This window comes from Poromitra crassiceps (genome assembly GCF_964638095.1).
Source record: "Poromitra crassiceps genome assembly, chromosome: 14".
NCBI lineage: Eukaryota > Metazoa > Chordata > Actinopteri > Beryciformes > Melamphaidae > Poromitra > Poromitra crassiceps.
Window position 1 is genome coordinate 40,689,791 of NC_139633.1, and position 72,089 is coordinate 40,761,879.

General features: G+C 44.0%; 2 protein-coding genes and 2 pseudogenes across 5 annotated transcripts in view; 2 read left to right on the plus strand and 2 right to left on the minus strand.

The window, feature by feature from the left end:
• The window catches only part of arhgef33 (Rho guanine nucleotide exchange factor (GEF) 33), a gene marked incomplete at both ends in the record, with an annotated part of 57,609 nt that extends 52,306 nt beyond the window's left edge, over positions 1-5,303 (minus strand). Inside the window, 2 exons of the mRNA XM_083650789.1 lie at positions 2,535-2,581; positions 5,246-5,303. Coding sequence (XP_083506915.1) covers positions 2,535-2,581; positions 5,246-5,303 — 105 coding nt within the window. The remainder of the gene's footprint in view (positions 1-2,534; positions 2,582-5,245) is intronic.
• Positions 5,304-9,733: 4,430 nt separating this feature from the next.
• LOC310789203 (MORN repeat-containing protein 3 pseudogene) lies at positions 9,734-10,747 on the plus strand (annotated as a pseudogene). Its single transcript has one exon. The product of its transcript is annotated as an MORN repeat-containing protein 3 pseudogene (transcript).
• Positions 10,748-11,503: 756 nt separating this feature from the next.
• Positions 11,504-12,574, plus strand: LOC310788967 (phosphoribosyl pyrophosphate synthase-associated protein 1 pseudogene; annotated as a pseudogene). The gene has a single exon. The product of its transcript is annotated as a phosphoribosyl pyrophosphate synthase-associated protein 1 pseudogene (transcript).
• Positions 12,575-19,480: 6,906 nt separating this feature from the next.
• Positions 19,481-58,463, minus strand: slc17a5 (solute carrier family 17 member 5). Of its 2 annotated transcripts, XR_014553335.1 has the most exons (12): positions 58,195-58,463; positions 56,158-56,348; positions 49,502-49,735; positions 44,014-44,101; positions 42,274-42,360; positions 37,351-37,469; positions 35,758-35,919; positions 31,716-31,848; positions 29,728-29,875; positions 26,944-27,034; positions 20,373-21,875; positions 19,481-20,337 (listed from the first exon to the last, which is right to left on the minus strand). XR_014553335.1 is itself a non-coding variant. In XM_083651073.1 (11 exons), the coding sequence occupies exons 1-11, from the start codon at positions 58,286-58,288 to the stop codon at positions 21,738-21,740; spliced, it is 1,485 nt and encodes a 494-aa protein (XP_083507199.1). In that variant the 5' UTR covers positions 58,289-58,463; the 3' UTR covers positions 20,345-21,737. The 2 variants fall into 2 exon arrangements, 1 of the variants encoding a protein (XP_083507199.1); XM_083651073.1 differs by lacking the exon at positions 19,481-20,337 and having other exon boundaries at positions 20,345-21,875.
• Between the last annotated feature and the right edge of the window lie 13,626 nt (positions 58,464-72,089).

A 72,089-nucleotide genomic window follows, 5' to 3' on the forward strand; every position in this document is an offset into this window, starting at 1 on the left:
ATGCTCAAACTGTTTTGACACAGTCTGTATGCTCAAACTGTTTTGACAGTCTGTATGCTCAAACTGCTTTGACACAGTCTGTATGCTCAAACTGTTTTCACACAGTCTGTATGCTCAAACTGTTTTGACACAGTATGTATGTTGTACACAGTCTGTATGCTCAAACTGCTTTGACACAGTCTGTATGCTCAAACTGTTTTCACACAGTCTGTATGCTCAAACTGCTTTGACACAGTCTGTATGCTCAAACTGTTTTCACACAGTCTGTATGCTCAAACTGTTTTCACACAGTCTGTATGCTCAAACTGTTTTCACACAGTCTGTATGTTGTAGACAGTCTGTATGCTCAAACTGTTTTGACACAGTCTGTATGTTGTACACAGTCTGTATGCTCAAACTGTTTTGAAACAGTCTGTATGCTCAAACTGTTTTCACACAGTCTGTATGCTCAAACTGCTTTGACACAGTCTGTATGCTCAAACTGTTTTGACACAGTCTGTATGCTCAAACTGTTTTGACACAGTCTGTATGCTCAAACTGCTTTGACACAGTCTGTATGCTCAAACTGCTTTGACACAGTCTGTATGCTCAAACTGTTTTCACACAGTCTGTATGCTCAAACTGCTTTGACACAGTCTGTATGCTCAAACTGCTTTGACACAGTCTGTATGCTCAAACTGTTTTGACACAGTCTGTATGCTCAAACTGCTTTGACACAGTCTGTATGCTCAAACTGTTTTGACACAGTCTGTATGCTCAAACTGCTTTGACACAGTCTGTATGCTCAAACTGCTTTGACACAGTCTGTATGCTCAAACTGTTTTGACACAGTCTGTATGCTCAAACTGTTTTGACACAGTCTGTATGCTCAAACTGTTTTGACACAGTCTGTATGCTCAAACTGTTTTGACACAGTCTGTATGCTCAAACTGTTTTCACACAGTCTGTATGCTCAAACTGTTTTGACACAGTCTGTATGCTCAAACTGTTTTGACACAGTCTGTATGCTCAAACTGCTTTGACACAGTCTGTATGCTCAAACTGCTTTGACACAGTCTGTATGCTCAAACTGTTTTCACACAGTCTGTATGCTCAAACTGCTTTGACACAGTCTGTATGCTCAAACTGCTTTGACACAGTCTGTATGCTCAAACTGCTTTGACACAGTCTGTATGCTCAAACTGTTTTGACACAGTCTGTATGCTCAAACTGTTTTGACACAGTCTGTATGCTCAAACTGTTTTGACACAGTCTGTATGCTCAAACTGTTTTTACTTCAATGTTAGGAGTCATTTTATAAGCATGAGAGAATTCAAATGATGCTGATCTGATCATGACAAACTTCATATTAGAAGTGGGGCAAGAAAATGGCATCCAAATTCTCTGAACTTCCTGGCAATCAAGACATGAGGTTCCCACGTCTCAGGCAGAACACGTCTCAGGCAGAACACGTCTCAGGCAGAACACGTCTCAGGCAGAACACGTCTCAGGCAGAACATGTCTCAGGCAGAACACGTCTCAGGCAGAACACGTCTCAGGCAGAACACGTCTCAGGCAGAACACGTCTCAGGCAGAACACGTCTCAGGCAGAACACGTCTCAGGCAGAACACGTCTCAGGCAGAACACGTCTCAGGCAGAACATGTCTCAGGCAGAACAAGTCTCAGGCAGAACACGTCTCAGGCATATTTACTTCTTGACTTGTTCAAGCTTGAAACACGTTTGGAATCAAACAGTTCCACAGTCGGTCTGCCTGTCTGACAGCCAGTAAGTCTAAATATCTTGATCCACTTGATGTGGGAGGTCACCTGCCACAGGAGAGCATGCCAGCTCAATTCCAACTCATTCATCCAATCTCAAAAGAGACCTTCTCATTAAGCAGTCGGTCACATGTTCAGATTGTCCCCAAACAGTGACCTTTAACCCTTTGTCTTCGTGTGACTTTTGACCCCAACGTTTTCTTGACCTCTCCTTAAAGGCCAGGAGACAATTTTGTCACATGGTCAACTAAGTCTTCCTTCAGATAACTCAACTCGACCATCTGGAACAAGTCACTTTCCACTCATTAACACAGCAAAGGCTGTGTTTCTATTAGATGAAAGCAATATACAGTATCATAGTCTGGCAGGTTAGTCATGACTTTAACACAGGGTGAATTTAGTTTTGATTCTTGTCAATGAAATGTAGAAATAAAGAAAAAAAGTCAAAGGTTTGAAGACCACTGTTCTACCAGATGAAGGCAGAGTCAGAATGAAAAGAGGGAGGATATGAACCAGCCACCAGTCAAATCCTAGTAAAGGTTTGCTGTGACTGGTAAGTTCCACCACTATCAGCTAATTTCTGAGTTTACCAGCCATCATTTGGAAGTCCGATTTTGATTAAAAAATGTAGTTGGCTGGTGTTTACCACCAGTAGTGAAAGTGGTTGGGGAATTCTGTTATGGAATTTTGCAATTTACCAGCTACTGTGACCTGTAGTCCAAAGACGTATGCTTCTTGCACTGAAAAGGAGGATTATCGTAGGTGTTTTGGTTACCTGAGCAAGCTCCAGGTTGGCCTCCACTACAACATCTTTGTCTTGATCTAGAAGAAAAGACAGACAGTTAGTCGCCCACACACAGACAACGGGTCACTTTTATAAAATAAAATAAAAAGAAGTTAATTGACTTTATCTTGGCTCATTTCAAAACAGACAATTAGAAAAAAAAAGATGTCTCTCACAAGGCCTGTAATCAGCTCAGAAATGAGCTTTAGCCTTTGATAAAACACAACATTGCAGATAATGTTGATGATTTTGACATTAGGAAAACTCTTTAATAAACCACAAGTTTGGCTTGAGTTTGGTCAGGAGGAGCACATTTGTCAAGAGGAAACTTCTACAATGACCCGTGAAGCCGTGGTCCAATGAAGCCATGACAGCCTCTCATGTTGTCCAAGGAAAACCTCTGTTTTCCAAACAAATGACAACAATGTCATTAGTGTCCCTCCCTGTAGTGTGCCTCTTGGTATTTCTGGTGGTGTTTTTTTTTTTTTATATATAATAACAACAATTATTTATTTATTTATTCATGTATTTATTTATTTTTATTTATTTATTTATTTATTTATTTATTTATTTATTTATTTATTTATTTATTATTTGTTTATTTATTTATGTTTTTTATATTTATGTATTATTTATTTATTTATTTGTTTATTTATTTATCATTTGTTTATTTTGCACAGGGCTTCAGTGCCAGCTCCTCCACAACTGTCCTATTCATTGTCAGTGGAGCAGCTCCAGCGAGTCTCGCTTGATGACATCACTGATCTGATGACATCACTGATTTGCATCTACTGATTTCTGTGCCTTGTTGAGGGAGAGTTGTTCAAGTTCACAAAAATGGACTGAATTGTCCGACCAAACTGCAACAAGACACGGTGGGTTTGTAACTTTAAATACTGTATACATCACTCTCTCACACACACACACACACACACACACACGCACGCACGCACGCACGCACACACACACACACACACACACACATGCAAACATGCACCCGCACACACACGCACGCACACACGCACATGCACACACGCACGCACGCACGCACACACACACACACACACACACACACACACACATGCACGCACGCACGCACGCACACACACACACACACACATGCAAACATGCACCCGCACACACACGCACGCACACACGCACATGCACACACGCACGCACGCACGCACACACACACACACACACACACACAGACACACAGACACACGCACACACACACACATGCACACGCACGCACACACACACACACACACACACACACACACACGCACACGCACACACGCACACGCACAGTACATCATGAGACAATTAAGCGGTTGTCCCATGTGGAAGCACAAAGCAGCAGTTTCTGCTAAAATGTCAGAAGTGGAGGCTGCTGTCAACATCTGCCCAAGGTCATCTCCAACGCCTACTTATCATATATTATCATGCATGTCATCAGGCCCTACAATGTGCCTGCTCTGTACTCTACACTGTGTCTAAACTGTGAAAGAGCAGAAGAAGAAATATACATGTCAATGTGCCAGCTCTGTACTCCACACTGCGTCCAAACTGTGAAAGAGCAGAAGAAGAAATATACATGTTCCAACAATAGTCCTCTGTCTGCAGGACATAGCCGATAATGTCTTTATGTCATAATGTCTTTCAGGACAGTGGGAGTGGAGACCTGGGTTGTTGGCCCTCGGTCACTCTTGTACCAGTCAACTCTAAAGGGCAGAGACAAATGGCTTCCCCCCCTGGCCTTTGAGGAACCTTCAGGATCTGGTACAGCGATAGGAGAACCGATTGGAGAACTGAAAGAAAGTTCCTCAGAGTAGCTATAGATCCTGTGTTGATCTATACACCATTAAGGTCATGGTTTCAGATGAACAAGATACAAAACAAGCTACAGCGTGATAACTATTAGGATAACTTAATGAATGGACAAACAAGCTTTTATAGTCGACGCTAATGGGTGAACGATCCTAAGCATTTTCTGTATAACCAAGCACTCGTTTTAGCAATTATAAAGTTGTCTATTTTAAACCATTTTAAATAAATGGCTATTAATGGCTCTAAAGACGTTAACGTTTTGCTGTCTTTTAAACGGTTGGAAGTTACAAGGCTACAAGTTACAAGGCTACAAGTTACAAGGCTAGTATAGCTTGTTAGCTGAGAGACACAATTTATGTGTTAAATACAATTGGGCTCTACTTTGTAAGATTACATTGCAAAAAACAAACATGTAATGTCTTAATGTAGTGTAGTCACTCCACTTGTTTTAACTTAACTTGTTTTTCCTAACCCCACAGACAGACCCCCCCCCCCCCCCCCCCCCACACACACACACACACAGACATAGCCCCCCTCCCACACACACACACTTGTGTATTATAATTTGAGGACTCAAGACTAAATGACTTGTTACATTAACAGTGAGATTTGTTTTTGCAGTACAAAGAACTGACGGCAAATCTAGGATTCTGTAGATTACGTCAACTGTGCTCTACTATTACTCAATCCAGTGACTCTCTCTTGGCTATAATCCCCTTCAAATTGATTTGAATTGAGAAAATCTGATACAATATATATATATACTGTATAGATGATTGTATTATCAAAGAAATGCCTCTTTTGCACAGTTTTGTCCAAAAGGCACGCTTTCCCTCTGAGACACAGCTGAGGTTCTGTGATGTCTCTCTTACCTTCTGGCTCGTCTTCCATCGTCTCTTCCTTGCCATATTCTGTCTTGCCATTTTCCATGTCCGGTCCGGTCTGCAGCTGTCCGGGTCTTGAGAGTTGCAGGCCCTGAAGTCCTTAAGCCACTCCAGACGACTCCACTCCTCTGAACTGTCCTCCGCTCTGATCCCTCACTTTCTCTCCTCCAAAGCATGTGAGTCCTATGATTCCCCTTTCACACAAAAAGACTCCTTGTTTTCTGAGTGGAAGGACGGAAGGAAGAGAGGTCAGGAGGAGAGAGAGTGAGAGAAAGTAAGAGAGGGGGAGAGCAGGATGAGAAGAGAGAGAGACACTGCAAGGAGGAGAGAGAGTGAGAGAAAGTAAGAGAGGGGGAGATCAGGATGAGAAGAGAGAGAGACACTGCAAGGAGGAGAGAGAGAGAAAGTAAGAGGGAGATCAGGATGAGAAGAGAGAGAGAGAGAGACACTGCAAGGAGGAGAGAGAGAGAAAGTAAGAGAGGGGGAGATCAGGATGAGAAGAGAGAGAGAGAGACACTGGAGGGAGGAGAGAGAGAGAAAGTAAGAGAGGGGGAGATCAGGATGAGAAGAGAGAGAGAGAGACACTGGAGGGAGGAGAGAGAGAGAAAGTAAGAGAGGGGGAGATCAGGATGAGAAGAGAGAGAGAGAGACACTGGAGGGAGGAGAGAGAGAGAAAGTAAGAGAGGGGGAGATCAGGATGAGAAGAGAGAGAGACACTGCAGAAACTGTATAATGTGTTTGACATTCGTTCATCATATGACTACAATTGGTTATGGGGTTTTCAAACACTGAGACTGTGGGTCTCCCCTCAGACAAAGCTTGGGGACAAATGACACCCCTCATCATAGTTTCACTAAGTTCCTGGATGCCTATGGGATTGTGATTGTTATTTGATCTGAGGAGACACTCAACAGTTGAGACAAGATAACCTGTATTGCTGTTTGACATACTTCAGACTAGCAAACAGTAACATTCCCCAAAACTGCTGTGCTGTATCTGTGAACTATCTCTTTAACCAAATCACACACATGTAGGCTATTCTTTGTGATCTCCTTTTGATAATTCATGTAAGAACTAAGGTCATAATATGACAGTTCCATTCACTGAGCCTCCCCTGAAACTGTTTGGAGCCCCCCTGGGGAGGCCCACCTCCCACTTTGGAAACCTATGGTTAACTCATTAGATTTAGAAGCATGACGAGCTGTTAATAAGAATGCTGCACACTACAATACTGATCAGATTAAGCTCATAATGGAAAGGCCAAGTAGTGTGGGAGATAACGGTTTAACTGGTTTGCTTAGTGAGAGAGGAATAACTCACTTATAGATTTACTGCTGACTTTTGAACGAAGCGACTGTCCGATGCACTCTTAACAAGCACCTTCACGTTCAAACAAGCCCATCCCCGTCTGCTACATCAATATAGGTGCAATGTCACCCCCACCCCCCACCCCTGGGGGCAAATCCCCCCTACCCCCCACCCCCAGATGGACTCTTCTTCTACTCCTTCGCAACATTGCTGCTGTCTTTCAGAGGATGTAGTAGGAGCTAGACTGAAGATACTGGGATCTTATGAAACAATAGAGAGGCAAAGTGGAACGTCACTTCCTGCTTCAGCACTGTACCAGAGATTTTCATCCGCCATTTATTTTCGCATAGACATTTTGTAAAATGCTTATAAAATAGTTGTACTTCGTTGAACCGAACAGTTCAGCTAATGCTATAATCAGGAGAAACCATAGAACATTTCACTCGGACCAAAACTAAAAAAAACAGTTTTTTTTTTAAACCCGCATTTTTTTTTTACGTTTTGGTCCCAGTGAAATGTTATGCGATCTCTCCTGTTTCTAAATATATCTTTACCGTTTGGTTTGAACCAGTAAAACTATTTGTATACGCATTTTACGATATGTCTATGGGAAAATAAATGTCGGATGAAAATCTCTGGTACAGTGCTGAAGCAGGAAGTAGGCGGTCACTTTGCCTCTCTATAAGAGACCTAAGCCATCCATTGGTAGCAAGCATCTCATGCTAGCTTGTCGGGAAGAGGGGGTGCAATAATACTTCAAAGAGGCAAAATTTTGGCGAGGGAAAAACTGGTATGGCCATTTTCAAATGGTCCCCTCACCATTTTTTACTGCCCCCTCAGTCACTTCATCCTGGAGCCGGGCCTGTTTAGGTTGCTGGTCATCCCAGTGAAACCCAATGGAGGTCAACGTTAGCGAGGCTAATGGCATCCAATTCATCGCTGTCAGACTCCTTATTTGTTTAGGTTTGTTCTGGACGCACCAACCTTTCAGCGGTCCAATCAAACTCCTCAAAACGTTATGTCCCACCACCACTCTAGCGGCCTGTTGTCCAATCAAATTCTGCCCAGTAATGCCATTTACCTCTGGCATTTACATGGGTTTTCTGCCATCAGATTGCAATCAGATTGTGCTTGACCACTTGAAAGTACAGGTGTAAACGCCCCCAAGACACATTGAAGACGGATTGCAATCTGATCGGCCAAACCACCTCCGGAGGTGGTCAGGGACACATTGTGACCACATTGAACACAAGTGTAAATGCAATGTGTCCTCTCAATCCGCATACAGCAACTGTATGCGGATTGATCACCCATTTTTGCTGATCAGATTGCAATCAGATCACCAAAAACGCATGTTAATGCCAGATGTAAATTAAATCAGGCTAATGTGGCCAAGCACTATCTGATTGCAATCTGATGACAGAAAACGCATGTTAATGCCAGGTGTAAATGGCCCCAACTACATTCAACATTTCACTCGGAAATACGTCACAATAAAGATGCTAAATACGCCAGAAATGTCCTTTCAGTTAGACTTTTAGACATTGAGCTAAGTGTGGAATACCATTTGAACTCTGGTGCACCAAATAACGGCACTGGGATGGCTGCATATGTGAGTCAGTGCTCTAACAAGAGAACTGCAGGGTCGAGTGGTGGCTAGTGGTGATGATGATCATAAATCACTGATGATGTCATACCCACTGATGATGGCATGGCCCACAATCGTCGAGTGGTGGCCAGAGCGATCATGTCATTGTCCTCATTGCCGAGTGGTGGCCAGTGGTGACTGATGATGTCATACCCATTGATGATGTCATAGACATTGTGGCATCATCAGTCATGTCATAGACATTGTGACATCATCAGTGATGTAATACAAATGTTGCTCAACTAATTTTTGCTCAACACGTTGGATTATTAGCAGGGATTTACGACATCACTGACAATGTCACAATGTCTCTGACATTGTCATTGTAGGCGAGCATTAGGGATGGGCATTTCTAGCAAAAACACTATTCGAAATTCGCTGGCCAAAGTCGACTTTTAATCGAAATTCGAAAATAAAATAAAAAATGTAAAAAAAAAAAGAAATGTTTTTTTTTTTTTTGTGAGTGAAATGTTGCATTGTCTCCCCTGATTCTAAGTCTAAGGCTTTATTAATTAATAGAAAAAGCTTCTGCTGTGGATTTTTAGCTCAAACAAGCATTGCACCACTGAAGTAAAGAACATATTACATGACATTGACATTTTCGAAAATAAAAAACAGTTTTGACAATCATGAGTGGTTCATTAAATATTTAGTAGGCTCAGGTCTGAGTGCCAAAGGGGTGCCAAAGTCACCCCCTCTATATATATATTTTTTTCAATATTTCAATAATAAAAGTCGACTTTGATAATAACGATTATTCGAAAATTCGAAATTCGATGCCCATCCCTAGCAAGCATACAATGAAATTTATAGTGCAACTCCACATGGTGCAACATAAAACAAGTAAAAACGATAACAATAAAATCTGTACCATGAACACATTCACAATAACAATACAAAGCCACAGCAATTGTAATGTATGATACCAAGGCCAAAGTGCAAATGCTGATGTTGTATTATAAAAGTGTGAATGCTGTAAACAGAAAAAAGAAAGCATTGTTAAAGTAGGTATAGCCAAAAGTGCAGTGACATAATCAGACTAAACATCATCAGTAATGTCATAAATCATTAGGCTCGTTTGAGATTTTGCGCAGATTTGACCAGCGACTTGCTTGGTCCCTTTGCATGATGGTTAGAAAAGTTGTCTGTATAGAAATACGTAATCTGAAGGGCTGGGTCGTTTGAGCAGTGAGTGTGGGTGGCGCTAATGCACATTTTAATTTGTTTATCAATCGCTGTTCAATAAAAACTGTAGAAGAAGAAAAGCAGCAGTGAGTGTGCTGCGGGGGTGTTCGGCTTGTTGACGCCTCGCCTGACTGCGCTCGGCTGCTCTCGTCTGCTTTCCAGACGAGGCGGCGGCAGTCAACTCAAACGTGCCTCTTGATGCTGTCACAATCAGTGCCATCAGCAGTTGGCATCGGTTCACTGGACATCGTGACATCAGTGATGTCATAAATCCTTACCTGCTAAGGCTATAAGTAGGACCGGTGCACTCGCAACCCTAACACCCCCACCGACTCATGACAGATTTGAACAAAACTCAAGAAAGTCAACCGCGGTCAAAAATATTGGATGGAAAATCACAGAAATGTGGATTGCGTCATACAGTGTTCTCCGTCAATGGAGATGAATACACGGGGGAATGGCTGCGTGACAAGAAGCACGGAGAAGGAACTCAGGTTTGGAAGAACGGCACCTTTTATCACGGAGACTGGAAATGCGGAAAGCGCGATGGATTGGGTACCTACTGTATACTACTCCCAGAGACCAACGAGTATGCAATACAATATGTCGGTGCATGGAAGAATGGCAAGAAGCACGGTTATGGATACTTCTACAGCAAGTCAGCTGTTTATGAGGGGGAGTGGAGTGAAGACCACCGGAGTGGCTGGGGGCGAAAGTACTACGATAACGGAGACATATACGAGGGAGAGTGGCTGAAGGATGAAAGGCACGGACAGGGCATCGTTCGACTTGTCAATGAAAACCGGTATGAAGGCAGCTTTAAGGACGGGAAGAGGAATGGTGACGGGAAGTTCTACTATTTGGACAAAGGCCTCCTTTATGAAGGCCTTTGGGTGGATGGAATGGCAAAATGTGGCACTCTCTCTGATTTTGGAAGGGATGAAGCACCATCACCAACCAAGTATCCAATTCCCAAGCTACAACTGTTGGATATGCAGTCAGTCTTGATGGAAACCTCAATCAACTTACAGCTTAGCTTGAAAGATGGGGCCTCTCATGGTAGCCGGCCGTCTGCCCCCAGCGGCACACCTGCCCCAACGAACCTTCCTGCTCAGGAGCATCCTCCATCTCCTCCTGGTGGACAAGCGGACGGTAAATCCTACTCTTACTACTATAACTGGCAGCGTGTCTGTCTGTCTGTTTGTCCGTCTGTCCGTTCGGACTTGCAAGGCGCGCTGTTGCTCCAGTCGCCTCCAAAATTTGCCAAAACACTGTTCAGGGCAGTGTTGCCGACTCTTAGGAAAGTAGCTATTGGCTGCTCAGAAAGTTGCCAGATGTCAAGATGCTAATTTAGGTCAGGAAAGGTGCTTTAAATATAGCGACAAAGTCGCCAAGTTGGCAACACTGGTTCAGGGGTTTAGCATGAGTTTGATACAACTCAAAAAAGTGTGGCCCTGGCTGTAGCTGCAGCCAATATTTTACATATGTGATGCCTTTCACAATAAAAGCCCAACATACTCTACACAGTTGCAAGGTGTGCCACCGTTGTTCCAATCGCCTCCAAAATTGTCCAAATCACTGTTAGTGTCCACAGGTCAGGCATGAGTTTGGTATTAGAAAACACATCACTGATGATGATGTCACTCGAGCAATTGTGACGTCATCAGTGATGTCACTCAAGCAATGACTGTTGACAGTTATGTCAATAGTGGCATCATCAACGATGATGTCACAATGTCCAGTGAACTCATCTCAAATGATGATGTCATGCATAGACATAGTGAGATCATCAGTGATCCCATAAATAACTGATGATGTCACAATGACAATGTCCAGTGAACTGATGTCAATTGTTGATGTCACATAGACATTGTGACATCATCAGTGATGTCACAAATCCTGCCCTGCTGAGGTTATAAATTGGACGACTCTTGCTCACAGCCCAGCCAAGCCTGAGGCAACACCATGGACCAAGTGCAATTTGTCGCTTGTAGCTAACTTGAGGAGCATTCGTATGAATAGCACATTAAACATGTTGGTCTATTGACAAAGCCTGCTGCTGTCGAGCTTCCTGCAGTTTGCATTGAGCCATAAGCGGTGCCAGCATGAATGTGGTTAACAGTGGTTATCGTGTCTTCTCTGCAAACTCTTCAGGAGCCTGCACAGAATTTGCCAAGACGATAACAGAGCGGCTGGGAGTGGAGTTGGGGAAGTCTGTAGTCTTTCAAGAATCTAACAGAGAGACGAGAGTGGATGTAAAAGAATCTGTTCGTGGCCAAACTATCTTCATCATCCAAACCATACCAAGAGAGGTGAACACAGCCATCATGGAGCTGCTGGTTATGGCCTATGCCCTGAAGACCTCTTGTGCAAAGAACATCATTGGGGTCATTCCTTACTTCCCCTACAGCAAGCAGTGCAAGATGAGAAAGAGGGGCTCAATAGTGTGCAAGTTGTTAGCTTCCATGTTAGCTAAAGCAGGATTAACACACATCATCACCATGGACTTGCATCAGAAGGAGATCCAGGGCTTCTTCAGTTTTCCAGTGGACAACTTGCGTGCCTCACCTTTCCTGATTCAGTACATCCAAGAAGAGATTCCTGACTACAGAAATGCCATCATTGTGGCAAAGTCCCCGTCAGCAGCGAAGAGAGCCCAGTCTTATGCGGAGCGCTTGCGTCTGGGTCTGGCTGTGATTCACGGGGAGGCCCAGTGTTCAGAGTCTGATATGGCTGACGGGAGACACTCCCCACCCTGCATACGCAACACCACTGGACACCCCGGGCTGGGGCTTCCTTTGATGATGGCCAAAGAGAAACCGCCCATCACTGTAGTGGGAGACGTGCGAGGAAGGATCGCTATAATTGTGGATGACATTATAGACGGTGTGGAGGACTTTATCGCGGCTGCAGAGATCTTGAAAGAGAGAGGAGCCTATAAGATTTATATCATGGCCACACACGGCTTGCTGTCTGCCGATGCCCCGCGCCTCATAGAGAAGTCTTCCATCGATGAAGTGGTGGTGACCAACACAGTGCCCCACAAAGTGCAGAAGCTACAGTGTCCCAAGATCAAGACCGTGGACGTCAGCATGATTCTGGCCGAGGCCATCCGCCGCATCCACAATGGAGAGTCCATGGCCTACTTGTTCCGCAACGTCACCGTGGATGACTAGAGAATGAGATGTCACTTATAGACATCATCAGTGAGTGACCTCATCAGTGATGTCACAACATCACTCCTCAAATCAAATAGTCACAAATCCTTGTTGGCTCTTCTTGACAAGGCTTGGTAAGAGAACAGCAGTTCAGCCATCCTGAATGCAGTTCCCCCAGAGTGAGAGACCATGGGCAAGGTGGATGATGATGATGATGGAGCTGCGGAAGGCTGGTCTTATTTTCCATAAGATCAAGGCTGTCCTGTAGCTGGATAACATCAAGGTGTCTCACACCAAGGCATCTTCTGGTTCTGGAGGAGGTTCCAGGAGAGACTGTAAGGCACGGTGATACCAGAGGAGGCTGGAAGCAGCACATCCCCAATAAAAGTGCAAGCTAGAGCTGGAAGAAGCCTTGCAGCAGCATCTCCAAAACCTGCTGCGGGAGGCGTCTCAACATGCTGACCGCTGCAGCAGCAGGATTTGCCAAGCAAGCAGCCGCACATCCAGAGACTAGTGCAAAGCCACCTGGGTCTAGAGAGATCAGTGTACAGTAGGCAGCAGTGCGACAAAGCAGAAATCCGAGGGAAATAAGGAAGAGAATGACATCCAGATTGTTAGCATGGCCTCTCTTACCCAGAGGAGCCAACAAAGGGCCCTGCAGCAGGAGTATGAGTTGGGTCAACCTCACTGACAGCACCAGGAGGAGTGTTGATGAGGGGGAGAGTCACACTTTCTCCAGCTACCAATCCAATCTTGATGACGTCATTGAGATTGAGGTGCTGATTTGAGAAGTCCAATGCAGCCTGGAACTTACGATCTGACCATTGAAAAGACCATTTTGGATGGACGGCCCGGAGGAGTTTGTGCTCCCAGACATTTTCTCACTCAGAGACCAGCTTTGTCGATCCGCTCCCCTCATCCCTCTCCCCGGGTTGGCATTCGTCTTCCTAACCGGGCACCAGGACCACTAACATCCTCGGCTCCAGGGGCTGCCATCATCCGCCTCCAGACCCCTGGGGTCCAGGGCACTACTCAGAGAGAGGAGAACCCCAGCCCCCAGCAGGTAGTCCAGGATGCAGGAGGTGTGCAGCTTGGGTGTGGCAGTGAAGATGCTGGTGGAGCAGCAGTGCTGTCAGGAGAGAGAGAGAGAGCAGGTGCAGCACACACACATTCAGAGGCAGATCATCAGTACTCTACAGAGCCTAGCCTCCAGACTGGGCCCTTGTAGCAGTCTTCAACAGACTGGGCGCTTGTAGCAGTCTTCAACAGACTGGGCGCTTGTAGCAGTCTTCAACAGCAGCACAACAAAACCCCATGTCCTTCATCTTTGCCGACTGCCTCTGAAACTACAACCTTCATCCAAGACATCTTCAACTACAGTCAAGGCACATACACTCAGTGCAGTCAAACCCAGCCCAGCTACAACGCTATAGAGGGTCTGCAGCCTGTAGAGAGAGGCCTTCAAACTGTCAGGATTAAGCCCTACAAGCATGAATAGGTTTGCCCCATTTAGCAACGCACACTCACACTCCCCCTCAAACACAGCCGTATACAACAGCATACACACATCAACACCGTCAAACAACAAAGCACAATAATTTCACACGTGATACTTGTACTACGGAGTGACAATAAAAATCTTGAATCTTGAAACACTCATGCCATCAGTGTCAGCGCCACGAGCGTTACCATACTTTGATGATTTTGCGACACTTGGTTGCCCTCGCACGGCTTGGTGTGGCCGTCCAGCACGGCTGGCCTGGGAGTTGTGTTTGCATTATAACAGGTCCCCGCTTGAAGGCGTGTCTGACACTGGTCTTGTCTGGCAAAGCAACTGCAGCATCGATATGGCCGTGTCAAAAGTCACGGCTGAAACAGTGGATATAAACATTGCATTTCCTTTGAAGTCCTTCAGAACAAATGCCTTACGTCAGTTTGCCAATGGGAAGCTTTTAATAGGAAGGAGTAGCAGCAGGAAATGCCTTCATGGGGTCAGCAGTAATATGACACGGCGCAGAGCGATGAGGAGACGGTTAAATGAAGTCGATTTCTGTATCATACTGTGTGGTGTTTGGGTTTGACATCTGTGTCGAGGGTTGATGTGGTTATTGACTGATTATGATATATCATGTCATAGAGCAAGTAGGGCTACATGCTTGCAACTGTGAATGTTTCTAAGCGACCACAATGGAAATAATCTTCTGAGTTTTTATTGTGTTATCTTGATTTGTCTTTTTGTATCCAGGCCATGCCTTGGCAGACCTGCTGTCCTTTTAAAATTAAATATCAAAATCAATCAATCAATCAATCAATCAATTATTTGCAACAAGACGTGCTTGCCATGTGGATGTTTTTGTGTAAAGTTTTGAAGCCAACAAAGATGGCAGCTGACATCTTGACATTTTTTGCCCTAATTGCAACTTACCATTGATGATGTTGATTGATGAGTTCTTTCTCAGCACAAGCCAACCTGTTCCTCATAGTAGCTCTGGAAAGTTGGGCAAAAACGAATGCAAGGTCAATGGGGTCACGCTCCTGTACAAGACTGCGGTGCACGGAAATGTACTTTGTGTGCAGCATTTTAGTGAGCTTCAGCACCTAAAGTCCATCACGGACCCACTCCTGGACCCCTTGCAGTTTGCCTACAGAGCCAACAGGTCTGTAGACGATGCTATAAACATGGCTCTCCACTCCATCCTCATGCACCTCAACACTGCAGACCATCTGGACCGGACCATCAGCAGCGGAGCTGCCCAGGGCGGCATCCTCCTTCCATACTTCTTCCTGTAGTAGACCAACAGCAGCACCTCCAGTCACCAGTCTGTCAAACTCCTGAAGATCTCTGATGACACCACCCTCATAGGGCTGCGTACAGGTGGGAGAGGGAGATCGACCACCTGACAACCTGGTGCAGTCAAAACAACCTGGAGCTCAATGCTCAAAAGCCAGTGGAGATGGTTGTGCACTACAGGAGGAACGCAGCCCCACCCTCCCCCATCACCCAGGGTGATTCCCTAGTCAACACGGTGGAGTCCTTCCGCTCCCTGCGGTCCAACAGCCGGGACCTGAAATGGGAGCTGAACATCAGAGCTCTTACCAAGAAGGCACAATAGAGAATGTACTACCTGCAGCAGAAATTCCAAGTGCCAAAGGCAACGATGGTGCTCTTCTACACCTCCAACGCCACCTGGTAGACTGCTGCGCCTCTCAAGGACATCAGCAGACTGCAGATGGAAGATCATGGCCGACCCCTCCCGCCTCGGACACAAACTCTTTGAAATGCTCTCCCTCGGCAAGAGACTGAGCACCACAACCTCTCGTCACAAGAACAGCTTCCCAACGGCCATCGGCCTCATCAACAAGGCTCGAAAGCCAACAGGCCAGAATGGCCCCACTGAGCCTGCTCAACAGGCCAGAATGGCCACAATGACAACCTACCCCCCGGCCCCCTCACCATACGTCACTTTAGGCCGTGTGTCCATTCAGCTTCTTTTCATCAGCTCCAGCGTCTTTTTTCAGTTGTTTCCAATGAGGAGAGAGCGTATGCGGGCACACACAGACGTCTAGAGAAAGTGCGCTGCGCCCAGCGTCTATTTTCACAGCGCTCCGGCGTTTTTGTGCGCCGGCTCCCAGCGCTCCCAGCTAAAAATAGTTTAACTTTCCAGAAAGACGCTGGTGTCGGGTGCTCCTTTTATGGCAACTATGGAGAAACTATCACAACAGAGACAGAAAGGCTCAATTGTGGGAGCAGATTGGCTAGACACTTAATATTTCTGGTGAGTGTTGAGCAAAATCACTGTATGTGTGTTGTTAGCTAATGTTAGCTGTCAGCTATCAAGCTAGCTACCGCACTGAGCTAACGTTAGTCAGACTGCTTCCTTGCATATTGTGCGTTGAGATCAGCGCTCCCCAGCGTACTTCCAGCATTCAACGGTCAGAAAAAGAAGCTAGATGGACACACGGCCTTAAGCAGCAGCAGCTGGACGTGTCGTGGCTCCTTCTCTTGCCAGAACATTTGACCCTGTTCCTATTCATTACTTTATATGATTCTCTTTGACTTCGTCTTGCACCTTTTGGCCCGTGGGTTCATGTTTGTCACTCAGGTCCTTCTGATTCATGTGTGTGTTGTGATTTTTGTGATTTTGTCTTCTGATATTGATGTGACCGCTACATTGCATACATACACTAAGTCAAATTCCATGTATGTAATCTGATTACCTACTGTGGCAATAATAGTGATTCTGACTGAGAAGCCGGAGCTTTTTTTGGGCGACATCGAAAGACATTTCAATCATCTATCAAGTTTAAAATGCCTCAGTGTGTTGAGAGGGCACGTTTTCACATGTTGGAGATTGTCTTTACCTTGTTTGTAGCACAACAACTATTGTGTTTGTAACACAACAATTATCAAGCATCTACTCAGTAGATAGTGATGTTATAGTGACGCTTGATAATTCTGCCTCTAGGGCATCAACTCTTCAACTCAGAATTATGTCAGTTGAACCGGATTTGGCTGTTCAAGAGGAATATTCAACTATTTTCTTTTTTCTTCCTTTTTTTAATAAGACTATCTGGCAATCAGAAAGTCCATTAGCATGAGCTTGTTTGATTTGTTTGTTTAATTAGGAACTTGGTTTTACCGTATTAATAGGCTGATACTTACCAAAATAGGCTACTGTATACCACAATCTATTGGGAGAAACCAAGCAATTATATGTAAAATCAGACATTCAGCACCCCCATATAGCCGGAATGGAATGATCCTAACCACATTTTTCGACTATTCGACTGTGAGATTGGCAGTCGAATCAGGCTCCTTCGAACAAATTGTCAAATATTTGGGGTCACAAGGTCATGGCTTATCTATCTCCTAAAGACCTTGAGAAAGTTATGCATGCTTTTATTACATCTAGACTGGACTATTGTCATTCTTTGTATGTACGTCTGGAGCACTCATCACTTCAGCGTTTGAAGTTAGTCCAAAATGCAGCCGTTTTGCTCCTACTTGGACAAATACAGTGTGACGGCATTACACCTGTGTTGGCTGCCCTTCATTGGCTTCCGGTCAGCTTTAAGATCAATTTTAAGGTTTTGTTAATTGTCTTTAAGGTTTTAAATGGACTGATGCCTTCCTACCTCACAGATCTCATACACATGCACACTCCATCCAGGGCACTGAGGTGGACAAACCAGATGCTCATCTTTACTCTCTGGGTTTCAACTCGAGCTGAGCTGTCATTTTGACTCCATCTTATTGTGTTTACTGTTTCTTAAATGTACCTTTTTATATTTGTGCTCACATGTTAAGCACTTTGGACAACTGTGGTTGTTTTTAATGTGCTATACAAATCAACTTTGCCTTGCCATAAATGTACTCTAAATATACCAAAAAGCAAAATTCTATCAGACTACTTTAACTAATGCAATTTTCAAAAGCTATTGATACAGATCAATAGCTTTTGAAAATTGGAGATTTGTGCGATTTTGGCAATGTTGACCAGCACTATTTTCTGGAAATGGATCAGAAAAACACACTCATCTTCAATGTACCTGGACATCGCCTAGAGTAGGTGTCTACATTCTGGCTCTGATGATCCTAGAGCTCACAATAGCTAATGTTATACAGTATAAGGTCAAGTTAGAAATGCTATCATCACATTGAAAAACAAGTTCCTATATGTTACATAACATAATGGTGAATAAATGATATCTGATTCTGATCTGATTCTGAGTATCTTCACTAATGTGATTGGGCTCTTTGGATTCACAAGAGCCTCTCAGCTCAAACCCAATTTCTACAGTTCCATGATGTTTTGGTACCACAGGTTGCAGAAATAAGGAAACAAAAAGGCGAGAATAAAATTTTCACTGCATGAAATATACAGTCTTTAGGACCCTGGAGCTTACTGTATATGAGCTGACATATATCACACATGGCTGTAAAGCTAAGACTCATGCGTTCTAATTAGCCCAATTTCATTCAGATATCTTGATGTGAGCGGTCAAGGGACCCATTTGAGTAGTCATACCCATTTACCTTTGTCAGACTTTGGAGCTATGTTACACTCGCTTTCCAGTGAGCTAGCATGACATGGCGGGTACCTACGGATTTGTCTGGATGTCTAGTATTTGTTGGGGGTGCTCAGGCAGCCCTAAAGAGGGTCGAAACACGCCACTGCCCTGAACTGTTTTTAACCACATTTGTAAATTGTTCTATGATATATGCTTTCAAATTAAATGTGATCACTGTTTCTATAGGAATATTAGTGATTTTTTTCTTTAGTGTATGAGTTTAAGTTGGTTTACATGTACATTCTTCTACATACCATGAGGTTAAGGGAGTTTATGGTCCAAATTAAATCAGGGGGAAGATGACTTAAATGGTTCATCTTTTCTCATACATGTTTCAGAACTATTAGAATATATTTAGGTAGCAAAAGCACATGGTTCCTCTTAGTAAGATGCTTATACTGTAATAAAATAATAATCAAACGTACAGTAATATTGCTTAGACCATAAATGTATTTGGTGAATAAATTGACATAATGCATTTACAATACATGAGAGATTTGAGACATTTTTTCCAGAGTGGAATTTAAAACAATTATCTACTGACAAGTTGGCAGATATCATATCCTCCAAGTGTTCCCTTATCCTTCACATTAAGACTGCTGTAAAAAAGAAAAAGAAAATCATTTTGAATTCATCTGTAGAGTGAGGAATGCTATTTCTACATGAATTGTCTGGCCCTGGTCAGCATAATGTAATAAGGCACAAGTGCACTGCATGATGAGTTAGGGTGCTACTTTTTGGCAGAAACAACAAAGGCAAAATGTTTCACTTGTGGCTTACTTCTGCTTTCCCTCTTCATATACCATATTTATAAAGGCTTCTTCTGTACACATGTGCTTACAATCAAACCTATGGTCCAATTTCATGGAGAATTAATGTCAAAATCAACTGGCTACTTTTTTTTTTAAAGCAAACGCTAAAACTAAAAACTACCATGCTAACTGCCATGGTATGAATGTCACAGATGTCATTTTCATATCTGAAATAATTGCACGGTTGAATCTAAATCAATGACACATATAAATGAGGCGGCAGACCTTACTGTTGAACATCATAAATCAACATAAATCTGTTAAAAGTGAACAAACTTCCTTTTCAATCCTTACGAGACATAACAAGAGACCTGAGATTTGACACCCACACAAAATGAAAAATCATGTAAATAACTAAGGCTGTGTGTCCACCAGGAAACTCTTACAGCGCCGGCTTCTTGTCCCTGTCCCTAGAAAGCCAAGTGGCGCTCACACCTTTGCATTTTATTTAACCACTAGAGGTCGCAAATGTCTAAACCTTTAGCACGTGCTGCTGGCTTTAAATGGTTTTCAATACACAGCAACAGCAGCAGTCATGACCAGTGCTTTCTATATCAATCTGTTTTGAGTTGCTAGCTTAAAAGAGGTGCCTAGTGGACACGACCACCATCTGCTACATGATGTTCTACAAGGAGAACATGAAACAAAATAAAAACATAATCCCTTAATTGCACCATATGGCAAGTAAACGCAAGGAAATGGTCCGTTTACAATCAGCGCTTTAAAATCTGACTAAGAGGCTTCATCGTAAGGCTTCTTTTCCTAACTAGTGTGCGCTGTGCAGCACATTCTCTAAAAGGATATGACATTAAACACAGCGTGTGTCAAGTTTGGGATGTCACACGTTTGTTACTTTTCAGCACACTTACAGTCATACATGAAGCATGTATGTACATGCTTCATGTATGACTGTATGTCTCATGTAGAGCTACAATGATTAATCGATTGACAGGAGATTCATCGCTAACTATTTTCTAATCAATTAATCATTGAGACTAATTTTTAATTTAATTTTTTTTTAATTTTTAATCTGGTTCCAGCTTCTTATGTGACTATTTTCTGGTGTCTTTAGTCTCCTGTGACAGTAAACTGGTTCTCTTTGGGTTGTGGACTCTTGATCAGGACAAAAGAAGACCTTTGAGGACATCATCTGGGGCTTTGGGGGAAAATGTGATCGACATGTTTTCTTCATTTTGTAGAGTGTCGACCAAACGACTAATCAATTAATCAAGAAAATAATGGACAGATGAATCGATCGCAGGCCTAATGTACACGTGATTGGTTGGAAAGCAACACCGTGTGTTGTCTCAAACTTGACACACAGAAGTGTTGGGAATGACGTCCTTTTGAAGAGTGCAGGCTGATATAGCAATAATACCCAATAATAATCCCCAAAAGGCCGGATTGGAGTTTGACATTTCGAATAGGCAGAGTTGCTCTGGAGGCAGGAATCATCTCATTGGTTAAAGCTCAGTGGGTGGAGCCAAAGAACCAGTTTTTCAGAGCACACGTTTTCCAAGTGGCAAACTTGAAAGGCAAAGAAGTGTGTGTGCTCAAAATATAAATAAAAAAATAAATGACATCAACCTTTTTTTTTTCTCCATTCATGACCATGGCATTCATGATGTTGGAATGTCGCACGTGCATGCATTCATACACTGATTTCACTCACTCAAATTATATCATTGTATGGGAGATTTCACCATCATGGGACCCCCTAAATAATCTCGCGACCCCCCGGGGGGGTCCCGACCCCCAGGGTGAGAACCACTGACCTATCTTAACTAGATAGCTGCAGGCTAGTATGGATAGTTTGGATTTGGAAGGAAAGCTAAGCTAACTGTGACCAGCAACTAGTATGAGTCACTCTGTTGGTGGGTTGTTCAGTCCCAAAATGGAAAAAAACTAAAAACAAACTTCAGACGTCACTAAATATTAAAAACTGGTTATTTGGCCCCACCCACTCCAGAGCAGCTCTGCCTGAGAAATGTATGTATATATGTATACAAACATTTGTATATATGTATATATATATATATATATAGAGAGAGAGAACCAAAACTCCAATCTGCCTTCATTCATTACTGTGATTACAGGTGAGGCATCCAGCAGCATCAGAGTACCCATAGTCACAGTCAATAACTCTTCTGTATGGGAATGATCAGCATGGCTACGAGGCCTCTTTGACCAATCAGAATGCTTGGCTGAATCTACCCTTTTGTATAAAAGCGTTAAACGTATGACTCAGTTCTGTCCCTTCAGTGAAAGAGATGTTGTCTGGTACTCGTCTTCAGTGCTCAGTCTCCATGAGAGTAGGGCTTTGGGGAGGCCCAGGGCTGCACCGTGCCTCGCCCAAACATCGTGTACACCGTCGCCCCAAACAGGTTGATGCCGGCGGAGATGTAGAACACAGTCTGCCATTCTTCTATAGTGTTCTAGAGGAGAAGCAGCAGACAGATTGATATTGGAGTAATATTGGAATGGGGAAAAAAAGTTTAGCTGCATTTGCACAAGAGTCAGGGCTTAAAATTCACTTTGCAAACTAGGGGGGAATTCCCCATGTTCTTCAGATAAGGGGGGTTTATAGATTTTGGGGGGGATCTATAGACTTTAGGGGGGATTTTTTCAGGCGATACTATAACCAACAAATACCTGCTTCTCCTGTCCAATAAGCGATAATACTGTAATTTCACATTTTTGTATTTAAAAAATGAGGTAGTTTATGCACACCTGAGTTAATTCAATGTCACTACGACTATACCTGTATATCCTGGTACAGTGGTCTAACTAAAAGATCAAAAGACAGGCTCCAAATAGCCCAAAACAAATTAATGAGGATTGTCCTTGGCCTCAGTCCAAGAACTCATCTCAGCCCCGCACATTTTAAAGAGTTGAATTGGCTCCCAGTGGAAAATAGAGTTCAACAGCTAAAACTCTTCATGGTCCACAAAATTCTGCATGATCATTGTCCAAGCTACTTTACAAAGTGTTTTCAATTTGTACGGGATGCTCATGGCCGGAATACGAGAGCCAGTGAGACTGATCTGAAACTACCAAACCTAAAGAGCAAGGTGGGGAGAAGCACATTCCTCTACACGGGGGGAGAGGAGTGGAACAAGCTCCCCAACTAAATAAAGACGGCAAGTTAAAAACCTCCTGAATAAATACTTGCTGAGTAATCTAGAATAGTTTGACGAGGCTATCCTGTCACAAAATTTTACACTTACTGTATATCTATTGTTTTTCTCTGCATTGTTTATTTAACCTGTAATGTATATTGTATGTTGGTGTGTATGTCCTGTCCTTAACAACAGGGACCATGTTGGAAATAAGTGGTTGCACTTTCACATGATATCCCTTGGATTGTGATGTTTTTTTAACACATTGACTGCCAGACGTTTTTCTTTGCTGTAGATAGCTTCTGCCAAGCCGTTTTTTGAGGATTATGGCTCATTTTATAAGAGCCGAGGATTCGTTTCAGCTTGGAGTTTGTGAACATACAATATCTCAAAAGTACTAATAGAATGTGTACTTTCTCTGTCTAAAAGAGTTAGTTTGTAGAGTTAGTAGTTATGTAAGCATTAGCAGTTGAATACAGCATGGTTTTAGCGTGAAAAAGAATATTCAGAGATAAACGGGTTTTTGTGAAATTGGATGGAACGGTCACTTTAACCATTCATTTTTGGCTCTCTCTCTCTCTCTCTCCCTCCCCCTCTCGCTCTCTCTCTCTCTCTCCCTCCCTCTCGCTCTCCCTCCCTCTCTCTCTCTCTCTCTCTCTCTCTCTCTCTCTCTCCCTCCCTCTCGAGTTGCTTCAACTCCGCCCTCCGTGGGCGGACAAGCTTGTCACCAGTCAGTGCTTTGCTGTGCCTGCATGTCTGGGCCGCTGTTTGAGGAAGTCGGGAGGGACTCGCTCGTTTGGAGTTTTGGTTGAGAGAAGCTTTTGCGATTCTGGTCATATTTATGCTGCGTGTTTCAAAGTGTGTTCCTGCACCTGTAATCTATCACCCGATCATAGTAGATCGGCTGAATCTATTATGTAAATTTGCAATCCCGCATCGCCAGCAATCAGCGCGAAAAGGAGAATGGCTGGGCTGAGAATGGCTTGACAAGTTAAAAAAATGCTTTCCTTCCTCTAGCAAGGAGAGCACTGTTGCCACTTAGTGGGTCGGTGGAATGGGTTGTAAACGTTCGGTGGCTCCAATAATTATATAAGAGATGTAAAAGGCTTAGATGCACAACCCACCGTCAAAAAAAAAAAATCGATGCCAAAAACGTGTAAACACGTTGTTGGCAGGGAACAGCTGGATTCTGAAAACGTGTTCATACGTTGTTGGCAGTGAATGAGTTAATATCCATAATAAAAAAAAGAAAAAGAAAAAGAAAAATCAGTCTAAATTACTGAGGCTTTTGTCGTGTTTCTTCTGCAGACTAAGCCATAGGCTTTTGGTTCTATGAAAGCCTTTATTTTTTGTATTGAGTGATACACTACTAAAACACTAATATCATATTATATCAAAAGTGTTCTTTGTTTTGTGTTCACTTCACAATAGTGTTTAAATCATAGTATTAAATCATCCATCTTTGCTCACTACATCTGCCTTTCTTACTGTCATTACTGGCAACTAAACCTGTTCGAATTTTGCATTGGGGAGAGTTCTATAAACCATCTGTGTGTCGTTTCACTTTTTTATTGAAAATGCTTCCACCAGATTTTCACGGCTGCTTGAGTGGCGACAACACCGTTAAAAACCATTAGTTGCATGCTGTCCCAATAGTAACACTCAGAGTGTTACTATTGGGACAGCATGCAAACTAATGATTTTTAACCCTCAACCTATGTTACTTGAAACACATTTGTGTAAGGTCGAAATGTTACAGTTTGTGAAACTTGGAATTTTATTTTGAAAATGTATTCAAAACCCTTCCTGTTTAGATGTCACTACTGCCTCCATTTTTCATGACAAGAGGACGATAGAAATTGTGCATCTAGAAGAAATTGTAGACCATAACATTGTACGCCTGGGATTTTTACTTGGATCAGGCAGATTTGCACAGGATTAAAATCACTGATCTCTGCATAAAATCTCTGTGACGTCCCCAGGTAATATTAGCCCTGTGCAGCGCTAAATCAACTGGCAACGGTCAGCAGGGTGGGGGTCATCCCTATGTTCCCCGGGTCCTATGTTCCCCGGGTCCTATGTTCCCCGCTTTTCCCAAATAGGGTCCTATGTTCCCCGCTATGTTCCCTGGGAGAGGTTAGGTTTTGGGTTAGGGTCTGGGGGAGGTTAGGTTTAGGCGTGGGGGGTGGGAGAGGTTAGGTTTTGGGTTAGGGTCTGGGGGAGGTTAGGTTTAGGGTTAGTGAAAAACGGGGAATATAGAACCCGGGGAACATAGAACCCGGGGAACATAGACATGATCCCGCAGGGTGGAGAGTGAGGAGGGAGGTTTCAGCCACTGTGACTGCAACCATCCACACACTGCTCAAGTGTCCTTGAGCAAAATGCTGAATCCCTAGCAGCTCCAGTGGTACTGCTGTGCATCTGAACCTGACCTCTGAAAGTGCAACAGAACCCCACTAATCTCAAATACACACAGATTTGAAGAATCCGATCAACACTGTTGTGGTGGGAAAAGGTTTCAACGTGACAAGGCAGCGTTTAAGTTTGTGTAGGTGGCTTTTATAGCTGCCCCATTGCAAAACAAAGAGGATGAAGTTTTTATTACTACATGGTCCAAAGAGTATCTATGTATCTTTCACCGACTTGGACAAAGTGTTAGGTGGCAGACCAGAGGACCTGACAGGCTTGACCCTTGATAAACAGGATTTGGTAACAGGCAAACTTGCAGGCAAGAGTAAAGACTAGACGTCACTGTAGTGTGGCATCATTACTGTTGACGTCATCGGTGACATCATCATCATCATCGGTGACATCATCTAACACAAAGACCCACGCAGCTCCTATTCATTTAAGCAATAGCTCACGACAGGCCGTGCTATATGCTTATTATAGCACACCTGAGGGTCGTGCATCGTGCGAAAACACCCTTAGGTGTGCTGTAATAAGCATATAGCACGGCCTGAAGAGAGCTATTGCTTTTATAAAACGCTTACGCACTTCACCGTTGCGTATTTACGGCCCACGCCACTTTTGTATGTTTTGTTCTTGTTCCTCTGCACACATATGCACAGCAAGTAGGCTCCTGTTGTTCTCTCTCACTGTGCGATCATCAACTCTTGAACTTTAATCCATTACTCTGGATGGTAATCCATTACTCTGGATGGTAATCCATTACTCTGGATGGTATAACTGGCTGTAAACCTGTAATTGTGTCCTACAGTATGCATGTAATTTATGGACAGCTGCAGAGGGAAGAAGGGCATTCATGTCCGGTCATAAAAAAACAATGTCAAGTTTATCTCCTGGCCCCCGAAGTCTACTGTTGGTACAGAAGTGGACAGTGCAGAGTTTATGGGTATAATATTGTCAATATGAAATCTAAACCATACTTGTGACCTTTGAGACACACAAATAAACACTGTTAAACATTATAAAAAACAAACACTTACTGCAGTTTGCCTTTGTAAGGACAGCAGTATAGATCAGAGGTTACTGAAGTACATTTAAGCCGCAAAAGGTTGTTGTTGCCTTCGCCAAGGAGGGTATGTTTTCTGTCCTGTTTGTCTGTTAGCAGGATTACGGAAAAAACTACTGGGCCGATCTTCAAGAAACTTGGTGGGAGGGTGCAGCATGTGCCACCAAGAACCCATTACTTTTTTCCCCCGGGTCAAGGGAAGGGGCGGGGCTCAGAAGAAGGGGCCGTAACTACGGATAGGCAGGTAGAGAGTTGGCGTGCGAGGGGTGGCTCGGGGGATGTGTGCATATCATAGCAGACAGGGTATAGACCCCTCTCACGGGGGCCATTTTGTGTCGAAAAGGCAGGGTAAACTAACCTTGCTTGCAAGATGGATAACCTCGCGAGATCAAAAGAGACTTCTCTCGACGTAATCCATCTTGTCATGCACAGGCAGTTAAGATGATTGGCTTAGAAAGCTGAACCATGGCAGGCTCGACGAATCAGCGGCAGCCTTAGGCGGGCTTAGGCTCGTCTGGGCAAGTAGTGGGTACATGGTCTTTGTAGTTCTTTTCACTCGTCAACATGGCTGCCGCCGCGGAAGTGACAGGCAGTCTGAATGAAATTGAATGTAACGTTCCCAATTCTATGTATTAAATTTAAAAAAATGACCCTCAACATTTGGGAAGGCTAAGCCACACAACTAGTTTGTTATAATCGAACGTCATGCTTCGAAGGCGACTTTACGACGATGAGGACGGTGAGGACTCAATCACGATAGACTACCACGTCTTGACACAAAATGGCCCCCGTGAGAAGGGTCCATTGACCTTGGCGGAGGCCTGCGTGCTCTGAGTGCACTTGTTGGTAAATGAAATCATATGGAATGAAATGCACATCAGGGTGAATCAATGTGAACATGTTACTGACTTGTGTGGTCAGCGCTCTCGCTATGACCGGTCCCACCATGCCCGGGATGGTGGCGAAGGAGTTGGTGATCCCCAGCAGGATGCCAGCATACCTACAAAGACAAAGACACCGTTTGGTCACTTGCCCATGTGCACATTACCTGCTAATAAGGCTGAAACAACTAATGGATCAAATCAATCAAATTTGATTATTACATTCGTTGGCAACAAAGTGCATTATCGATTTGTTGGGTTGCGATTCGTTGGGTTGCAGAGCTGTATAATGATATAAACGTTTATATATCTACTACGTCATGACTTGCCGCGTCTGTCACACAGGTGCCTACTTCCTGTGTGACCACGTCGCGCGTCGTCTCCATGGAGACGAGTCCGGGAGCACCATGGCGCTAACATGGCGGCAAAAACTGTTCAAGTAGACTCTATGTAAAGTATGGGAGAACTTCACATTTTGTAAAAGTAAAAAGTGCGTTAGCTGCAAACTATGTCAAATGGACCTTGCATGGCACGGACGCACCACGGTAATGAGGACAAAGGAAAACATAACGTAACTGATGTTAGCCATGGATGACTGAGGCTCAACAGCTGAGCAGGGTAAGAGCTGGTCAACGTTACTACAAAATCTTTAAATGAGTGTGTGTACGCGTGTGTGTGTGTGTGTGTGTGTATGAGAGAGACTGCAGAAACAATCTACATTCATATAATCCGTGGCCTGTTGTTAAAGGTAGCCTATTAACACATTCACTGCCAGCCGTTTTTTTTTTACTGTAGGTAGCTTCTGCCAAAGGGTTTTTTTGAGGATTCTGGCTCATTTTACAAGAGCCGAGGATTATTTTCTGCTTGGACTTTGTGAACACAAAGTTCACAAAAGTACTAATAGAATGTGTGCTTTCTCTGTCTAAAAGAGTTAGTTTGTAGAGTTAGTAGTTATGTAGATATTAGCCGTTGAGTACAGCATGGTTTCAGCGTCTGAGACTGAAAGCTGAGATAATCGCAGTTTTGTGAAATTCAATCAAACAGGCAGAACAGTCACTTTAACCATTTATTTTTGGCATCAGTGAGATATCAGACATCTAAACAATATAGTTCTGAACCCCCTCTCCTTCAAACTCCTCCCTCCGTGGGCGTGTCTGGTGGCTTTCAGCAGCGTTTGTCACAAGCGAGTTTCTACTGCCTGTCTGAGCAGTGAGCAGCCTCCCTACCTGGCGGCCCCCTCGTCGGCAAGTCTGGATGGGGCTCACTCGTTTCTTGGGTTTGAGAGCTTTGATGAAGCTTTGTGCGATTCTAGGCTTTATGCTGCGTGTTTCAAAGTGTGTTTTGCACCCAGTCTATTTTTGGAACCCTCCACCGTTGTGCGCCCGTGTGCACCAGTGCGAAAGCGTTTTCGCCTACAGTATGAGAATGAGGCTCGTTCGTTTCTGGGTTTTCGGTTGAGCTCAGCTGGAATGAAGCTGCGTGCGATTCTGGGCTTTCTGCTGGTGTTTCAAAGGTGTTTCAAAGTGTGTTGCACCCATAATCTATTATGCAAATTTGCAATCCCCCACCGCCAGCTCCCAGCGCGAAAGCGAAAGCGTTTTCGCCAATCCATTTTCATGAGAATGGCTTCCTCAGGCTGCTTTTTGCTTGGCTTCCTCTAGTCTGGAGAGCACTGTCGCCACTTAGTGGGTGGGTGGAATGGGTTGTACACGTTCGGTGGCTCCCATATTTATATAGTAGATGTAAAAGCGTTAGATGCACGTCCCACCGTCAATTTTTTTTTTTTTTTTTTTTGACGACTCAACTCGTCATTGGCAGTCAACCGTTGGATTTTTTTTGACGAGTCAACTCGTCATTGGCAGTGAACGTGTTAAGTGTATTACTTATAATTTTTCATAGACTTATTGTTTAGACAGCTCTGGTCCTTTCGAGCAGCACTTTTGTGCACTAATATTGCCAATTTGGGACAACATTTTGTTTTTGAATAAAATGTTGAAATAAATTCCGCGCATTTATTTTGATCAGATTAATCGATTATCAAAATAATCGTTAGTTACAGCCCTACCTGCTAAATCCATTACAGTGCTTTCAGGGTTTCTGAAAGTCCTGCTAAATTGATCGTGGTATTGCATCCTGAATATACTCATATGAAGAAATGTTCCAGCACACACCAGGGAGATGCATCATTATGGTTCAAATTCATGATCACGATAATCACGATCACGATAACAAGATCTAACATTTATTGTTAATTAGTGCAAAGGATTTGAGGAATCACATTTTCCTGAACTTTCTGGATGGTTTATCAACATCTTGACCATTTAAAATGACTGCAGGCTTTCTAAAGAAAAGAAAATGTTTGAATATCGCCAAATTCTACGGTTATCAATTGTGAAAGCGAAAATTGTGTTGTACACAATGAGACACTTGCTTTGACGTAGTCATGATGGACCAAAAGAAAACTAGAAATAAATACCTTGAAGTCTTATGGCACTTTAAGCAAAGTTTGGGAGGACCTGAACAACACAGCTAATCGTCTTCAACATGGAGAATGGTCCTACCTCGACCCTCCCACACCCACATACCCCTAGCCACTCCCCTTACCCACCCCTTGAACCCCAAGTCTCTACAACCATCCTATCCCCTAGCTAAGGCCCTCCATTTTCTTCATAGCTGTTTAAATGTTGACTGATGAATTTCAAGAAGCAACATTCTTCTTAAAAACGATGTACAGCTATTTGTAAATAACACCTTCCTATGAATGTTAAATTATGTATGTTGTTTCCCTGCATGGCCTGAGAGTATTTCTCACGAGGGGGCGATGTCGAGGTGGTTGATGTTGAAGCCGGCGGCTGACAGTCCGCCCAGTGAAGAAGAGATGGTCAGGAAGGTCACAGCCAGGATGTAGTTACACTTTGTATATCCTGCTGCCACCAGGAACACAGCCGGCCCAATCATACCTGCACACGCACACGCACACGCACACAGACACACACGCACACACACACACACACACACACACACACACACAAGTACCGGTAAATAACACTAGCCTGTAGTCATCAACTCCACCAATCAGAAGTAAGTAACACTGACCTCAAGCCTGGATGATTCTTGTATTTTTAGTTTAACTGAGAACAATAAAACCCATAAATGAGAAGATGCAAAGTCCACACAGAAAGGCCCTGAAAGGCATGGGGAGAGATACAGTAGCCCACCCGGACAGTAGGCAGCGAAGGCATGGGGAGAGATACTGTACCTCCAGTACCAACAGAGACCCAGGTGGGAATCGAACCCAGGACCTTCTTGCTGTGAGGTGACAGTGCTACCGCTGCGCCACCATGCCGTGGTATAAAACATACTGTGTGTGTGTGTGTGTGTGTGTGTGTGTGTGTGTGTGTGTGTGTAGTAGAAGTCTTCTTTTACACAGAAACAGTACATCTAATGTGAAGCTAAATCTCATTGCCACCAGGCGTGGGAGAAGCCTGAAGGTTAGAGAAGCAGCTACGAAAACCTGAGAAAAGCAAAGCGTATGTCAGAAAGCAAGTTGAGAGTTTTCATGTGTTGCTATGGGAACCGTTTGCAAATTAGCTTATTTCCTGTCAGCTATAGACCCTTCTCACGGGGGCCATTTTGTGTCGAGAAGCCAGGGTAAACACAGGTGCAAGCAAAACACTAATGAGGGTTTCCAACTTCCATGATTGGAATTTGGAAACCCTCATTAGTGTTTTGCTTGCACCTGTGTTTACCCTGGCTTCTCGACACAAAATGGCCCCCGTGAGAAGGGTCTATTGTATTAGCAAACACTGCAACAGGAAGTAAGCTGGTTAAGGGCCAATTTAGAATGTTTGTCAAGTTTAGAATGTTTGTCAATGTTATCAAGTTAAACACGTCTATAAGGCTCCCTCTTCACGTAAAGGAGAATTCAGTTTTTTTTTTTACAACCTGGACCTTATTTCAGCTTAGTTTATGTTATCCTACAGTACTCACCCAGAACATGACTTTCTGAAAAGGACTCTGTATAAAGATATAATGTGCAACGAAACAGCCAGAAATAGGGGCATGTGTAATGCGTGTATTTATGTCCTGTAAATAGCTTATTTTCTGTCACGCAGCGGCTCATATCCTTATTATATCATAGAGACAATGAGAAAATGAACGCTGTATTTACTTTGCTGCAGCTTGTTCACCCTGTCTCTCTCTCTGCTGTCCGTCACATAGAGATAGAAACTCCCGTTCCCCCGCTCCTCAGTGTGTGATCCATATAACGTTATTCCGACTCAAATAAATACGGGCGGCCATTGAATTCAAATGCAGTGTCCATAATCTCCAAATCAGATAAATATCAGCCGCGTTTACGATGCCATGGACTGTCATGGCGGCTTGATCCACTGCTCTGAACTCTACACTCTCACTGATGTGGATGGCTGGCAGAGGTAAATAGAGCAGGTCAAATTGTGTCACATTTGTGTCAGTATCATACATGTATAATAAGGACATGAGCCGCTGCGTCTCAGAAAATAAGCTTTTTACATAACGTAAATACAAACCTATTTCCTCTGTTCCAGGCCGTTTTGCCGTTTTTTTTTCAGAAAGTTATGTTCTGGGTGAGTAGGATAACATAAACTAAGCTGAAAATAAGGTCCAGCAACATCATTCTCCTTTAACAACTATCCCAAATTGCTCAAGTGGACCTGGTCAGTGGCCGGCAGTGAAAGACTGTGGCTTGGTAGCATCACGTCTTGCTGTTCTTGCAGACAGTGTGTGCGTGTGTGTGTGTGCTGGGATCCTTCTCCTCACCACAGAAGGAGAAGACCTTCCTGACAGCCACAGTCGGGTAATGGCAGGTCTCCCTCAGGTAGTCTGCAAGCTGGCCGGCCAGCACCGCCAGCACCGCACAGCCCAGATAGGGCAGAGCCGACAGCATGCCGTTCTGTTATGGACAGGAGAGACAGTAGTCAACATGGACATGTTCTGTTGTGGACAGGAGACAGTAGTCAACATGGGCATGTTCTGTTGTGGACAGGAGAGACAGTAGTCAACATGGACATGTTCTGTTGTGGACAGGAGACAGTAGTCAACATGGACATGTTCTGTTGTAGGGATGGGCATTTCTAGCAAAAACACTATTCGAAATTCGCTGGCCAAATTCGAATTTAATTCGAATTTCGAAAAAAAAAAAAAAATGTAAAAAAAATTTTTTTTTTTTTTTTTTACATTTTTTTTTTTTTTTACATTGACATTTTCGAAAATAAAAAACAGTTTTGACAATCATGAGTGGTTGTGGTTCATTAAATATTTAGTAGGCTCAGGTCTGAGTGCCAAAGGGGTGCCAAAGTCACCCCCTCTCCCTCTTCATGGGATTTCATCCGCCATTCATTTTTCCATAAACCTTGCTTAAAATGCTTATAGCGATTTGACTATACTTAGAATCAGGGGAGACAATGCAACATTTCACTCAAAAATTTTTTTTTTTTTTTTTTTTTTTTTTCGAATTTCGAATTTCAATAATAAAAGTCGACCTTGATAATAACAACGATTATTCGAAAATTCGAAATTCGATGCCCATCCCTATTCTGTTGTGGACAGCAGAGACAGTAGTCAACATGGACATGTTCTGTTGTGGACAGGAGACAGTAATCAACATGGACATGTTCTGTTGTGGACAGCAGAGACAGTAGTCAACATGGACATGTTCTGTTGTGGACAGGAGAGACAGTAGTCAACATGGACATGTTCTGTTGTGGACAGGAGACAGTAGTCAACATGGACATGTTCTGTTGTGGACAGCAGAGACAGTAGTCAACATGGACATGTTCTGTTGTGGACAGGAGAGACAGTAGTCACCATGGACATGTTCTGTTGTGGACAGGAGACAGTAGTCAACATGGACATGTTCTGTTGTGGACAGGAGAGACAGTAGTCAACATGGACATGTTCTGTTGTGGACAGAAGACAGTAATCAATTACATTACATTACATTACGTCATTTGGCAGACGCTTTTATAACACATTTTTTTCAGCAATAGAGCAATCAACTATGCAACATGGAATAGTGGTAAAGTTTAGTTTAGTTATTTTTTTTTTTATAGAGAGAGAGAGAGCGAGAGAGAGAGAGAGAGAGAGAGAAAGATGTTAGTTCAAGAAGGGCCCAGATGGAGCCTGAAAAGGTGTGTCTTTAGTCTTTTCCGAAAGATCGGCAGTGATTCGGCCGTCCTGACCGAAGGTGGAAGCTCGTTCCACCATTGAGGTGCCAGGGACGAGAAGAGTCGCGAACGGGATGAGCGACTTTTGAGCCCCCGTAGTGAAGGAGGGGCGAGGCGTCCTGCACTGGTGGAGGAGCGGAGGGAACGGTGAGAGGTTTGGAACCTGACCATAGATTGAAGGTACAGAGGGGCTGTCTGGTGTACTGCCCTGTAGGCCAGAACCAGTGTCAACATAGACATGTTCTGTTGTGGACAGGAGACAATATAGCCTTCATGACATCAGAGTCTGATAACGAGGCAAACGAGGTGCTAAAAATACATAATGCGTGATAAGTGCCCGCTATTAATGTCCGCGCATATTAATAATTACCATCCATTAACGTTACAGCAAAATTCAGATCCCCAAACTCGCGGCCAGATACGTCGATTTCCTCCAAGTGCTGCAAAGAAAACAGGTATGTTGGGTAGTTGGGTCATCTCATCTCCAGCCATTCTATGACCGTGGAAAGCAGAGGTTCATTTCTCTGTTTGTCATTTATGAAAGTTTAAAAAAAAGACCCCATTTCCACAAGGAGCATGTTTTTGTTTTGTTTTTACCTTTATAGATGCCATACGAACACTGAACTCTCTCTGACAGTCCCCCTATCTCTCCTGTTATGACCATGAATTGTGCAATACAAGTCTGGTGTTCTGTCTGTTTACTGTACCGTGATGTGGGCTGTATTGTGTTTTTCTATTTATTGTATTGTATTTATTGCATGTGATGTTCTATGTTGGAACCTGGCTTATGTAACGTATTGTACTGAAAACAAATTCCACCAGCGTGGCTGTGTGGTCATTAAAGTATCTGATATGATCTGAGCTGATCTGAGCTGATCTGATCTGATCTAAGTAAACTGAGAAACGACAGCTCCGCTATCCGTGGTCACTGGATAGCTGGAGATGACCCAACTAGTATCCCCATTACTGACTTACATTTGCTGCTCCGGTCTGCATGCGAATCGTTATCACAACGCTGTCGTATAAACGCCGAACGAAAAGACCAGAACGCAAAGACAGTTTGCTGTTTTTATGTAGAGACCGTTGTCGTCTTAGGGGCCCTTTACACGAGGACAGTTTCTGGAAGAAACGACACAATAGCGTTTCCTTCACACCTTTTCCTTCACACCTTCTCCCTGTTTACATGAGCGCTGTTGAATTTTTAAAACGCCGTAATGTACATGCCAGGTCGCTAGGTGGCAGTGTGATGGTCAACGGGGCATTGCTCGTCGCTCCACAACTTGGAGAGTGCCGGGTCAGCCTATAAATACTTCTGCGACTTCCTTTTAAAACCTGCATATTACTATAACTTAACAACCGATAACGATAGCTGGAATAACACAATAATATACGCATATTTTCAGAACTTACCAGGTTGTCCAACTGCCAGGAAATGTGTTTTATAATGTTAACTCCCGCCCCGGGTAAGATGGGGCCTACTACGCAACCACCAACCATTAGCTAATCGCTAACAGGTTAGCGTCACATACAAACAGAGGTTTTATTTTTGGTAGTAAAGTACCGTAATACACATTTTTATATAGATATCTCAGGGAAGTGCTTTGACTGTGGGGATGTTCGTTCTTCACAAGCTCCTTTCTTAGCTGTTGTAAGGATATAGTTAACAGAGACGAGACCAGGCAGCTGGGCTAACGTTACCACTGAGCTATATTAAATGGAACGTTACAGGCTGCCCTACCCACACTATACCAGTAAACAACGTAGCGTAAAGCGTCATGGTTAGATTTGTTAAACCAACATTTGCTCCAAAAGGAATTAAATCATAAAGTTAATCAAAATGCCACGGAAACATTAGGCTAGCTTAATCAACACAGCAGCAGTGCATCGGATAATTCCCCCAGTGAGAGGCTGAGAGGAGCATCCCTGCCTCCACTTCCGGTCCGGGCTGCTGCTGAGAGCACTCAGCAGCAGCCCGGAGGTCTCAATCTCCGACAACCAAAATCAGATTTTCGTACAGGCGTCATTTTGATAAACTGATCTCATAGTGGGAATCTTCCTGGTTACTTTTGGCGAGACAAAAAATATTACAACATAAAGTGCCATATTTACAGAGCTAGACTGTATATAAATACACAACGCACAAGTCTGGCCTACAAGACCACCAAAGAGCATGTGTAACTCGCGCACGGCTATGACGTAATCGCGTGTGTCGCGTGTGCAGGCAGGTCAGAGTTCCTGAAATGAGCCGTGTCAAAGCGATTACATGGAGCGCTCAGCGGGGAGCGTCACCAAGAATTCCACACTGGCTTCAAAATGTGTCATTTCCTAAGCCCAAATTCGCCGCCACGTCTAAAGGGAGGCACTAACGATAAAAAAATCCCCCGTCACCATAGGAAACCGTCCTCGTGTAAAGTGCCCCTTAAAGAGGCCTAAATGAGGCCTGTGTGTGTGTGTGTGTGTGTGAAGCCCATGACCAACGAAACAAACACAGATGTTGTTTGGTGTGTCATGGCTGTCTGTCCTTGTTTGGAGATGTTTGGCCAGACTCAACGTGTTCCTTGTTTGTCTGTTGGCAGCTGTTGGATGTTTGATTGGTGTGCCATGGGCTTAAGGGAGAGACATCCAGAATTGCTCACCTGCTGTATGCTGAAGCCCAGGATGTCGTTCATGTAGGTGGGCAGCAGGGTGAGCAGGGTGTAGAAGGTCCAGTTGTAGGAGAAGTGAGCGACCACGATGGCCCACAGCGGTCCAGACGTCACGATGGAGCGCCAGGGGATGTGCTCCACAGAGCTGGACAGCTGCAGCAAGATTCAAGATTCACGTTAATAGCCACAGTAAGTGGGCGTCCGGGTAGTGTAGCGGTAGATTCCCTGCCTACGAACACGAGGGTCGCAGGTTCACACTCCCGTGTTACTGTACCTCCGGCTTGGTCGGGCGTCCATACAGGCACGATTGGCTGTGTCTGCGGGTGGGAAGCCCTACAGGATGTGCTCGGCTCGGGGTCCACAACTACAGATGAAGTTAAACTCTCACATTTATTTTCAAAAAGTAATTATCATGTTCATGAGAAATGGTCCTGTGACACTTGAATCATGATCATTGAATGTTTGCATGATTCATATTTTTTATGTCTATCATGTCTGATAACATCAGTAGCTTAGCTTGTTAGCTCATCTAAAGCTGTCGGCCATTTTGCCCACGTTAATCCCACGTGCCTTGAGGTACAGCCAATCACAATACATGCGCTGAGCTGATCTTGTAGGCGAGCCAAAATTGCACCGGATTAAGGGTATGTGTCCTGGTCGCTGCACTAGCGCCTCCTCTGGCGCCTATTCGGGGCGGAAGTGAACTGGTGGGAATAGCGTGATCCTCCCACGTGCTACGTCCTGCCGGTGAAGCTCCCCGCTGTCAGGTGAAAAGAAGCGGCTGGCAACTGCGCATGTGTTTTGGAGGAAGCATGGTGCTAGTCTACGGCTCTCCCCAGATCGGCAGAGGGTGGAGCAGCGACCGGGGCAGCAGGGGGAAATTGGCCAAGTAAAATTCGGGAGAAAATGGGGGAGAATCAGGAGAGAAGAAAATAGCCACAGTAAGTAATCGCATTACAAACAAGGAATTTGTCTTAGTGCAGGTATGGATTACAAAAAAAATATTCTTAAGAGGGGATAGGATCAAGTCAGTGGGGGGACGTTACCAAGTTACCAGTATGTCCACTTTCCTTCCTAGTCTAACGTGTTACCTGGTTCTTCAGGGAGGTGATGTAGAGTATCTCTCTAGTCTAACGTGTTACCTGGTTCTTCAGGGAGGTGGTGATGTAGAGTCTCTCTCTACTCTAATGTGTTACCTGGTTCTTCAGGGAGGTGGTGATGTAGAGTCTAGTCTAACGTGTTACCTCGTTCTTCAGGGAGGTGGTGATGTAGTCTCTCTCTAGTCTAACGTGTTACCTCGTTCTTCAGGGAGGTGGTGATGTAGAGTCTAGTCTAACGTGTTACCTGGTTCTTCAGGGAGGTGGTGATGTAGAGTCTAGTCTAACGTGTTACCTGGTTCTTCAGGGAGGTGGTGATGTAGAGTCTAGTCTAACGTGTTACCTGGTTCTTCAGGGAGGTGGTGATGTAGAGTCTAGTCTAACGTGTTACCTCGTTCTTCAGGGAGGTGGTGATGTAGAGTCTAGTCTAACGTGTTACCTGGTTCTTCAGGGAGGTGGTGATGTAGAGTCTAGTCTAACGTGTTACCTCGTTCTTCAGGGAGGTAGTGATGTAGAGTCTCTCTCTCTCGGAGATGCGGGGGTGAGTGTCTGGGGTGTCAAACGCCAGCAAGGCCCACAAGACGAACCAGACCAGGCCAACAGCACCTGAACACACAATCAACACTCATTTCACCTCAGATCCACATTATAGAAGTCCTCCTCCATGTGTTTATCCTGCATTCCTTCTGCACACAGTTCTTTCTTTAAAGCACACTGTGTATGGAGATGTCAGTGACACAGTTCTTTCTTTAAAGCACACTGTGTATGGAGATGTCAGTGACACAGCTCTTTCTTTAAAGCACACTGTGTATGGAGATGTCAGTGACACAGTTCTTTCTTTAAAGCACACTGTGTATGGAGATGTCAGTGACACAGTTCTTTCTTTAAAGCACACTGTGTATGAAGATGTCAGTGACACAGTTCTTTCTTTAAAGCACACTGTGTATGGAGATGTCAGTGACACAGTTCTTTCTTTAAAGCACACTGTGTATGAAGATGTCAGTGACACAGTTCTTTCTTTAAAGCACACTGTGTATGAAGATGTCAGTGACACAGTTCTTTCTTTAAAGCACACTGTGTATGAAGATGTCAGTGACACAGTTCTTTCTTTAAAGCACACTGTGTATGGAGATGTCAGTGACACAGTTCTTTCTTTAAAGCACACTGTGTATGGAGATGTCAGTGACACAGTTCTTTCTTTAAAGCACACTGTGTAGAGATGTCAGTGACATGTCACCAGTTGAAAGTCTGTCCTTTAACACACAGAAATCCTGCAAGGTGACATGAGTAAAGTGCACACAGGTTCTCATGTTCACCAAACCAGTCTGTCTGATTGTGTTGTGCCAAAGATAAACAAAGAGACGACAGAGGAAATGACCTCATTAGCTACAGCTTTCTTTTCCTGATGTTTTTTAGGGATTTTTTCCCACCACTGACGACACCTGACACCACAATTAATTTGGGCTAATTTGGGGAATCTATAGCGTCTCAATTAGTGAGGATGGGACACTGTTCTGAGACATTAGTGAGGATGGGACACTGTTCTGAGACATGAAAAATATGTCGCAATCTAAAACTTCTGATGGCTGAAACAAGAGAAGAGGGCGGGGTGATATGGTTGAAAGCAATATCATGATAATCATAAGGATTCTTCTCAATATCATTATCAATACTGGATATATCGGTTCATGTACTGTATGCAAAATCACATTAAATAATCAAATGAATGTTCATCTCATTAAACCGAATGGTAATGTTAGGTGTGATGTCCTACCATACTGTACCTCATTTTATCAGTTTTAAATTAAAATTCCATTGTCATCATCAATTTTTGTCTCCTATTTTTTTTTGTCTCCTATTTTTTTGTCTCTCTTTTCTGTCTGTTTGAATTTGTTTACTTGCTTTCTTGTTTTTGTTTTGTTTTTGTCTTTTGTTGTTGTTTTGTTTTGTTTTGAATCATTTAAAACAAATATGTATCATAAACTGGATATGGGACTAAGTTTACGGGGTGGGAGAAAATGTTTCCTTTCAGATTGAACACTTGTAGACGGACACTGTCACATTGTATGTAACTTGCTTGAAGATTATTTGTTTTGGGTTTTGTCCCGTCTGCAGTTATACTGTTAAACTAATGTCTGAAAACGAAACAATAAAAAATTATATACTCAAAATTTAGACAGCAGAAATGTGTGTCACCATATTAAACTATCTTCATATCATCACAATATTATGATCCTATTGAAAGACAATAAACAATGCTACTGTATTGAATGATCATCCAGCCCTACAAGAGAACATTTCATGTGTTTAATTCATCCAAAAAGTCCCACTTGGGAATGAAGCCAACTTACAGCAGTAGCTCAGCAAGCATACAGGAAAAAAGTGGGACTTCGACAATGGCTGGATCTGCAAAGTTATTTTCTTCTTCAACTTGAGGAAAGAGGAAAAAGACGACGACCGTGGTCTGCACACAGTGCATGAGCAGAGGAAAGATGATGACTGTGGTCTGCAGACAGTGCATGGGCAGAGGAAAGATGATGACTGTGGTCTGCAGACAGTGCATGAGCAGAGGAAAGATGAAGACTGTGGTCTGCAGACAGTGCATGAGCAGAGGAAAGATGAAGACTGTGGTCTGCAGACAGTGCATGAGCAGAGGAAAGATGAAGACTGTGGTCTGCAGACAGTGCATGAGCAGAGGAAAGATGAAGACTGTGGTTTGCACACAGTGCATGAGCAGAGGAAAGATGATGACTGTGGTCTGCAGACAGTGCATGAGCAGAGGAAAGACGATGACTGTGGTGTGCAGACAGTGCATGAGCAGAGGAAACGCAGCTTGTCTCAGGCTCAACAAGAACAGCATGGTGAAGAAGAAGAAGTGTAAAACGCTGATCCAAAGCAAAAAGGAACAAACTAAATCAGCGACTAGTCAACGGAGAGGCAACTTGAGTTCAGCAACTTGCTTTCCAGAGTTCCTCTGAAAAGGACGTAACTAATATGCACAAACTACCGGCTTTTTCTTTGGTCTAAAAGTGAGCCAGCCGTTGAGTTTAGGCGATAGATAGAGCGACCTACATGGTCCCACATGGCTGTTTATTGGATCAGCTGTGAACGGCCCGCAATAAATAGCATCCCCGCTGGAAACAGTAGTTTTCAACCTTTGATACTGACGTAAGTGCTGAGATCCGACTTTCTCAACGGCGATTACTTTAATTTTCTTTACATTGTGTCCAATGGAACCCAAATGATATATATGTTTATATAGCCTACAGATCATTTCCAAAAAAAAATCATATAATGGAAAAGTTTTTTTCCCGATAATTCCTTTCAAAAAGTGAAACTTTCATAGATTATAGATTCATTACACACAAAGTGAAATATTTCTAGCCTTTATTTGTTTCATTTTTCATAATTTTGGCCTACAGCTCCAGAAAACCCCCAAAACAGTATTTCAAGAAATTAGAATAGTGTGAAGAAAATCAGCAGTTACTTCTCAGTTATGACTGACTCCAGCCTCAGTCCACTCCCTCTGAATCTAATCTTTTGGAAATTATCTGTATATGTGTGTGTATATATATATATATATATAGTTTCACTCCATATGTAATCTTAACATCATAGCGAGTATTTTGATACAAGGTTTCGGTTTTATTTGTTGAAATACTTTTTTTTCTCCAAAGGGTAGAATTTGAATGCCTTTTATTCTGAAAGTCAATTTCTGTTGCTAGTCTGGCTAACTGTTGCTGTATTGACACATCCCAAATATTACTGTCATGTGTTTGAGAAAGGCAGCGTTAAGTTTAAATTTCTATACATTGATTGCCTCGATTAACTGTTTATCCCTCTGCGACCATATGGTGGCGCTGCCACAGTTTATGTATTGGAGACAATGTCAGGTCAATCTACCGGTTTAGTGTCCAGGTCGCCTGCAGGCTGCAGCCTCAGTTCAGTAGCTGTAAGATTACGTGTTGCGAGGTGATGTGAAAGTGTCACATGCTATTTACCTGTGTTAAAAGAAAATTATAAGCGGGAATTTTGATGTAAAGAAAGTTACAAGTTAATACAGTCACCTCACCTCTCGCCCCCCACCAATTTCCCATTACTTTACATTACATTATGTAATTTAGCAGACTCTTTTATCCAAAGTGACTTACAATATCACATTTTGTCAACAGTAGAGAAATCAACTATGCAACACAGTCTATGACAGCTAAGACTCTCTGAAGGAATAGAGTGCACTTGTAGAAAGTAGTTTGAGAAGGTATAAGTATTTATTTTTATTTACTTATTTTTTTACATTTTTACTTTGATTTATAACTCATTGAGTGCCAAGGACGAGTATGTTCTTCAATTCAGATACTAACGTAGAGTGCCAAGGACGAGTATGTTCGTCAATTGCGTTTTTTGACGGTGGGACGTGGATCAAAGCCTCAGGCATCTCCTGTACAAATATTGTAGCTATTGAAGGTGTATAACCTATTTTACGGACTCATTAGGTGGCGACAGTGCTCTCCAGATTAGAGAAAGGTCCGGAAAACAGCAGGAAAAATCCCGGTGATGAAAGAGAAAACGCTCATGCTGCAGCCAGAGCCATATAGATTGCTCTGTCTGGAGCTGACGTTGGCTGCAAACAGCAGTCAATCCGCACCCACAACTGAGACCCTCTGCCTCTGTCTGTCTGTCTGCATAGTTTCTCCACACGATTAGCCGCCAGAAAAGCAGCACCCGACGCCGAAGGGCCAAACCATTCTCAGCAGTCCGGTGTGGCTTTTCCGTGTCGCGCTGGGAGCCGGCGCACAAAAACGGAGCACTCCGAAAATAGGCTGGGTGCGTGAGGCTGTGTGTTAGTGTGGGGAGGAGTTTGCAGCTGAGGGGGAGGAGAGGGGGGGCACGCAGGGCACCACACAACTACACCACGTCACTACATCAGAAAATATTATCTTCAGAGTCAGTGAATGTGCTTGAAATGCTTCATTTCACAAAAGGCGGAATAACTCAGCTTCTAATTTGAAACGCATGTTTTTGCTCAAAACAACCTATCTTCTCCGGCTCATAACTAAAGAACGGAAAATGGTATCAATAAACTTTTTTTTGCTGATGATACAATAGAGTCAGCTCGTTCTTTGTGCGTGTTCGGTGTTTACATAGTAATATCACACAATATTCTGTGGGCCTCGAGAAATCACTGAAAACGCTCTGAAACTCTGGCACTGGGAGCGTCCATTCTCAAAAAGTGGCTGGCACTCAATGAGTTAACGTTATTATCATTTTTTTAAGAAGAGAGAGAAAGATGTTAGTTCAAGACGGGCACAGTACAGGTGGAGCCTGAAAAGGTGTGTTTTTAGTCTGCGCCCAAAGAAGGTCAGTGATTCGGCCGTCCTGAACCGATTCCCACCCCACTAACTGCTATTACCAAACACATAGAAGACATAGGTCCAGTCCAGGTAGAAGATGATTTCAGCAGACAGAGGCAAGGAGATCACCGTCCCCAGCTGTGCTCCTGAGGTGGGAAACAGGAGACAACAATAATATTAGAGATGCACCGATATGAAAATTTAGGCCGATGCCGATAACCGATATTAACATTGCTGTTATGGCCGATAACCGATATTTACCGATGTCGATATCATCTGTATAAAAACACATTTCTATGATAATAAAAATTTGTACATACTGAAAAACACATGTAAACACTGAATTTGAAAAGGTAATGCATTTCTCAATTTCAAAAACATTTGTAAAAGCCCATAAATCATAGATTTACTGCATTATTTCATCTCAATGTGAAGAATTTGGCTGATACCGATAACCGATATTAACATTGCAACATCGGACCGATACCGATATGTTAAAAAATGACTAACATCGGCCGATACCGATATGATTGCCGATATATCGTGCATCCCTAAATAATATCATCATCTTCTTTATTTATTATTAGCAGTTATCAGCACACAGTTACAAAGTACTCTAGAGAAAGAACAGATGTGAATCCAGGTAAAAGCCATTATCCCTTATGGGATGATTTCCCTGACTAAATCTATACCAATCAACAGTGTTGGGCAAGTTACTTTCCAAATGTAATATACTACATATTACTAGTTACATTTGTAATTAGTAATATAATAAATAATAAATAATCATTATTTGTATTTCCGCCTTGAAATCAGTGTAAACAATCCAGAATTCTAAATGTTATTCTTTTCCTTTGTTATTGTCATCTATAGTGGTTAGTTGCATAAAAACACACAGTTTGATTAGGAAATGATTGTATCTTTTTTAAATATGTGCTTTGATTTAAAAGAAAATGTAACTCAATTTGTAACTTGAGTTACTTGACAAAGTAACTGGTATAATATTACTGAAATCCTATAAGTAATAAGTTATAATACTGAGTTACTGCTAAAAGTAATATATTACATGTAATATGTTACTTTTGTAATGAGTTACCCCCAACACTGCCAATCAATGACAAAGCAGGAGAGGTCGATTGAGAGAAGCAGAAGACTTAGAGGAGGTTCAGCTTTGAGTCAACGGAGGGGTGGGTTGTGCAAAGGGGGCTGCGACTCAGTATCAGAACGATGACCCTAATATTTCATACAGTCAGTGTATATCAGGAAGGGTTTAGGTTTTTATTAAATATTGGATATGGGCCAGTCAGCGAAAAAGATCCATTGTATAAACAAGTTTTAAATTAACTCTGTTGTTGTTGTTGACTATCACACACAGTACCTAATTCTATACAGGAAATAGCATTGAAAAATGTCTATGAGAAATGTCTATGGATAATTTTGACCAATACTGTAGACATGACGTTTGACAGGTAAATGTGTTCAGTGGAGCAGCCCTTGTCAGCTGGTGAAGTCAACTCATGAAATAGGAACAGGTCTGCTCACAAACACTGTCACATGTTTTTCCACTGTGTCTAATGCGCACTGTGGATGTTTCACTTGGAGCTCATCCAGTGTGTGAGAGAGAGAGAGAGAGCGAGAGAGAGAGAGAGAGCGAGAGAGAGCGAGAGAGAGAGAGCGAGAGAGAGAGAGAGAGAGAGAGCGAGAGAGAGAGAGAGAGAGAGAGAGCGAGAGAGAGAGAGAGAGAGAGAGCGAGAGAGAGCGGGAGCGAGAGAGAGAGAGAGAGTGTGTGTGTGTGTTACCAGTGTAGGAGATGGTGAGCAGGCGACTCCTCTCCATGGGCGGGGCCCAGGCTGCCCACATGGCGTACATTGCAGGGAACGTGACTCCCTGAAGACCAACATGAGCATCAGGAGAGCAGTAAATACACTCAAGTCCATCCAGCATGCATCCATCCATACACTCCCCATCTATCCATTAGTTTGGACCTGTGATGGTCTTGCAGGACTGTGCAAATATTAACTCTTTTATTATCACTAGGTTGTAAATATTGTTGTGTGCTGACTCTGAGGCTAAGAAGCCCTTCTGTACACCCTCAGTACTTCTAACTTGGGCAAACAACGATAACTATATTTTGGGTGGAGTAACATTTACGCTTGCTGTAGGGCTGTCAAAACTGCCCCAAAATCATATTAGAATATTCCCTCTAAACAAAATATATTCGTTCAAATACATTCTAATATATTATTCTAATATATATACATATATTTCTTTTTTTCTTTTTTTCTTTTTGCGTACATGGCAAGGCAAACCAATACAACCTGAGAGCTTATATAACTACTTGGTATATTTATTTGAACATATATATTTTTTTCAACATAAACATTTTTTTTTCATATTTATTCAGTCAGTACTAATATTACAAAAGTGTAGGTTAAATAACCAGACAAACAATGTATGTTTTTATGTTGCCCTCTTGGCCAGGTTTTTTACCTGGTTAAATGGGGGGGGGGGATCTTTTTTTTATAATAATAATACATTTGAATATTAATTTTCATATTCGAATATTCTTTTAATTTGTATATTTGAATATATATTCGAATATAGAATATTCTTTGACAGCCCTAGCTTGCTGTTTTGCGTAACTAGCTTGTTGTTTTGGGTAATTAGCTTGTGCAAATAATGTGGAGTGTATTTTGAATGAAGTCCCGTCCACGTCAGAATTAAAGTCGCCATGAAATTGACTGCCATTTCCTTTATTTCCTGGAGATTAGTTTATATTTAATTGTGACATCATGCTGCAGCAGAACCTAAATAAACATTCCAACCAATAAAACCATCATCCATCAACTAAAACTGCCTTTCTCTCCCAGACCAATATTCCAATTAGAGATGGGATTTCAGTATCGGGATATCGGTATCGGGTGCCGATACTGATATAATTAAAATATCGGATATCGGACTGACGTCGCCGATCCACGTTCCAATCCAGAGTCCATTCATAGCTTCCGTGGGACCATAAACCACCGTAACATAGCATGAAACAGTGCTAGTAACTAGTAGAGTAGTAGTAGTGAGCTAATGATGTTAGCAGTTAGCTATCTCAAAAACGTGTCCTTAGTTTTGGAAATATTTTCGTCGTATAAATATTTGGGGGGTTTTCCACTTTACCAAATGTGGTAAAGTGGCAGGGGTGTTTAATACACGGTTTGTTGAAATACTATTTTAAAAATTTTGAGTGGATCAATTGTTTTGGAAATATCTATCAACTGTATTAAATGTTGAATTTAATATTGTGGAATATTATGAACCAGGTAACTAATGCTATGAGATCATTGATGACCAAACCAAATACTAAATGTTGTCACAGTAGGAGCCTGGTGGAGGCTCCTTGGGAGAATTGCTATCGGCAGATATCCAAATTCTGGAATTGGGTGGGAACTGAAGCAAAAAGTGGATTGGTGCATAATTCCACTGGTTTTCACTTTTGAATGATCCTTCCCTGCAATATGCCCCACCCTGACATCCTGTTTGACATGATATGCACCGCCCTGACATCCTGTTTGACATGATATGCACCGCCCTGACATCCTGTTTGACATGATATGCACCGCCCTGACATCCTGTTTGATGTGATATGCACCGCCCTGACATCCTGTTTGATGTGATATGCACCACCCTGACATCCTGTTTGACACGATATGCACCGCCCTGACATCCTGTTTGACATGATATGCACCGTCCTGACATCCTGTTTGACACGATATGCCCCGCCCTGACATCCTGTTTGACACGATATGCACCGCCCTGACATCCTGTTTGACATGATATGCACCGCCCTGACATCCTGTTTGACATGATATGCACCACCCTGACATCCTGTTTGACATGATATGCACCACCCTGACATCCTGTTTGACACGATATGCACCACCCTGACATCCTGTTTGACATGATATGCACCGTCCTGACATCCTGTTTGACATGATATGCACCACCCTGACATCCTGTTTGACACGATATGCACCGCCCTGACATCCTGTTTGACATGATATGCACCGCCCTGACATCCTGTTTGACATGATATGCACCACCCTGACATCCTGTTTGACATGATATGCCCCACCCTGACATCCTGTTTGACACGATATGCCCCACCCTGACATCCTGTTTGACATGATATGCACCACCCTGACATCCTGTTTGACATGATATGCACCGCGCTGACATCCTGTTTGACATGATATGCACCACCCTGACATCCTGTTTGACATGATATGCACCACCCTGACATCCTGTTTGACACGATATGCACCGCGCTGACATCCTGTTTGACATGATATGCACCGTCCTGACATCCTGTTTGACACGATATGCACCGCCCTGACATCCTGTTTGATGTGATATGCCCCGTCCTGACATCCTGTTTGACATGATATGCACCGCCCTGACATCCTGTTTGACATGATATGCACCGCGCTGACATCCTGTTTGACATGATATGCACCGCCCTGACATCCTGTTTGACATGATATGCACCGCCCTGACATCCTGTTTGACATGATATGCACTGTCCTGACATCCTGTTTGACACGATATGCACCGTCCTGACATCCTGTTTGACACGATATGCACCGCCCTGACATCCTGTTTGACATGATATGCACCGTCCTGACATCCTGTTTGACACGATATGCACCACCCTGACATCCTGTTTGACATGATATGCACCGCCCTGACATCCTGTTTGACATGATATGCACCGCCCTGACATCCTGTTTGACATGATATGCACCGTCCTGACATCCTGTTTGACACGATATGCACCACCCTGACATCCTGTTTGACATGATATGCACCACCCTGACATCCTGTTTGACATGATATGCACCACCCTGACATCCTGTTTGACACGATATGCACCACCCTGACATCCTGTTTGACATGATATGCACCGTCCTGACATCCTGTTTGACACGATATGCACCACCCTGACATCCTGTTTGACACGATATGCACCGTCCTGACATCCTGTTTGACATGATATGCACCACCCTGACATCCTGTTTGACACGATATGCACTGTCCTGACATCCTGTTTGACATGATATGCACCACCCTGACATCCTGTTTGATGTGATATGCACCGCCCTGACATCCTGTTTGACATGATATGCACCGCGCTGACATCCTGTTTGACATGATATGCACCACCCTGACATCCTGTTTGATGTGATATGCACCGCCCTGACATCCTGTTTGACATGATATGCACCGTCCTGACATCCTGTTTGACATGATATGCACCGCGCTGACATCCTGTTTGACATGATATGCACCACCCTGACATCCTGTTTGACATGATATGCACCGCCCTGACATCCTGTTTGACATGATATGCACCGTCCTGACATCCTGTTTGACATGATATGCACCGTCCTGACATCCTGTTTGACATGATATGCACTGTCCTGACATCCTGTTTGACACGATATGCACCGTCCTGACATCCTGTTTGACACGATATGCACCGCCCTGACATCCTGTTTGACATGATATGCACCGTCCTGACATCCTGTTTGACATGATATGCACCGCCCTGACATCCTGTTTGACATGATATGCACCACCCTGACATCCTGTTTGACATGATATGCACCGTCCTGACATCCTGTTTGACATGATATGCACCGTCCTGACATCCTGTTTGACATGATATGCACCGTCCTGACATCCTGTTTGACATGATATGCACCGCCCTGACATCCTGTTTGACATGATATGCACCGCCCTGACATCCTGTTTGACATGATATGCACCGCCCTGACATCCTGTTTGACATGATATGCACCACCCTGACATCCTGTTTGACATGATATGCACCGTCCTGACATCCTGTTTGACACGATATGCACCGCGCTGACATCCTGTTTGACATGATATGCACCGTCCTGACATCCTGTTTGACATGATATGCACCGCCCTGACATCCTGTTTGACATGATATGCACCGTCCTGACATCCTGTTTGACACGATATGCACCACCCTGACATCCTGTTTGACATGATATGCACCGCGCTGACATCCTGTTTGACATGATATGCACCACCCTGACATCCTGTTTGACATGATATGCACCGTCCTGACATCCTGTTTGACACGATATGCACTGTCCTGACATCCTGTTTGACATGATATGCACCGCCCTGACATCCTGTTTGACACGATATGCACCGCGCTGACATCCTGTTTGACACGATATGCACCACCCTGACATCCTGTTTGACATGATATGCACCGCGCTGACATCCTGTTTGACACGATATGCACCACCCTGACATCCTGTTTGACATGATATGCACCACCCTGACATCCTGTTTGACATGATATGCACCGTCCTGACATCCTGTTTGACACGATATGCACTGTCCTGACATCCTGTTTGACACGATATGCACCGCCCTGACATCCTGTTTGACATGATATGCACTGTCCTGACATCCTGTTTGACATGATATGCACTGTCCTGACATCCTGTTTGACATGATATGCACTGTCCTGACATCCTGTTTGACATGATATGCACCACCCTGACATCCTGTTTGACACGATATGCACTGTCCTGACATCCTGTTTGACATGATATGCACCACCCTGACATCCTGTTTGACATGATATGCACCACCCTGACATCCTGTTTGACATGATATGCACCGCCCTGACATCCTGTTTGACATGATATGCACCACCCTGACATCCTGTTTGACATGATATGCACCGTCCTGACATCCTGTTTGACATGATATGCACCGCCCTGACATCCTGTTTGACATGATATGCACCGCCCTGACATCCTGTTTGACATGATATGCACCGTCCTGACATCCTGTTTGACATGATATGCACCGCCCTGACATCCTGTTTGACATGATATGCACCGCCCTGACATCCTGTTTGACATGATATGCACCACCCTGACATCCTGTTTGACATGATATGCACCACCCTGACATCCTGTTTGACACGATATGCCCCGCCCTGACATCCTGTTTGACATGATATGCCCCGCCCTGACATCCTGTTTGACACGATATGCCCCGCCCTGACATCCTGTTTGACATGATATGCCCCGCCCTGACATCCTGTTTGACACGATATGCCCCGCCCTGACATCCTGTTTGACATGATATGCCCCGCCCTGACATCCTGTTTGACGCGATATGCCCCGCACTGACATCCTGTTTGACGGGGTCTTTAAACCGACTGCGATCCACAATGACCCCTCTTACCTCTCCGATCCCCTCCAGCACGCGGGTGGCGATGAGGTAGCCGGCGCCCAGGTCAGCAGCCACGGGGGTGAGCAGGGTGAATATGACCGTACACAGGATCCCAAAGCCCATCAGCCACTTGGCTCCGAAGCGGCTGGCCAGGTAGCCGCCGGGCACCTGAGTCACAATGTAGCCGTAGAAGAAGGAGCCCAGGATCCAGCCTTGGGTCTCCGAGTCCCAGTCATACACACTGGCCTGTGGGGGGAAGGAGGGGCGGCAACTGTATTAAGAGTCTAAATCAGATATTATGATGATTCAGTGCAACTTAAAGGGATACACCACTTTTTGGGAAGTTTAGCTCATTTACCACATCCCCCCCACATAACCAAGATACACCATGCCTTACCAGCACTGTCCGCTCAGTTTACAGTGAGCTACAGTCGTGAAGTTAGTAATTATCGCCATAGAATGGAGGCTAATGGTACAGCTGTTAAAAATCTGCCAAAACACACATCTCACGGCACCAACATGCTGTGCTTCGAGTACTCACCACACCATGAAATGTTAATCCAAAATACACATAATCTGTCTTTTTGGAAGGAAAAGAGGTCGGCGGCCATGTTTGGAAAGTAGTGCCGGATACCTCTTTTCCTTCCAAAAAGACCAATTATGTGCATTTTGGATTCATATTTCATCGTGTGGTGAGTACCCGAAGCACAACATGTATTTTGGCGCAGTGAGATGTGTGTTTTGGCAGATTTTTAACAGCTGTACCATTAGCCTCCATTCTATGGCGATAATTACTAACTTCACGACTGTAGCTCAGTATAAACTGAGCGGACAGTGCCGGTAAGGCATGGTGTATCTTGGTTATGTGGCGGGGATGTGGCAAATGAGCTAAACTTCCAAAAAAGTGGTGTGTCCCTTTAAAGTGTCCATGAAATGAACATATCATCCTACGTAAATCTCCAAACATATTGGCGTGTTCCTTTAATGGTGAGCTTGTGCTGCAAAAGCATCGAATCCAGGAAGCAAAGATGAGCACATTTAGGAACACAAAAAGCATCACGTCTGCCACACAGACTGCTTCACTATTACTGCAGAGTCTGAACACATTTTTGTCTGTTTGTTTTAGCTCTGTGTGTGTTTGTGCCCCCGTCAGTCAATTATTGCCTACTAGGGGTGTCACGATACCCTCAGTTCACGATACGATACAATACACGATATTGGGTTCACGATAACGATACGATACAATATTTATTAATTTTTTTACAAAACTTGAATAATGAAAATATATGACTGGAAAAATTGTCTATTTGAAATACACAAAATGCAAAACAAATGCTGTTGGTGCAAATTGTTATTATAATAACTAAAAAACAACATGGAAGATAAGGCTTATCTTGCAATATAATGTGTCACACTGTCACAAACTAAACGTTTGTTGCATGGTAAAAGAAAAATAAACTATACAATCTCTTAAATAACTTATGCAGGCAACGAGCTGTGTATTGTGTAGGCTAGTATCTTCACATTTAATTGTCATCCTCTAAGAGGATGACTGCACTGCTGAGCGTTGCGCAGCGTTAATTGACGATTGAAACGTATCAAGTTAACGTTATACTCTGTCTTTAATCAATCCAACACATGCCAGAGAAATTGTTTCACAATGAGAGTACAGAGCTGCATCGCCTAATGACAGATATGCGCACATTAGACGCATTCAGAGCGAGATTCATTTGGAGGGATTAACTGCTTACCCGACATGTTGTGCCCATGGAAACAATGGCACAACTAGTTAATTTCAGACTAGGTATTTACAGATGAGGGGAGACATCTCGCCTGTCACTTGGACCGGCGGGGTCTCCCTGTCCGAGTGTCCGGCCTTCTCCCCCTCATGTGCAGTGCAGTGCAGGCAGAGGCAGACACACACAGTCAGTGCGCACTGCCAGGGCTGGGTTCAAAAAATCGATTCTCCGATTTTTAATCGATTTTTATTTTAATCCTCGATTATCGATTCATATGTCCAGAGATAGATTTTTTTAAATCTAAATAAATAAATAAAAATAAATAAAAAATAAACAGGCTAAAATATTATGCTGTGTGTGGTAGTTCAAACATAGTTTCAAGTTGACGTTTATTTATGTTTGTAGTTGAAACAAAAACATAAATACTGTAGGCTACATGAATGGAAATGTTTGATCATTAATATCTACTTTTAGAAATTATATAGGCTGAAATCAAATCACTGTGCATAATTGTGAAAGTGTCTTTATTGACAGATGAAAAGGCTGTTATTATTTACCCTTTGTCACCACCTGGTGAGTAAATATATGTGTAACTAAAACCATTAAAATTGACAACAGGTCTGCAACTTTTTTCCCCATGTATCTACTTGGCTGGTTGGGAACCCCTGTATAACTGAACAGTCATGTAATTCAGGGTACAGCTCAAAAAACACATTTTGGTATCACTAACCAAATCAATATTGAAATTGATCGAATCGGAATCGAATCGAATCGAATCGAATCTAAATTAATCGATTCGCAACCTTGTGAATCGGAATCGAATCGATTCTTGAAATTTGAACCAATAACCCAGCTCTACGCCCTGCTGCCATCTACTGAAACACGCAGTCCACATGGGGAAACGTGAATAAGTGTTGCGCTGCAAACTTCGCCAGCCAGGGGAATGCATTAGTCTATAAATAGCGCATTTAATCTTGTCGGTTATTTAATGAGCGTCGGTTTAGTCCCCATTTCACAAGCAATGAAAAAGATAAGAGAATGCAGATCAGTGCCGGCCCGTCAGCATGTTCACAGGTTCTTTTTCTCGCGATATAGTTTTTCATCTCCACGACACATATCGTCACGTTTTGATATGGCGAAATTTCGTGCGACGAAATATCGTGACATCCTCCCTAGTGCCTACCAATTTCTGTCTGTCTGTTTCTCTCTCTCTCTCTCTCTCTCTCTCTCTCTCTCTCTCTCTTTATAATTCCCCCCCATCCCAAATAGCACTGCAATCCGTAAACCTTTAACAGCTTGTTACAAGTGTGTGGCCAAGATTGCCACACAAACACATGCGCACGCACACACGCACGCACACACACACACACAGACACACGCACGCATGCACGCGCACACACACAGACACAGACACAGACACAGACACAGACACACACACACACACACACACACACACACACACACACACACAATCTTAAGGACATACAGTAAGTATAGCCTACTTCAATAGTGAGCTGTGGTCTGGTCTTGCAGCATCATGTCTGGAGGTGCGGCCAATCAGCACAGCCTACAGTATTATCAAGCTAACCTACCTATTAACAGGCCCGACATAATAATAATAATACTGATAATAATAATAATAATGACAATAATAATAATAATAATGATAATAATAATGATAATAATGATAATAATAATAGATTGGATTTAAAAGCGCAAGGCGGAAGAGGTGTAAGTCTGTTTTAAAAGGTGGGGATGGAGTCAGAGTCATGGATGGAGGGTGGGAGGGAGTTCCAGAGCTTTGGGAGCAGCAGGTGAGAATGTTCAGTTGCCAAGGGTGGAACCCTTAGTGCGAGGGATGGAAAGAAGTTCGGTTTCGGAGGAACGGAGACCACGTATGGGGGTGTGAGGCTAGAGTAGGTCTGTCAGATAGGCAGGGGCCACGTATGGGGGTGTAAGGCTAGAGTAGGTCTGTCAGATAGGCAGGGACCACGTATGGGGGTGTAAGGCTAGAGTAGGTCTGTCAGATAGGCAGGGACCACGTATGGGGGTGTAAGGCTAGAGTAGGTCTGTCAGATAGGCAGGGGCCACGTATGGGGGTGTAAGGCTAGAGTAGGTCTGTCAGATAGGCAGGGGCCACGTATGGGGGTGTAAGGCTAGAGTAGGTCTGTCAAATAGGCAGGGACCACGTATGGGGGTGTAAGGCTAGAGTAGGTCTGTCAGATAGGCAGGGACCACGTATGGGGGTGTAAGGCTAGAGTAGGTCTGTCAGATAGGCAGGGACCACGTATGGGGGTGTAAGGCTAGAGTAGGTCTGTCAGATAGGCAGGGACCACGTATGGGGGTGTAAGGCTAGAGTAGGTCTGTCAGATAGGCAGGGACCACGTATGGGGGTGTAAGGCTAGAGTAGGTCTGTCAGATAGGCAGGGACCACGTATGGGGGTGTAAGGCTAGAGTAGGTCTGTCAGATAGGCAGGGACCACGTATGGGGGTGTAAGGCTAGAGTAGGTCTGTCAGATAGGCAGGACCACGTATGGGGGTGTAAGGCTAGAGTAGGTCTGTCAGTTAGGCAGGGACCACGTATGGGGGTGTAAGGCTAGAGTAGGTCTGTCAGATAGGCAGGGGCCAGACCATGCAGGGATTTGTAGGTGAGGAGGAGGATCTCACGGAAGACAAGTAGTTTTGATAAGCAGTCTGCCTCTGTTGGTTGGAGGTTCAGCGCCTTGTTCAAAACCTTGAGAATGTTATTTAATAGACTCTTAACATTTAGAGTGCAAGTCAACAGAAATGCAACTGCCACACCTGTAACTTTGGCTAAGCATGACGGACTGGTCTGTCCTCTCTTCTGTCATTTACCTTCTCTGGTTATACCAGTTTAGACAGTATGAAGAAATAGCTGAATATGAGCATCAGAGCAGAATAGGGATGCACTATATGGATTTTGTAAGGCAATATGATAACAGATGCTTCTCATGGCCGATACCGATATGATAACCGATAATTTCACATTTTTGTATTTTAAAAAGAAGTTCATAATAACCTAGTTTAGGCACACCCGAGGGTAAGAAAGGCTAAGATGTAGTGAGCAAAGATGGATGATGTAATATTCAATAGCTCTGACCTCATCAAATCTAACTGACATCACTATTGTTAACACAAAACAAAGAACTAATGTGACTCTTCAAATGTTCATTTTCTTTTACTTTTTCAAGTATATCAAGAAAACAACTTTACAAAGATCTTTTGACTTTTATAAAACATTTTGCAGCAGAATCCAAATGAAATGCTTTGACATAATCTGTCAAATCAGACGTGTCAATGCATTAAATATGAGTAAAGTGCATCAGTCAATAGAAAAATAAAGGCTTTTATAGAACTGAAAGCCTCTGGCTGCTTATTAGTCTGCAGATCAAACACAATGACAAAAGGTATAGTAGACTGGCTCCTATGACATTTTATGCTTAAAGGTATCCAAAAGAGTTTTCTTTGTAAACAACTTGTTTTGTATAAATATTATTATAGCCAATATTTATCGGCTATATAGGCAATGCGATAAATATAAATTTCCAATTATCGGCCTGATATATGTATATATATCATGCATCTCTAGTACAGACTTTTGTTATGCTAGGCTTTCCAAGAATGAGGAACTGCTGGCGATCAGATGTCAGCATCTATCTCTCTTTACCCATCAACCTTTGTGTTCTGACATCATTTCCTGTCGTCGTTTTGGATTACAATCTCACCCTTTACAAGCTGACTGACAGTCACACTGTCAGGTGTCACAGACAGTGTGACTGTCAGGTGTCACAGACAGTGTGACTGTCAGGTGTCACAGACAGTGTGACTGACAGGTGTCACAGACAGTGCCCTTACAGGTGCCAGCAGAGTCTGGATGATCATTGATCTCATCTGGCCAAACAAACTGAAATACAGCAATAAACAGTTTGAATGAACTGCTCAGATTAACAACTGAGCTTGGTGTGAACGCAGCCTTACTCAGTGTAGGAAATGAGCCAGGGGCAAAAAATGTCACAATGCCCCAAAAAACTGTGATCGAGGGACAAATATTGCCCCCAAGATTTTTATACTTTTATTTTTGTTCATTTTAACACCTGCAAGCTGGTCGCCACAAGAGGACGATGAAGAACGCATTCACATAAAAGCGCTGCTTTAGCAAATTCATGCACTAATTACTTTTTGTAATTACATTTTGTAAATTCCCCCATTTTTAGACCAAATGTTTTTTTTTAGATCTCCTACACTGGCCTTAAGGTGCTCTTATACTCGAGCAAAGCTCCGTGGGGGTGGGGCCCCGCGAGTCTCCGTGAGTCACCGTGTAGACCTCGCGCTGGGGGTGATGCCATTATACTCAGAAAGTGATCAGCATGTATTGTACAATGGTGAGAACAGCCCGTGAAAAGTCGCAATGAAACTCTGTGCAGTACTGAGTGCGCTTTCACTCTCAAACGACCGCACATCAGCACATGAAGGACTCGCCAAACTTGTTTTTACTGAAAGCCGTTTTTACTTCTCAGCCCTGATAGCCTACTACTCTGTGCTGCTTTTAATCTCTCTCAATAATGCTCTCAACACAACACATTTACTTGGTGAAATGACTAAAAACGAACAGTTGCAAATCTAAGTTTATAGCCTACCACATGGGTCAAGAAATGTGGCGAAAACACAGCTCTGTGTTCAGGGCTCAGTGGCTCGAAAGCGGACATGTTTGGAGAGAAGCTCGCGCTGTGAGGAAAAAAATGTCGCACCGCGCGAGTGCCCGACGGAGCTAGCGAATAACCACGCCCAACAAATTTACGTCATTTGACGCGCCCGCCCCTCGCTCCACCCACGCGCCCTTCACGGCAGGGTGAGCATAATTCCCCCTTTACTCTCCAGCTGGTCAGCCACAGTCCCATGCCCCCTCACCGTGTGGTTGTGCTTGGGCCGTGCGGGGCTGCTGTGGGCGGGACACAGGCTGTGGTTGGCGTTGGCTTGGTGAGTAGAGTTGAGCATATCCACCATGGCTACGCTGAGGTTGACCCGCAGCGAGTAGACCACGAAGAAGCCGTAGCAGGAGAGGAAGGCCAGGCCATAGCGCGCCGAACAGCATGCTGGGGCTGCAAAGGGACACATACATTATAAAGGCTATGTCACAGATCATCTGAATGTTCACCGGAGGACGTTCACACTTTGAAAAGTAAGTAATTGTTGGGAGTAACTAGTCACTGTAATTAAACACATTTTTGCTGTAACTAGCAATCTAGCAAGCATGGGGCGGCTGTGGCTCAGGAGGTACTAGAGCGCGTCGTCCACCAACCAGAAGGTCGGTGGTTCGATCCCCGGCATGTCGAAGTGTCCCTTGGGCAAGACACTGAACCCCAAATTGCTCCCGATGGCTGTGCCAGCACCCTGCGTGGCAGCTGGCCGCCTTCGGCGTGTGAATGGGTGAATGTAGGCACATTGTAAAGCGCTTTGCATAAAAGCGCTATATAAATGCAGTCCATTTACCACTTACCAATCTAACCAATTACTTTTTCATGTTTAGTAACTCAATTACAATTACTGAAATTTAATTTGACTAATTACTAGTTACTTTAGGACGTGAAAATAGCGGGCAACTTCACAGGACACAACTTTATCCAGTTTATGATCATCAGACCTAGTCCTGGGAACAATAGTAGTTACTTTTATTATGCAGTAATTTTTTTAAAGTAATTAGATTACTTTCCCAGACAAGTAACTAGTGACTGTAACTACAGTAATTACTAATTTTCAGTAACTTGCCGAACACTGAGTGTAACTCATCCAACTCATTTTCATATCTTTCATGTCTGGTTTATTTTCCTAACTAAACTTTAGGTTATGATTGCTTGCAGACTTGAGTGTAATTATGTAAATCATCATGGCTATTGCATAGCTCAGGTTAGACCGGTGCCACTGCCTTGTTTTGTATGGAAGTCCTCTTAGTCAATGTTTCAGCATATCTCAGGTGACTCCAACTATGTAAATGCAGGTGTGTTTCACAGCTCAGGTAGGAATGTCCTCCTCAACTCATGATCCAACAGCAAGTCAGACCAAAAGCCCTACAGTGTGCAGAGAAAAGCACAGGACAGGCAGGGAGAAATATATTAACAGCCTTTTATTGATCATCTGTCTGCTGTTGGCCATGTGTCCGCAAGACATGCATGATGTCAATTAGCCCATATGAAAATGTCATAGTATGATTGTCTTCACCAAAATGACGGTTATATTAACTATTAAAAAGCTGAAAACATTATATACAGCATCAAAAATGAAATCAGAAAAGTGCTACTGATCTGTATCCATTTCAACAGTCAGCAACATGAAATTGAATTGCTTGAAATAAGCACAAACTCTTAAAATGCACAAAAAGTGCAACAAATACATGTCCCCACTACTAAAGGATTGCCTGATGAAAGCAAAAACATTATGCAAAGTTGTTTAAGTTGCCTAACCTTAATACTAACCTTAAATAATGGTGGTGTTTTTTAATGTATTGCTTACCGCCGACAAATCCTATGAAAGTAACAAAATCAAAGATGTGTTTGCTTTTACATGTTTATTCCTTGGACTTTTTATATCCAGAATAAAATTGAAACAGCTTGGAGCTAAACGTTACTGTGTATTCAAACTACACATCTGTATGAGTGTTGAAACAGCTTGGAGCTAAATGTTACTGTGTATTCAAACTACACAACTGTATGAGTGTTGAAACAGCTTGGAGCTAAATGTTACTGTGTATTCAAACTACACATCTGCATGAGTGTTCAGAACTTGTTATAACGAAAGGTAAACTGTTCTCACTACTCGCTACTCTACCTGTTAATGGCCCAATGTAACTGAGTAAAAGTACTGATATTTTATTGCAAATGTACTTGAGTAAGAGTAAAACATATTCTGTAAAAACTACTCAAGTGTGTGTGTGTGTGTGTGTGTGCACACCTCTGTGGACTTTGTCAGCTTGTCCTCGGTGAAGCAGCGGTGCCTCCTGCTCCTCCGCCTCCGTGTCCGTCCCGTACTGGTCCATCTCACACATCAAACAGGCTTTATCTATCTACCAGCTGCGGGCTGCATCGCAGCGGGAAGCTAACGACAACAACAACAACAACAACAACAAGCTAGCTGAGCTTCGTGTTAGCTATAACGTTAGCCCCAGTCTGAACAAAGACACACGTCGCTTCTTGTACAAGTGCCTGTTCATGACACTTCCATATCTGCTGCTGCTCAACACCACCAAAATCCTTCCTGACCCTCCACTCCCGTCACGTGAAGCAGTCGACTCGTCACCACAATAATAACAAAGAGTGTTGAAGGAAACGCAATATTTGACAACAGCGCTGCCGCCATTTTGGCCTGAAATCTTCTTTATTATTACTGTTATTAGTCCAGGAAATCAGAACGTTCATCAGAACCACGACAGCCAATCAGAGGTTAATCTCACGTCGTCAGACCCAAAGTCTTATCTATATACGGCTGGCTAACTGCGACACTAATAAGAGGTAGTCTCCTCCAGGCCAAAATGGCGGACTTGCTGTGCGCTGACGTTGCAATTGATCGGTGAGTTACTTGTTATCAATGTAACGTCTTTGATAATAGACGAACTTACTTCCGGTATAATTTTGCTCCTAGCCTTCAAAATAAAAGCTGGAATATGTCAATGATGGAGAGAGCGAGAGAGACAGAGAGAACCTGGCGTGTTTTCTGTTGTTCTGTCAAACAATAATCACAACACTAAAGATAAGAGGAGAGGAGGTGGGGGCCCTGGAACAATGGTGCCAGGACAACCACCTCTCTCTGAACGTCTCCAAGACCAAGGAGATCATTGTAGACTACAGGAGGGGGGGGGGGGGGGGGCACACACCCTCCAATCACCATCAACGGTACAGTGGTGGAAAGGGTGGACAGCTTCAAGTACCTGGAAGTCAACATTCACCAGGACCTGACTTGGGCCGGCCACACCGCCACTGTTGTCAAAAAGGCCCAACAGCGAATACACAGACTCAGGCGCCTGAAGAAATTTGGGCTAAGGCCAGAAATCCTTACGGACTTCTACAGAGGCACCATTGAAAGCCTGCTGACTGGCTGCTTCACCACCTGGTACGGGAACTGTACCACCATGGACCGCAGGGCGCTACGGAGAGTGAGACGCGCGGCCCAGCACGTAACAGGACGTGAGTTACCAGAACTGCATGAACTGTACAAACAGCGGTGCCTCAGGAGGTCCCTGAAGATCATCAAAGACACAAACCATCCCCACAACAGCCTGTTCTCTCTGTTACCCTCAGGGAGAAGATACAGTGTTCCAAAAGCACGCACAAATCGCTTGAGGAACAGTTTCTTCCCGCAGGCCACGAGACTCCTTAACTCATTGAGTGCCAGCCACTTTTGGAGAACGGACGCTCCCAGTGCCAGAGTTTCAGAGCTTTTTTCAGTGATTTCTTGTAAACAATGAACACGCAAAAAGAACGATGAGACTCTTTTCTATCATCAGCAAAAACAGGTTTATTGATATCATTTTCCGTTCTTTAGTTATCAGCCGGAGAAGATAGCTTGATTTAACAAAAAAGAGCAGTTTTTTTCTACAAGCTGAGATAATGGCCCTTTTGTGAAATTAAACATTTCAAACACATCACTGACTCTGAAGCTAATTTTCTGATGTAGTCACACCTCAAAAATAATTTCCTTCAATAAAACAGTGAAGGCCAGGGAATTTTGTTTGGCAGAATAATATTTTTAGCTGCAACCAGCAGCGCTGGCCCCTGCGTGCGCTGCTGGTTGCAGCTTCTTGCTGATCTTGATTTGCTGCTGGTGGGCATCGGATATTCTGGCTTGCGTTTGCCAACCCTGTCCTGCTGCCTGGGTCTGTCTGGGTCAGTGTTGTGTGCTGCTCTGCGTGCCCCCCCCCCCCCCCCCCCGCCCCGCCCCGCCTCAACTGCACACTCCTCCTGTATGGGAGGTGGCTCTCTGCTGAGTTTGCTCTACACTGTGAAGGGTGCGCGACATCCAGCTTTTTCCGCGTGTGTTTGTCACCGGCTCCTATGCTTCCAGTTGAGAATAATAACAAGTCCACGGCTGATCATGCGAATTGGCTGTCGCAGCGGACATGGAGGAGCTCAATTGTGGGAGCAGATTGGCTGCTGCGGGCACATCAACGCTTCATGCATATCGATGCATACGGATGCGATGCGATTTCCGTTTCCCCAACGACTTATTCTCTGTTTTTCTCTGCCTTTCTGTTAACCTGGAGAGCACTGTCGCCACCTAAGGGTTCTGTAAAATAGGTTATAGACCTCCAATAGCTACAATAGTTGTACAGGAGCTGCGGAAGGCTTTGATCGACGTCCCACCGTCAAAAAACGCATTGGACGTCGAAAGACGTCCGTGGCACTCTACGTCACTATTTAATTGGACGTCGAAAGACGTCCATGGCACTCAATGAGTTAACATACACATATAGTGTAGTAGCCGTACTGTACCGCACTGTAGCTGCTACCATTACGTATGTCTAATGTTTAATTGTATGTTTAATAAGGAATATGCTATTTGCACCCGTATGTCAAATACGCCGAATTTAAAACGCTGAGTTTAATTGTATGTTTAATAAGGAATATGCTATTTGCACCTGTATGTCAAATACGCCGAATTTAAAATGTTTAAGCACGACTAAAGTATGCACATGACAGGTGCACCTATGTGCAGTGAATATGCCACTGTCTCTGACTTGTCTTATCACTATACTGCCTTATTGCTTGTCGTGTCTCTTGTTGTTTTTGCACTCATATGCCCTGTTATATTTGTACTATGTTGTAAACGGAGTCCTCAGCACAAGAATTTCACACGTGATACTTGTACCATGGAGTGACAATAAAAATCTTGAATCTTGAATCTTGAATCTTGAATAATGAGAAATAGACAGTAACAGGCCTCAGCAGTCAGTTTCATGCGTGTGTGTTTGATAGTTTATTCACCCCCGAAGATAAATTAGGGCATTACAGCAGCAATAGAGACAGTCAGCATGTGTGGGAACGCCCACAAAATGTTATACGGCTGGCGCGTGGGGTAAAACCTCCCATAGGCTATATATCCCATTGGGCTGCCTGACTCACCAAAGGAAAGTGCTGCAGCTCTAACTACAGGATTGGGGATTCTAGAGCAGAACACAAGACGTCTGTTCAGATGTGTGTTTACTGCAGAGGTCAAATCCCCAATCGTGTCTGCCTGACTCTAACTTTGCTGAATGGATAGAACGGGAGATTTACCCCACCCTGACCACGCCCCCAGCCAGGCTGAGCCAGCTAACCCAGACGAGACATCACCTCAACCTATAACAAGAGAATAAATAAATAACAGAGAGGCTGCTCACCATAGAAACCATAAACTCCCAAGTCTCTGCCTTCAAAATGAAATTAGTTATTAGAAAATGAATTAAGGTGAACTTTACATTTCTCTCTGTTGTAACTCTACATCTCCTCCTCAGGCTGAAATACACTTAACATGTTTGTTTTCTTTCAGCAGGATTCACTGTGTCTGTCTGTCTTGTGAAAATATAATATTTAGTTCAGTCTGTGTCCATGTCCACATGTCACTAGAGAGGTCAGAGGTCAGCTACCTATCACATGACAACCAGCTGCTGACTTCACTGACAAGCAGCTGTGAAGCTTCATCCATCACATTAGTGTATCACTCTTCAAACTATAAATGTGTGTGTGTGTGTGTGTGTGTGTGTGTGTGTGTGTGTGTGTGTGTGTGTGTGTGTGTGTGTGTGTGTGTGTGTGTGCGTGCGTGCGTGCGTGCACGTGTGTGTGTGTGTGTGTGTGTGTGTGTGTGTGTGTGTGTGTGTGTGCGTGCGTGCGTGCACGTGTGTGTTATCTGCAGACCTACTTCATGTTTTCTCCACAGAGTTCACCATGAAAGGAAAGAGGTTCCCAGTGGTCAGTCTGCCCAGAAGTTAGAGTATATCTGCCTCCCCCTGGTGTCCTTTAGGAGACTCTCACTCTCAATGTTGAAACTGCTTGTTGGAAAAAATGAAGACCAAGCAACCTCCTAATTTTAGGAGAAACTTTTTTTTTTTTTTTTTACTTATTTTTTATTACAGCAATTCAGACACAGTAACATAGACAGCAAATAAATTAAACAGTGATGGGCACATTAATCATCCACTTTAGTTTCGTACAATTTGAGGATGATATGTTACGTTCTTCTCATCAGTACATACATGGATTACACAATGATGTCCATCTTATAAAATAAAAGAGAAAGAAAAAAGGGAAAAAACAAAAATAAAAGACCAAAACAGACAAGTGCCAAAATGAAAATAAAAATACAAAACAAAACAAAACAGACAAAACCCTGACCGAGGTGAGGTATGCTATTATCTTATTACCTTAATAGCATCATCATGGGACCCCATCTTTTAGTAAATGTATGGTTTTGAAGTCTCAGTGAGTATGTTATTTGCTCCATTTTATACACATCCCCTAATTTTTGTAACCAGAAATTATAAGTAGGAGGGTCAGGCTTTAACCAGTTCAGAGTGATACATTTAACTGCTACTGTAAACAAGATTTGAAGAAGATAGTTTTGATTCCTTCCTTCTATACCATCTGGTGTCATCCCTAACATAGCAAGTCTTGGGTCTTGTGGGATGTCAAGATGCATTATTTCTCCGACAGATTGAAATATGTCATTCCAGTAATTTTTCAATTTTGAGCATGACCAGAATGTATGTAGATAGTTGCCCACCTGTGCCCCACAATTTCTCCAGCAGTTACTAGATATGGCTGGATTTATCTTAGCTGTTATATGTGGTGTCCTAAAGACTAAAGAACCTGATTATAGTCTTCCACCGGAATTCTCTCCAAGAGTTTGAGCATGTGACTAGGTGTGCTTCCGAACATACATTCTTCCACATATCTGTCGGTATTTCCTGTTCTAGTTCAGTCTCCCATTTTTCTTTTATACTAATATAATTATTTGAATCCATGCTCAGAAACACCTGATACAGTCTAGAAATAATCTTACATAACACATTCTCAGTCTGCACCTTTATCCAGAATCTATCTATTTCGCTAAGATTTCTTATTTTACACAGATCTTTGTGTTTAGTTAAGAAGCTTCTCAGCTGTAAGTAGAAATAAAAATCAGTCCTTGGTAAGTTAAATTCTGTTTGTATTTGTTCGAAGGACTTCAGGTTATCTTCACAAAATAGCTGGTATATATGAAGCAGGCCATAATCTTTCCACTTTTTAAGTCCCGTATCCAATCGGTTAGGGATAAAGTTCTTGATCAAACCTATGTTTGATAAAGGTGAGACTGACTTGGGCAAATTAAAGAATCTCTGTATTTCCCCCCATACATTCATAGTCATTTTAGTCCATTCACTCATCCTAATTTCTTTAGCTGGGACATCTAAAAATGGTAGATTTGAAAGAGTCTCTTGGCAGAGATGTTTCTCAATGTTCAGCCATCGTGTCTCTGTACGTTCACTAATCCATGCTGTCATTGGGAGAAACTTTATTTTGACAAACAATCACAGAGACTTAGACAGAAATTTAGCTTGGCATGATTCAGATGATAAAATACCAAATGTTATTAAAGAAAGATATTAACATACTATATAAAAGACCAACTAATCAGGAACAAGTCCACCGCACACTCCCAAACAAAGCCGGTGACCAAATTGTCTTACAAAAGTTGACTATAGTCAGTCAAGATTCCAGATTAATTGCTTTTAGTTGTTTACTCACTATGATTAAAACCATAGTGAGTAAACATGTTACAAACGAGGAATTTGTCTTTGTGCAGTATGCTGTGCAACAATCACAGCAATAGCAAACACAAATTTGGAGCAGACAAATATAATCTTCAATGTTCAAATTGTAAATTTTAAGGTGCAAAGTAATACAGTGTCAGCTTGTGTATTCATCAAGCAGTAATGTTACCTTGGAAGATGTTTGCCGGTGAATTCACAGCATCCAGATCAAGTCACAGAGATGTTCTGCCTTCATCTATAGAGGAGACACTGACAGAGAAGATGCTGCTTACTCTCCTTCCTCACTTCTGGGTGTCTGTGTTCATTTGATCTGAGGGTGCTAAAGGTAAAGGTAAAGTCCCATTGATTGTCACACACCTGAGTGCGCAAAATTTGTTCTCCGCATTTGACCCATCCCCTGGGGGAGCGGTGAGCAGCAGCAGTTCCGCGCTCGGGAATCATATGGTGATCTAACCCCCCCAAGTCCAACCCTTTGATGCTGAGTGCCAAGCAGGGGGGCAAATGGGTCCCATTTTTATAGTCTTTGGTATGACTCGGCCGGGGATCAAACTCACAACCTCCCAGTCTCAGGGTGGACACTCAAACCACAAGGCCACTGAGCTGGAAACTTCCTGCTGTCACTTCCTCATAATTCACTATCAAAGTCTACGAACATCATCTGTCTCTAACCTGAGGCCAAAAACCAGGGGCCTGGTATGAGGCAGAGAAATCACAGATCAGGTGATGTAGTTCTACTGTGTGTCCAGTAGATGGAGACATTAATCACATCATCTACAGTGAACTAAACACCAGACCAGCAGATCATGTAATGATGGAGGAGTAATGTACAGTATATGGCTTTAAAATGCAATGACAGAGTGAGAATGAGAGTGTGGCTCTGAAGTCTGTCTGACGTCACACAAAATAAAATGTTTCCTGCTGAAGTGGAGCATGTGACAGGAAGTTAAACTCTTCTGTTGGAGATTTTACTCTCTGTTGAAGCCATTGTTTTACTTTGCACTTTATTTTATCTGACATTCCTTATATCTTAACATCTGTATTGCTTTATCTTTCAATGTCTTCCTTCTGTGAGAGAAAGAGTGAGTGAGAGATAGAGAGATGGGGGAGAGAGAGAAGGTGTAGTCGTCAATCATTAAACTACAGTCTCGTCAAATCCCATCACCAGGTTTAATTTTCATAATCAAAACCTATACCTCCAAATGAGAGAGAGAGAGAGAGAGAGAAAGAGAGAGGGAGAGAGAGGGAGAGAGCGAGAGAGAGCGAGAGAGAGAGAGAGAGAGAGAGTTAGGCTACTGGTTTGATTCAGGAAATATGGTCTCCAAAAGCTTCTTTCCACAGCATGTTTTGCTCATTTCACACTAAAAGGCTGTGTGTGTGTGTGTGTGTGTGTGTGTGTGTGTGTGCGTGCGTGCGTGCGTGCGTGTGCGCGCGCATTGTAACTGTCACTTTGGTTGCAATTACATGTTGGTCCACTGTGTGGCGCTCCTTGTTATTGTCTTTACGACAACTTACTTTACGTCTCACTTCTCCTCCAGTCTGCCTCCATGCAAGACGCAAGTCAGACTATTCTCTGTTACAAGACTTGGTGTGTGTGAATTAGCGTTCTCTATGTCTAACTTCTACATGTGTGTAGAGAATTAGTGCCGTAGATACCAGGCTTTATATGGTCGACAAGTGTAATGAATAAACAGTCTGTGCGCAAACCCACAACTGCCGTGGCTTGATTGAGTCTGTCATGTTAGCTGGCTATCCAGGAGGCTAACAGAAGCTACACAACACCCCCAAACTTGTTACAGCATGCGTGCGTGCGTGCATGTGTGTGTTATAACGTTCAAATGCCTGGTTCTGCTACCCTAAGTGTGTTTGCCACATCATGAGAGTTAAACAGCCAAGTTTATGCTTAGCTAAGTTAATCTTTTAAAGTTATTTACAATTTGACCACCAGGTTTCACTATGGACTCTCCCACATTCAACTCCATAGATCAATATGTAGCAATAAAAGTATCTTAAAAACACATTACTACAGGCATGAAGACCTGCCCTTTGTTCCGGTGGTCATTCCGCTTTGTGTGCCAGTGTTTTTGTTCCTCCATTTTATCGTTTTGACTGGTGTGTCAGCAGGCGGCGATGCCATTATTTGGTTTTAGTTGTTTGTTTGTTTGTTTTTTAGCTTTTTGGGTAGCTAGATACTCGCATCGCCCATGTTTGCTGAACAGAACGCAATGATTGAGCCGAATTGTTTGCTGCACTTAATTGGTTCCCGGTGGATGGTTAGGGTGTGTTCCGCTCATAATAAGGTTTTGCGGCCCGCGGGCGCCACCTGTGTGGCCCGCATGGAATTGCAAAAAAAAAAAAAAAAAAAAAATTTTTTACACACACACTGCACCTGAACGCAACATGCAAGATACCCGCTGAATAAGTGTCCAAATGTTCATGTCATATTCTGGCCAATACTCCACTTCTGTTATAGCATTTCAGTCTGGAATATGGAATATCTTTCAATAATCTTTATGACTAAAAGGCTACATTGAAGTAGAAATTTAAATAACTCAAATAACTTATTGGTTTTGGATTTATTTAGCTTCAAGACTGCATTTTTGTTCGTGTGACCCTCAACACTAGGCTTTGATCATCCCGGGACACTTACTGATACTTGTGCTTAAATTAACCCACTCATATTCTGATTTATTTCAAGAAAAACATTTCAGCTAGTGGAAATTCTAATTGGCTGGTAACCTTTAAAATCTAGCAGCCATATTGGCAGGTGGTCAAAAAAGTTAATTTCAAGCCCTGAGAGCAGGTGGTGACATAGGAGTGAGTGAGAAAAGGATAAAATATTGGTGGTTAAGACTGAATAATGACATCACAACTGTTAATTTAAAATGAGTTATTCCTCTAAACCTGGCTTCAAATGCACCAAATTTTTCGCGCTGGCGCCGTTCGGCCCTCAGCAAAACCTGGTAGCGACGACATTTTTTGTGGCCCTCTCTATCATCAAAGTTACCCATCCATGGGTTACGGCATGACAATATTTGTTTGGCCCCCGGCAACAATCTGGGTTTCTCATGTGGCCCCCCATGAAAAATAATTGCCCACCCCTGCTCTAAAGGGACGTTCCACTGGAACGTCCCTTTAGGGTCAGATCTGTAACAGAGGTTTGTTGTTGAGTTGTGGTTGCTGGGTTTGTGGAGACGTTCAGGTCAGGGCTGTTATGAAACAGATGATTAGACAGGCCTCCATCTCACCTCGTTAAGACACCACAACAATCAATTAGCAGCCGAGTGCCACATTACACACAGTGCTGTCTGAGAGCAGACTGTCCTGTATGATCTGCTGCAGGGCAGTCTCTCTCTCTCTCTCTCTCTCTCTCTCTCTCTCACTCTCTCTCTCTCTCTCTCTCTGTCAGACCGAGAGAGACTGAGGATGAATTAACTGTCAAACTTTACAAAAACTATCCATGTAAATGAGTCACAAATATAATAATACCTGTTAATCTCATAAATCCCCAGATAACAATAATAACACAATACATTAGCATCACATTACTAGCAGTCCCTATTCATAAGGCAGCCCGCAACTCACAACTTGTTAAATACTGACGTTTGTTCATGACCCCGCTTGCCGTCACTTTTTAACACACTGGCTACCCCTTTTTCATCATTCTCAGACGCCACTTTTTTTTTTGTAATTATTCAACATGAGACCGTAGTCAACAACTTGTGTTACACGGTTCTGGCTAGGCAACGAAAGAGAAATGGTTTGGTCATGAAGAAAAATATTTGATCAAATTTTAAATGTGGCTCATGGTTGAAATATACTTTGAGAACGCTGGTCGTTGGCATCCAAGGCAATGGTATACTATACGTCCATCCGCCACCCCGACCACAACAGCTTTACAGCGCAGACACACTGGAAACGGATCCGACACGGAAGCGAGGCGAAGCGCAGGCAGTTTAATGTCAGTGTCTTTGTGAACAGACTAGACCGCGATCACAACGGCGAGGTGGGAGTGAGAGCGAGGTGGGAGTGAGAGCGAGGTGGGAGTGAGAGTGAGGTGGGGAGTGAGAGCGAGGTGGGAGTGAGAGCGAGGTGGGAGTGAGAGCGAGGTGGGGAGTGAGAGCGAGGTGGGGAGTGAGAGCGAGGTGGGAGTGAGAGCGAGGTGGGTGTGAGAGCGAGGTGGGTGTGAGAGCGAGGTGGGAGTGAGAGCGAGCGAGGTGGGAGTGAGAGCGAGGTGGGGAGTGAGAGCGAGGTGGGAGTGAGAGCGAGGTGGGGAGTGAGAGCGAGGTGGGAGTGAGAGCGAGGTGGGAGTGAGAGCGAGGTGGGAGTGAGAGCGAGGTGGGACTGAGAGCGAGGTGGGAGTGAGAGCGAGGTGGGACTGAGAGCGAGGTGAGAGTGAGAGCAAGGTGAGAGTGAGAGCGAGGTGAGAGTGAGAGCGAGGTGGGAGTGAGAGCGAGGTGAGAGTGAGAGCGAGGTGGGAGTGAGAGCGAGGTGGGTGTGAGAGCGAGGTGGGAGTGAGAGGGGGGTGGGAGTGAGAGGGGGGTGGGAGTGAGAGCGAGGTGAGAGTGAGAGCGAGGTGGGAGTGAGAGCGAGGTGGGAGTGAGAGCGAGGTGGGAGTGAGAGCGAGGTGGGGAGTGAGAGCGAGGTGGGAGTGAGAGCGGGGTGAGAGTGAGAGGGGGGTGGGAGTGAGAGCGAGGTGGGAGTGAGAGCGAGGTGGGAGTGAGAGGGGAGCGGGAGTGAGAGGGGGGTGGGAGTGAGAGCGAGGTGAGAGTGAGAGCGAGGTGGGAGTGAGAGCGAGGTGGGAGTGAGAGCGAGGTGGGGAGTGAGAGCGAGGTGGGAGTGAGAGCGAGGTGGGAGTGAGAGGGGGGTGGGAGTGAGAGGGGGGTGGGAGTGAGAGTGAGGTGAGAGTGAGAGCGAGGTGGGAGTGAGAGTGAGGTGGGGAGTGAGAGCAAGGTGGGCGTGAGAGCGAGGTGGGTGTGAGAGCGAGCGAGGTGGGAGTGAGAGCGAGCGAGGTGGGAGTGAGAGAGAGCGAGGTGGGAGTGAGAGCGAGGTGAGAGTGAGAGCGAGGTGGGAGTGAGAGTGAGGTGGGGAGTGAGAGCGAGGTGGGTGTGAGAGCGAGCGAGGTGGGAGTGAGAGCGAGCGAGGTGGGAGTGAGAGAGAGCGAGGTGGGTGTGAGAGCGAGGTGGGAGTGAGAGAGAGAGAGGTGGGAGTGAGAGCGAGGTGGGAGTGAGAGCGAGGTGGGGAGTGAGAGCGAGGTGGGAGTGAGAGCGAGCGAGGTGGGAGTGAGAGAGAGCGAGGTGGGAGTGAGAGCGAGGTGGGGAGTGAGAGCGAGGTGGGAGTGAGAGCGAGGTGGGAGTGAGAGCGAGGTGGGAGTGAGAGCGAGGTGGGAGTGAGAGCGAGGTGGGACTGAGAGTGAGGTGGGAGTGAGAGCGAGGTGGGACTGAGAGTGAGGTGGGAGTGAGAGCGAGGTGAGAGTGAGAGTGAGGTGAGAGTGAGAGCGAGGTGAGAGTGAGAGCGAGGTGAGAGTGAGAGCGAGGTGGGAGTGAGAGGGGGGTGGGAGTGAGAGGGGGGTGGGAGTGAGAGAGGGGTGGGAGTGAGAGGGGGGTGGGAGTGAGAGGGGGGTGGGAGTGGGAGTGAGAGAGAGGTGGGAGTGAGAGGGGGGTGGGAGTGAGAGCGAGGTGAGAGTGAGAGCGAGGTGGGACTGAGAGTGAGGTGAGAGTGAGAGCGAGGTGAGAGTGAGAGCGAGGTGGGAGTGAGAGGGGGGTGGGAGTGAGAGGGGGGTGGGAGTGAGAGCGAGGTGGGAGTGAGAGCGAGGTGAGAGTGAGAGCGAGGTGAGAGTGAGAGGGGGGTGGGAGTGAGAGCGAGGTGGGAGTGAGAGCGAGGTGAGAGTGAGAGGGGGGTGGGAGTGAGAGGGGGTGGGAGTGAGAGTGAGGTGGGAGTGAGAGGGGGGTGGGAGTGAGAGGGGGGTGGGAGTGAGAGCGAGGTGGGAGTGAGAGCGAGGTGAGAGTGAGGTGAGAGTGAGAGGGGGGTGGGAGTGAGAGGGGGGAGAGAGAGAGAGAGAGGTGAGAGTGAGAGGGGGGTGGGAGTGAGAGGGGGGTGGGAGTGAGAGCGAGGTGGGAGTGAGAGCGAGGTGGGAGTGAGAGCGAGGTGAGAGTGAGAGCGAGGTGGGAGTGAGAATGGTCACGGAATTGTCAGTCATGTACCTACTGTACTAGCAAACACTGCAACAGGAAGTGAGCTGGGGCTCAATGTAGAATGTTGATGTTGTCAAGTCAAAACCGTCTATAAGCAGGGTAACATATTATGATCTGATGATGTCATCATAATAATATGGACCCATTTCCAAAGTCTCTGTGTTGTAGCATAGATCAGTCACATGAGAAGAAAGGCATTTGTGTGTGTGTGTGTGTGTGTGTGTGTGTGTGTGTGTGTGTGTGTGTGTGTGTGTGTGTGTGTGTGTGCGTGCGTGCGTGCGTGCATGTGTGTTATTGTGTTCTCCACTGCATTATCTTCTCTGTTTCATCTGAGTTAAAGACTCTATTGTGTAACAGACACAATGGCACCAGTCAGCCTGCACACTGCCAGGGCATGCAGGCAGGCACGCGCACGCACGCACACAGACACACACACACACACACGCACGCACGCACGCACGCACGCACGCACGCATGCACGCACGCACGCACGCACGCACACACACACACACACACACACACGCACTAAAAAAAACATAAATAATTGTTTGTTTTTCAAATATTAGCTGACAATTTTTTTCTAGAAATATTTGCAGATCCAAATAAATGTATCTCAGAAGCAGGTGCGTTGGAAAGTATCACTTCACTCTTCATAAAGGAAGATCTCACACTGCTCTCTGGACCTGTCAGAGTACTTTATACTCTTTACTCCCTAAATACTGTGGACCTGTCAGAGCACTTTATACTCTTTACTCCATAAATACTCTGGACCTGTCAGAGCACTTCATACTCTTTACTCCCTAAATACTCTGGACCTGTCAGAGCACTTCATACTCTTTCCTCCCTAAATACTGTGGACCTGTCAGAGCACTTTATACTCTTTACTCCATAAATACTCTGGACCTATCAGAGCACTTCATACTCTTTACTCCCTAAATACTCTGGACCTGTCAGAGCACTTTATACTCTTTACTCCCTAAATACTCTGGACCTGTCAGAGCACTTTATACTCTTTACTCCCTAAATACTCTGGACCTGTCAGAGCACTTTATACTCTTTACTCCCTAAATACTCTGGACCTGTCAGAGCACTTTATACTCTTTACTCCCTAAATACTCTGGACCTGTCAGAGCACTTTATACTCTTTACTCCCTAAATACTCTGGACCTGTCAGAGCACTTCATACTCTTTACTCCATAAATACTCTGGACCTATCAGAGCACTTCATACTCTTTACTCCCTAAATACTCTGGACCTGTCAGAGCACTTTATACTCTTTACTCCCTAAATACTCTGGACCTGTCAGAGCACTTCATACTCTTTACTCCCTAAATACTCTGGACCTGTCAGAGCACTTCATACTCTTTACTCCCTAAATACTCTGGACCTGTCAGAGCACTTCATACACTTTACTCCCTAAATACTCTGGACCTATCAGAGCACTTTATACTCTTTACTCCCTAAATACTCTGGACCTGTCAGAGCACTTTATACTCTTTACTCCCTAAATACTCTGGACCTATCAGAGCACTTCATACTCTTTACTCCCTAAATACTCTGGACCTATCAGAGCACTTTATACTCTTTACTCCCTAAATACTCTGGACCTGTCAGAGCACTTCATACTCTTTACTCCCTAAATACTCTGGACCTATCAGAGCACTTTATACTCTTTACTCCCTAAATACTCTGGACCTGTCAGAGCACTTCATACTCTTTACTCCCTAAATACTCTGGACCTGTCAGAGCACTTTATACTCTTTACTCCATAAATACTCTGGACCTCTATCAGAGCACTTCATGCTCTTTCCTCCCTAAATACTCTGGACCTGTCAGAGCACTTTATACTCTTTACTCCCTAAATACTCTGGACC

Excerpts from the sequence above, each read along its gene's own strand:
- slc17a5 (XM_083651073.1), bottom strand. The coding sequence starts at position 58,288 with ATGTGTGAGATGGACCAGTACGGGACGGACACGGAGGCGGAGGAGCAG. Across the intron at positions 56,349-58,194 it reads AGCTGACAAAGTCCACAGAG|CCCCAGCATGCTGTTCGGCG; the intron begins GTGTGCACACAC and ends GTCCCTTTGCAG. Across the intron at positions 42,361-44,013 it reads GCTCACCATCTCCTACACTG|GAGCACAGCTGGGGACGGTG; the intron begins GTAACACACACA and ends TTCCCACCTCAG.